General features: G+C 42.3%; 1 protein-coding gene across 1 annotated transcript; it reads left to right on the top strand.

Annotated features, from left to right (window-relative positions):
- The first annotated feature begins 30,989 nt into the window (after positions 1-30,989).
- Positions 30,990-32,367, top strand: LOC133909854 (transcription factor CSA-like). The gene is made up of 3 exons (XM_062352401.1): positions 30,990-31,265; positions 31,480-31,974; positions 32,069-32,367. Exons 1-3 carry the CDS (start codon positions 31,001-31,003, stop codon positions 32,224-32,226), a joined length of 918 nt encoding a protein of 305 aa, XP_062208385.1. The 5' UTR covers positions 30,990-31,000; the 3' UTR covers positions 32,227-32,367.
- Positions 32,368-72,089: the final 39,722 nt, after the last annotated feature.

Raw genomic sequence — 72,089 nt, 5'->3', positions numbered from 1 at the left:
GTCGTCATGAGCTTGATCTTGATTTTGATTTTGATCTTGCATTTGAGTTGATGTTGATGGCTCTACTTGAGTTGATGAAGACAGTTGACCTTGATCATTATTGGCCATATGTTGCTCTTAGGACTCTTGAGGCTTGATTTCACCAATTGCCATCTTCTTGATTGTTTCGCTTGGAATTTCTTCATCACCTAAAATATTAGGATCAACTTGCTCCACTTGGGAGCCATTATGTTCATCAAATGTCATGTCACGCGCGATTTCAACACAACCGGAGGTTTTGTTAAAAACACAGTAGACGTAGGCATTTGATCCATAACTAAGCATAAAGCATTCATCTACTTTATGAGTAAATTTAGAACGTTTTGCTTTCTTATTTAGAATAAAGCATTTGCTACCAAAAACTCTAAAGTACGATACATTTGGCTTGTTACCGATTAGAAGCTCGTAGACGGTCTTCTTCAAAATCTTTTGGAGTTCGGATGAATTAATTATGAATTTTACAAGCCTCAGCTCGTCTGATGAATAGTAACTACGGACCCTCCGCACTTTTATGCGGAACCTCCGCACTTTTCCGGACTATACTCACTTTTTTGCGGAGGTTCCAGACTGCGTAAACTCCAGACAATTTTTCGGAGATTCCGGACTTTCCAGAACTGCTCATATTTGAGGGGAAACTTTGCCAAATCAATTTACGATCTTTTCCACTCCAAAGGAGGATATGTTTGAGAGAGTTTAGAGAGTCTAGAACTTAACTAACCACCTAGCAACTCAATTCCTAAATCAAATCTCAACCAAATCCATAATTTTCTCCTAATGCTCAAGAACACATTGATTTCCCAAAAATCGATCCAAATCCAAAATCGATCATCCAAATGCAAGTTCATTCCATAGGAAGCCTAGGAGACTCACCAAGGATGCTTTTGCCCCGCTTTGTGACCTTCGGGAAGAAGTGAAATGCTCGGGACGAAGAAGAACTTCGGTGCTCCAAGTATTTCAACCTAGAACACCTAAAACGATCAAAACCAGCTCGAATCCTTTGGGAAAACAAAAATGAATTGGACGGATGAGTAGCTCTTGAGCGTGTGGTTGCATGGGTACCACATACGCACCTCGGATTCGCTTGTAGTGGCAGGAACCAAGGGGAAAAAGGGAGAGCTTGAGAGAGAGAGGGGAGAGGGAGAGAGAGAGGAGCACGTGAGGAGTGAGGGAGTAGAGAGAGAGAGAGAGAGGGTGGGCTGCTCCCTTTTGAGTGAGAGAGAGAGAGAGAGATATTTCCCTTATGTGGGCCCCACAAGTTAGAGAAAAAGTCCGATTTTGCTACTAATTCAATTCTCTCTTCAATTTTCTTTTCTCTCACTTCATTAATCCAAATTGAGGTGCAATTGAGCTGCAAAATCCGGGAAATTTTTATGTCGTGATTAAAATCCTTGGGAGTATTTGATCACAGAATCGCAGCTGAATTTTCAATATGGCGATCGGAAGTGATCCAAATTCAAATATGAAGCTATTGATTCATGTTTAATATTAAACACGTAATTACAGATTTCGGGACGTGACAAACCTCCCCCCCCCCCTTAAAAAGAATCTCGCCCCGAGATTCGGTACGAGTCGGGGAAGAGCTCGATGAGTCTAGGAACCACGCTGTGAGAGATAGAATCCAATGCACATTTTCATTCACATGGCGATAACTTAGACATGTGAGAGATTCCAAATTTGCTATATTACATTAACATTTACATGTTCTCAAAGAACTCTGGATACTCGGAGCAAAGCTTATCCTCTCGCTCCCATGTAGCTTCGGCTTCTGTATGGTTGCTCCATTGGACCTTAAGGAATTTGATGGAACTTCACCGTGTCTGCGCTCGGCTTCATCCAAGATTCGGAGTGGCCGCTCACAATATTTCAAGCCCGGTTGCAACTCTTGGGGTGCAACATCAATGACTTCCGTCGGGACTTGGAGACATTTCTTGAGTTGTGAGACGTGAAAGACGTTATGTACCGCGGAGAGGGACGGCGGCAACTCCAACTGATAGGTCACCTCTCCACGCTGAGCAAGAATCTGGAATGGCCCTACATATCGAGGTGCTAGCTTGCCTCAGACTTGGAATCGTCGAACACCTTTGAGAGGAGAAACCTTGAGATACACAAGATCTCCAACAGCAAACTCAAGGTCTTGACGATGGTGATCTGCATAGCTTTTCTGCCGCGACTGAGCGATGAGAAGACTCTTGCGGATATTCAGAACATGGTCCTCCGCCTCATTGACCAAATCCGGACCTAGGAAAGCTCGTTCGCGGGATTCGGACCAAGTTAGTGGTGTTCGACATCTTCGGCCATAAAGAGCTTCAAACGGCGCCATCTTAATACTAGCCTGGAAGCTATTGTTGTAAGAGAATTCCGTGAATGGCAGGCATATGTCTCACTTCTTCCCATAAGTGAGAACACAAGCTCGGAGCATATCTTCTAGAATCTGGTTCACTCTCTCGATCTGACCATCAGTCTGAGGGTCATAAGCCGTACTATGGAAGATCTCGATCTCCATAGCTTCTTGGAAGCTCCTCCAGAAATGAGAGGTGAACTGCGTGCCTTGATCAGAAATGATCTTCTTTGGAACTCCGTAAAGGCACAGAATTCGGGTGAGATACAACTCTGCATATTGCTTCGCATTGTACTGTGTCTTGACGGGCAAGAAATGGGCGGAGTTAGTGAGCCGGTCCACAATCACCCATAAGGAGTCATAACCATTCGAGATCTTCGGCAAGCCGGTAATAAAATCCATGCCGATCTCCTCCCACTTCCAAGAAGGAATGGGCAAAGGCAAGAGTGTACCAACGGGCCTGAGATGCTCGACCTTCACCCGCTGGCAAGCATCGCACTCAGACACATACCGAGCAATTTCTCGCTTCATGCGAGTCCACCAGAAGCGGGGCTTTAAGCCTTGATACATCTTCGTGCTGCCAGGATGAATAGACAGCAACGAGTCATGAGCCTCATCAAGAATCTTCTTCCTCAAAGCCTCAATCTTCGGAACCACGGGACGGTTCGCAAACCACAGAATGCCCTGCTCATCTTCAGAAAAGCATAAGGCCTGACTGATCTTCATCTTCTCTCGGATTCGGGCCATGCCTTTGTCATCCTTCTGAGCTGCCTTGATCTCATCCAGAAGAGTGGATTTGATCTCCAGGTTGGCAATGAATCCATCCGTGACCATCTTGAGCCCAAGCCGGCGGAACTCAACACACAGTGTGGAGTCCCCAAGCAAGACTGTAAGATAATGGCAATGAGCTCTCCGACTCAAAGCATTGACAACCACATTTGCCTTGCTGGGGTGGTAGTGCGCATCTAGCTCATAATCTTTGATCAGCTCGAGCCATCTTCGCTGCCTCATATTCAAGTCTGCCTGGTGAAGATGTACTTGAGGCATTTGTGATCCGTGTAAATCTGACACAAATTACCCATCAAGTAGTGGCGCCAGATCTTCAGAGTGTGCATGACAGCGGCAAGCTCTAGATCATGAGTTGGATAATTCTCCTCGTGGCGCTTCAACTGACGAGATGCATAGGCAACGACCTGGCCCTCTTGCATCAAAACACAGCTGAGACCTATGCTAGATGCATCGCAATACACATCAAAACCCCTGCTCACATCTGGTTGGGCGAGCACTGGAGCGGTCGTGAGCAACCTCTTCAAAGTCTGGAAAGTGGACTCACATGCTCCTGACCACTTGAATACGCTGCCTTGCTTCAACAACTCGGTCCTTAGCTTGGCAACCTTGGAGAAGTTCTCGATGAACCGACGGTAATAACCCGCGAGTCCGAGAAAACTCTGTATATTAGTGACACTCTGGGGCTGAACCCAATCGAGCACATCCTGCACCTTGCTCGGGTCAATTGCAACCCCGTGCTCTGACAGAACATGACCCAGAAAAGCCACCTCCCTGAGCCAAAACTCACACTTGCTGAACTTGGCGTATAGCTGATGATCTCTGAGTCTGCCAAGAACAACACAGAGGTGCTCCACATGCTCTTCATCTATCTTATAGTATATAAGAATGTCGTCAATGAAAACCACGATAAACTTATCCAATTCCTCCAAAAACACCTTGTTCATCAAATACATGAAGAATGCTGGCGCATTTGTCAATCCGAAGGACATGATAGTGAATTCATACAACCCGTAGCGAGTCGATAAAGCTGTCTTTGGAATATCCTCCGACCGGACTTTGATCTGATGATAGCCCAGTCTCAAATCAATCTTCGAGAAGACTTGGGCTCCGGTCAGCTGATCAAACAAATTATCAATCCTAGGGAGCGGATACCTGTTCTGAACAGTGACCTCATTCAACGGACGATAGTCCACACACATTTGGAGAGTGTCATCCTTCTTCTTCACAAATAGAGCCGAGCATCCCCAGGGTGAGGAGCTCGGATGAATGAACCCCTTTGATAGCAATTCCTGAATCTGCTTCTTCAGTTCAATTAGCTCAACTGGCGACATCTTATACGTCTTCTTCGAAATTGGGACCGCACCGGGCATGAGATCAATGGAGAACTCCACTGCTCTGTCAGGCGGCATTCTGGGCAACTCATCCGGAAAGACATCCGGGAATTCCCACACCACAGGAATACTCATCATGTCTATGGTGGGGACAACCTTCAAGGCGAAGAGACAAGATTTTACACCCTCTAGCTTCAATAGAATCCGGGTGCTGGATGGACCATTTAGAGTAACTGTCCGCTGGGCACAATCTGACACGGCCTTGTTCTTGGAGAGCCAATTCATCCCCAATATGATATCAATTCCCTTCGAGTTCATCACTAGCAGATTTGCCCCGAAAGACATCTCGTTGATGATTACTGAGGCGTTGGACGCGCATTGCTTATCAAGGACCCTGTCTCCTGGTGCATCTATGAGGTAAGGCATGGGGGTGGTGCTAACTGTCAACCCATGATGCCAAACATAACTTGCCGCTATGAAGCAATGAGAAGCTCCAGAATCGAAAAGGACAACTGCAAGTGCAACGACAGAGTTAGAACGCATATGCAACATACCCATCAAGACGGTGTCACCCTCCTGAACATCCTTGGTGGTGATGTGGCGTGCTCGACCACGCTTGGGGACAAGGGTCACTTGAGAAGACTGAGGCACCAACTGAGCTAGTGGTGGCTGTGGAGCAGTCACCACGGCTCCCGGCCTCGGATACGGGCAATCCCGCACGTAGTGGCCAACACGACCGCAATTGTAACAAGGGCCGCCAGGGCCACCTATCACGCCACTCTGTGAACCGACCGGTCGTGGAGGCTGTCCCTGTGGAGCGGAGAAAGCCGACCGCTGCACGAGCCACATCAGACGCGAAGCACCCGATGCCGGCACGCGAGATGGTGGAGGTAGACTCTCCGTGCAGGCGCCCTGTGAGCTCCCGCCCACAGAAGGCGAGGAACCCCTCTTGCGCTTCTTCTTCTCCTAGTGGTTCTTAAGCTTGAACTCCACCGTGAGGGATGTGCTCACCAACTTGTTGAAGTCGGTGAACTCATGTGCGGACAACCGGTCCTGCATATTCAAGTTGAGGCCATTGACGAAGCGGTGTTGCTTCCTCTCATCAGTACTGACCTCCTCGGGAGCGTACTACACAAGGTGATTGAACACCTGTACGTACTCCATCACAGTTCGGCCTCCTTGCTTGAGGTCCTCGAACTCCCGCCTCTTGATCTCCATGAGGCCGCTCGGGATGTGGAAAGAGCGGAAGGCCTCACGGAACTCCGCTCAAGACACTCGGTGGTTGGCGGGGTGCATGGCCAAGAAGTTGGACCAACACATGCCCGCCAGGCCCTGAAGCTGATGGGCAGCAAAGAGCGCCTTTTTGTGATCCTCGCATCTGAGGAGAGCAAGCTTCTGCTCGATCGTCCGGAGCCAGTGATCGGCATCCAAAGGATCCTCATCCCACGAGAAAACCGGCGGCTAAGTCCGTAGAAAATCTGAGAAGTCATCTCGGCGCCCGGCTCCACCTCCTCCATGAGGAGCCGTGTTGCGCACAAGAGCCTCAAGAAGCCCCTGATTCGTTTGGCAGTTCTGCTCAATCATCATGACCACTTCCGCCATAGTCGACGGTGGAGGAGGGTTGTTCTCATTCGACCCCTACAGATCATTCACATCACGACGAGTCCTAACCATTCTATAATGACAAAACAAAGGGGAAACGTCAAATTCCGACTTAGCACAACGCGTTCGCCGGATATATTGTTAGAATCCCGTAATACATGTATATAAATCATGCATGCATGAATGCAATATGAGAATGACGGTATGCTCGATCCTAGCTACCATTTCTTTCTTGTGCACTTCTCTCCGCAACAAACATTGAAACTCAAAAGCAGTTATACTTAGGGGCATAATATTGCATTTGCATACATATTAATCATGAAGAGGCATAAACAAATCTTGGTGAGTTGTTTAGGTGAAGTTGACCTTTTACTAAACAACACACTAATTATGTTTAGACTACTTAATTAAACCGAGCTCTGATGCCACGCTATGAGAAACCGTCCAAACGGTATACAAATTAATCATTAGGCGGATCATTTTTCATAATCACAACCTCGACGATTAATCAAAATACCGTCCCGATAGTCCCGGCACGTGTTTTGTACCCAAGATCGGAACACATGCCTTTCCAACATATACATCACAATAAAGCTTAAGAAAGAGCGAGTAATTAATATTATATTATAAGTCTTTAAATATGTAGCTATTTCCATAATTTACAACAAAAAGAAAACAACAACTACGCAGCGGAAGAAAACTATACAACGAAAGGATATGGAGCCACATGCCCTTAAGCTCCATACGAAAACACTGAGTTCGGAGTAGAGTGTGCTACTCTTGCCCGCCACCCTGATCGGCAGGCACAAAGAAGCCGAACACCGCTTCTTCCTCGCCGACCTGCGAACTTGCATCAACTTAAGGGCATCACCCTGAGTATGAAGGTACTTGCAAGTCTTACACAATATGGGTATACATATTCCCGACTCTAAGGATCATGCATTCAAGCTGGTAACAATACTTAAACATGGTTAAATTAATTAAGCGGTAAGCATCCTAGACATAGGTGTGAGCAACTAACTTAACCAACTTATATGAAACTACACTGCCATAACCAACAACTGAGCATATGTAAATGTAACAACAAGTATACCAATGTGAACAAGTGCTAACTCGAACCACCAACCACCATACCCAGACCATAATCACATGCCCAACCATCAACCTCATGCCATCATCCACAAACCACAACGAGAACTCTACGACCGGGTGCAGATGAGACAATAGCATGCTCATGACCGAGAGCGCGGCAGTTCAAACTGTTTATACACCCTGCAGGGGATACTCCTGGACCCACACGATACGAGGACCATTCGGCTTGTGCCACCGGCCAAAGTGCGCACAAGGGGGTACTCATGACAACCTTTCCTAACCAGCCCCAACCGTGTGGGGCATGCATCGCTCGGCGTGACGATACTAGAACTACTCCCGGAGCAAACTAGTACCACTTACAAGCCCGCCCGCTCACATCATCGATGTTCACGCCCACAAAGCCACATCTGCGAAGGTATTCGACTCGTCTTACCATTAGATCGGCATGTGGTGAGTAAGGTAAGTGCTAAAGCTAACAACCCCGATGATCGGCCTTAAACGATGCAAGCAGTCTATGGTGCTCGGGTTTCCTCAACCGACTTGCCCCTTGGACTTTCCACCGAGGCAGACGACACCAGTAACATCGCCCACATCTCGTCTCATACTCACCACTCACCAACCATACCATCACCAACAACATGTAATTGTAAACAGTAGTAGATCCTATTCTCATGAACAACAGAGAACGCCATCGTTCGACTTCTACCAAAATACCTAAGCATTGCTAAGCATGTATATCATACTCGTACCTAGACATAACACCATCTCTAGGCTACAAGGAAATTACTTAAACAATTGACCAAGGTAGAAAGATGCAATCGGCATAGGTTCTACCCAAGGGTACTCGGCACATGCATATATACATAAGCATATTCATCAATTGAGACTTCCAAATTTGACATGAGTGAATTATGTTAGTTGCTTGCCTTGCTGCCCTGGATCAGAAAGGTGGGGCGCGTCGGAATCGAACTCAGCTTTCGGGATCGGCGGATCGACGTTCTCTAAAAAGAATAACGTGTGCAATTCCATGAGTATGGATGAAATGCAATAATGCACGCCATAAGATGCGCAAAACATGAATTGTCCAAGTGGCTTCACAATTTTCGGAGATGGTATTGATTATCGGTGATTTAAACAAGCGGAAACACATTTAATTAACTCATCAATTATCAAAAGTACTTTATGGAGTTCCAACACTTTAACACGTAGTTCATACTCATATGAAGCTAACGCAACTGGTCTCACATCGTTTGGAGTTCGGATGAATTAATTATGAATTTTACAAGCCTCAGCTCACCTGATAAATAGTAACTACGGACCCTCCGCACTTTTATGCGGAACCTCTGCACTTTTTTGGACTATCCACACGTTTTCGCAGAGGTTCCGTACAAATTTTCAGAGGTTTTGGACTTTCCAGAACTGCTCCTATTTGAGGGAAAACTTTACCAAATCGATTTGCGATCTTTCCACTCCAAAGGGGGATATGTTTGAGAGAGTTTAGAGAGTCTAGAACTTAACTAACCACCTAGCAACTCAATTTCTAAATCAAATCTCAACCAAATCCATAATTCGCTCCTAATGCTCAAGAACGCATTGATTTCACAAAAATCGATCCAAATCCAAAATCGATCATCCAAATGCAAGTTCATGCCATGGGAAGCCTAGGAAACTCACCAAGGATGCTTTTGCCCCGCTTTGCGACCTTCGAGAAGAAGTGAAACGCTCGGGACGAAGAAGAACTCTGGTGCTCCAAGTGTTTCAACCTAGAACACCTAAAATGACCAAACTGGCTCGAATCCTTCGGGAAAACAAAAACGAATTGGATGGATGAGTAGCTCTCGAGCATGTGGTCGCGTGGGTACCACATACGCACCTCGGTTTCGCTTGTAGTGGAGGGAACCAAGGGGAACAGGGGAGAGCTTGAGAGAGAGAGGGGAGAGGGAGAAAGAGAGGAGCACATGGGGAGTGAGGGAGGAGAGAGAGAGAGAGAGAGAGAGAGAGGGTGGGCTGCCCCTTTTGAGTGAGAGAGAGATATTTCCCTCATGTCGGCCCCACAAGTTAGAGAAAAAGTCTGATTTTGCTTCTAATTCAATTCTCTCTCCAATTTTCTTTTCTCTCACTTCATTAATCCAAATTGAGGTACAGTTGAACTGCAAAATCCGAGAAATTTTTATGTCATGATTAGAATCCTTAGGAGCATCTGATCACAGAATCGCAGCTCAAATTTCAATCTGGCGATCGGATTTTGCACCTTCGACAGACAGAGACTCTTTCTGCGAGTCTCACTTAGAGACTCTGGGATACTAACAGCATCCGGAGTATCCGGGCTAACCCGGAGACTCTGGGCTCAGACTTTTAAGCCAGATAAAGACCTTCTCTCGGAGTCTCACTCAGAGACTCCAGGACACCAACAGAATCCAGAGTATCCGGGCTAACACGGAGACTCCAGGCTCAGACAACTATACCCTTTTCTCGGTGTCTATGAGTGATTGTGCCTCTCAATTTTTTGTTCTAAAAAGATACTTTGAGAACTGAGACACCAGCAAGACTATCAAAATACACCCCTCTTGATAGTACGATATTCCTAAACTCAAGTTCAAAAGTAAAATTAATTAAACCTTATTGAGTGCTTCATGCCACTTCTCTTTTCTTTTTGAGGGACGCCAACTTCTTTTAATCTTTTCAATAGGACTAAAACATGTTCATAATCTCGATAAACTCATTAGTCCCTTAATCATTTGTCATTAATTAGCTAAAACCCACAAAGGGGCCTAGATGCACTTTCAAAGGGCTACGAAGTGCCCTGGACAATGGCTTGCCAAACAACAGCATATAGGCATCCTGAGACTTTTGGTCAATCGGTCGGCCTTCTTCAAGAACGCCCAGTTTCTTCATGAGCACGACTTGCGCCCTGCGGACATCATTTGACTGGGAAGCCCGCGCCGACTCGGCTATCCTCCTACTCCTCCGACAAGGGGTAGTCGCAGGCGACAACGTCTTTTGCCGACACCTGGTGGTAGGAGGTTCGATCAGCACCGAGGAGATGCATGCAGACACACGAGCCATGAAGGAAGCGACCACGCCCCCGGATGGGGAGGACAGTAGAGGCTCGAGCATCTCACGTGGGCAACGTCTCTGTTAGACAATCGTACATATCTTGGGGGTATACACACGCGGGGGGCGAGACGACCCCAGAGCGATGCAAAGGTCATGTTCAGCAGGTAAGGCTGGGCAGGCCTCAACCCGTGACACCTGGCAACTTAGCAGGCATGATAGGTCAGTCCTAGAATCCACCCTAACCAGCCCAGCGAGCTCCACCCAGTAGCGATGGGGAACCCATGAAGTTGGCCCGCATTCAAGCAAGATCCAGGAGGCTCAGCATCGGAGCCCAGGAAATATGAAAGGACCTCTGTAGCCTTCGCGCCCCTGGACGATTCCAACAACTCCTCTTTTTCATAGGTCACGAGACCGCCGAAAGACTAGCCCTCCAGGGACAGGCCCTCCCCCACACACAACGGCACAGAGGGATAACTTTCCGCCAGGAGTAGCATTTTTTGACTCATGCCACGGGGCTCGGGCACACGACCTCCAAGGACTAGGGGTCCCAGGTCCTCACCGGAGGAGCGTTTGCCATAACGAGCCAGGACATCCTCCTGCGAGAAGTCCCTACGCGCGGTGAAGCGGTTGGAAGATTCCACCTCCATGGGATCCCAAGAGGACAGATGCCGATCATGGTGCACAGCTAGGACCGGGCTCGGCAACGAAGAAGAAGGAAACGAGGCATCACACGACCAAACTAGGGAGGAAGATCTCGTGGCAATCACAGGCGACAGAAGATGGTTATGACGACAAACAGACTTGCCCCCATTGAAACGACCAAAACACAGAGGAGTTGGCTGTGACCAAGTAAGACCTTCGATCGATGGACCTCTCCGCCCATCTTCCAAAGACGACAGAACAGCTATCGGAAGAACATTGGCGAGGGCGGAATGGGTAGGACCGCCGGTGCCCCCTCCAAAATCAGCAGCCCCACCACCCGCGTCCCCCTCAGGCCGTGGCTGGAGCCTTGTGTGCTTCGGCCATGGTCTAGATCGGCAAGGCGGATCAAACCCAGGATAGTCATCACCATCCGAATCCTAAATATCCAGCACATGTCAAGAACGGAGGAGTCTGAGGGCACTCTCCAATCCTGGATCTTGACCACCTGGATGGTTACCTTGTAGCTAAGGATGGCCTTCCTTGAATGAATGATCTCATCAGGTCGTAGGAAGAGGCCTCTCTCCGCATACTGCTCGACAGGCTCCGGCACGACAAGGCACACCTTGATCGAGATAAGGGCAGGGTCAGCACACCACGCGACGACGCAAAACCAGCTCAGATCCTCCATAGCCACAGTGGCAGGCGTCGACTACAAATCGACTCAAGATGAACTCAGGAGGAATTTCACTGTGGAAATATGCCAAGCGTGTGTGGGGATCCCTCTGAGTTCAAGGAAACCCTGGAAAAGGAATGAACCCACGCTCGCCGATGCCTGGCGCTTCCATAGCCTAAACGACAGAAGGAAGGGCGACCCGGCAGGCATCTCGGAATGAAGCAAGAGGTTGCGAGCCGAAGATCTCCTGAAAATTATCACGAAATCCTCCAAGCACCCATGGTGAACCGAAAAATCAGCAGGGTCGATCCCGAAGGAATCGACCAAAAGCGACCGCACTTGCTCTGAGGACACTGTGGGTCTGGTTCTGATGACCAACGCAACCAGTACTAGGGACAGATGGTCTTCCTCCTGGATCATCCTTGCTGGGCGGGGGATGACACAAGTTTGCAGGCCCTGATGGAGGTCAGAGGGCACAATGGCTGGCCCAGCCGGCGACTGCACGGTTCCAGTAAACGGCGAGGCCGCACAAATAGGTGGAGGCGAGAAAGAGCGGCCCATCGACTGCGAAGCTGCTGACGGCATGAGGGATGGTGACGACAGCAACTCCGGGGAGGCACTTGGGGACGGGGTCGATAGACGTGGAATGCGACGAGGTAGCCGGTTGAGCAACCCCGGCCGAGGGAGGCGAGAAGTATAGATGTTGTGCCTCCTTGGCGGAGCCCCAGGTGGAGATCGCAGCCGCCTACAGTGCCGAGCCTAATGGCCCTCCTCTCGGCATCGCAAGAAACATGAGGGGTTTCGGCACACCGCCGTAACATGATCTGTTGAGAGACAGTTGAAGCATCTTCCAACTAGGTCTGCCGGAACCGGCCTGGCCGGAGGGAGCTACTACCGCGGTGCGTGATTTCGACGCCGCCTCTTCCTGACGACCTGCTGCCACCCATCGACATCCCCAGCTGGCGGTAACTGGCGACGCGGAGTAGGGACCAGACGGGCCAGCGGACGCAGTTGCTCTGCCCGGTGAGCGGCCTGCAAGAGCGCCAATGAAGGGGACTAACGCCCATCCAGATCCGACGGTGATACACTGCCCTTGGCAACCTCGAGGAAGGATGACGGCCGTGAGGACGACGGCCTGCCAGAGTTACCAGTTGAGGCCGGCGAGGGGCTGTACCGCATCCAGTCTGGCAGATCGGGTATCACTATGACATCGAAATATCATTATGAGCGAAAAACCTTAGGTGAGTGGGCATTTTCTAGGTTATCCACTCTTTATAGTCCTGGTTCATGGCCATACCACAGTCGCGCAAACGAATTTAAGGGAAATTCTAGACTATATCTGTCGGAGGATTAACTCCTGTCGCAGGGATCCCGAGAGACCCCTTTTTAGAGATTCGGCCAGGGGGATGATCCTGAATAAGTTCGTCGGAGAAATAAATAGGAATAAATGCAACGGCCGGTGGTGGGGGTGTCGACCTAGTGCGAGAAGAAGTAAATGCACCGGAATTTAGACAGGTTCGGGCCGCACGGGGGGCGTAATACCCTACTCTTGTATGGATGCTATAACTGTCCTGAGGAAGTCCCTCAAGGATGTTGCTGGATACAAGAATATTGGCCTAACTAAGAGCTTGAGGCTCCTTGTTCTTCGGCTGGAACTGTGCTCAACCTTGCTCACAGTGTCTCTCTTGCGCTGTGTTCTTCGTGTCTACTCTCGGTCTCTCGTCGTTGGTCCGGTTCGTTGTGGGGTTGGGGTTCTTTCGCCGTTGTTGGTGTTGTCTGTCCCTTTTGCTTATGTGTTGCCGGTTATTTTAAGTACTCGCCGGCCACGACATGCCCCGAACGGAAAGGAGGGGGCTCGAGTTCCGAGACACCAAAAATAGAAAGGGCGTCATCATCATTTCTTCTGGGCGAAGTGACTGGGGGTGGAAAATACGTCGCCCGCCTGGTCGCCCGTCACCATAAATGCCATGGCAACAGGCGCCGTGGAGAGGGCCCACCGGGCAGCCGTAGAGCAACCCGGTGTGCTCGCCCTGTCTTGTTCCCCTGCCACAGCAGTGCGGCAGACGGAACGCCTTGATCCTCACGACGTTATCACGAGACAAGCCGGATGGCACGGGACGGGACCTATGCAATTAATGACCCCACGCCTCTCTGCCAGAACATGGCAGGGACTAACGCTGAGCGCGGCGGGAGCAGTTGGAGGTGTCAGGCCACGCACGCTCATTAAATGCGGCCTCGGATCTCTGGCTGGTTGACACCTCATCGGCAGGCCCCTCGGGGGTCTTTCTGGGTCGTCGGGGTACCGAGTGCTCAGGGGTACTGTTCACATCCCCGAGCACTCTCTTCCGAGAATGCCCATCCTTGTCCTCGGGGTGCCGGGTGCTCGGGGGTACTGTTCACCTCCCCGAGCACTTTCTCCCGAGCACTCTTTCACGAACCCTCGGGGACCCGAGTGCTCGGGGGCTGCCACGTGCAGCCCCGAGCACTCTCTCCCGAGCACTCTCGTACGGATCTTCGGGGAACCGAGCGCTCAGGAGCTGCCGCGCACAGCCCCGAGCACTCTCTCCCGGAACTTAGCTCTTCTGATCGTCGGGGGACTAGGGTGCTCGGGGGTGACTGGACATCTCCCCGAGCACTTTCTTCCCGGTGCTTGGATTCCTTGGATCATCGGGGTATTGGGGTACTCGGGGGCCACCGACCGTGGCTCCGAGCACCTTCTCCCGAGACTCGGCCTTTTCTCACCCCACAAGAGAGACCTCGCGGGATGGCGCCATATGGCGGATGGTTGGCTTGGCCTCGGGATTCGGGGACCCCCGGTTCCTGATACACCGATAATATCCTTAAGTTGTGGGTCTCTATTTATCCCCCGAATCAGTGACCAAGGAAGTCAAGGTTAGAGCTGTCACACATTCACCCATCATCCCAACACACCTATCGGTATTATCATTTGTATAGATGGCTCAAGTCTAGAGCCGTATTTACTGATGATTTGTATAAATAGTTAAAAAAACTGTATGTGAAAATATAATTTGTACAAATCTTTTAGTACAGATATTTCAAAAAATATCCTACACATGATTTTCAAACCATCTGTGTAAAAGTTTCTATAGCAGTGAGAATCAAAGACAAGTGACAATGGTTTTGCATCAGAAATTGTCGATTTCCTGTTTGAGCCCGATTTCAACAGTGAACCTGATTACCCGGGATAATGCAAGTTACCAATTTGAAGTGCAGTACAAAGGTAACTGTAGCCAATCTAGGCCCAATATTTTCAAAATGTCCATGCAAAACTAGCACAATACAATAATAAAAAGAAAGAAAGAAAACGACAGGTTCCAAAGCTCCATGCGAAAACATATACTATGTTCACTCTTTTGATGGCAGTACCATCTCTTCCACAATGTTCAGAGTGTTGGTTGTACTGCTTCCTCCATTGTTCAACTACTCGATGACCCCAGTCTGGCAGAGTATTGGTTGCACTGCATAGTGCATGCTGCCTACTTAAACAAAGTTAGGAGTAATTGTTAGTAATGGAAGTTTGGGAGTCATCGGAAATGCAATTATTGGTGTTTAGTGGGGGCAGGTATATAGAGACTAACCAAATGGTTCCGGTAGGGTTTTAGGCGCCAACTGTGCATGAGGCAAACCTTGGAGCTCATAAATTTATTGACTAAATAAATCAGCTGTCGGTAGGTTCCTGGAGGCAGCTCTCCGGGGAGTGACCCGGGTTCGAGGCAGCTGTGTGAGCATAGATCTTCTCTTTGAAAGAAAATCAGCTGTGAGGATTAGGGGATATATAAACTTAAAAACAAGTGCCTGTAAGACTAGGGAGGGCTCTAGTTTCAGTGTTCCTGGACCACATCGTGCGGAGATGCAGATAAGTTCTCTGTCTGTCTATGCAGCTAGTTTCAAATACTATGTGATGTGCACATTCTTCCGTCAGTTAGGCTCACTGTCCACTGTATGTTGCCTGTTCTGAGTTTTAGTTTTGTTTGCTTGCGTTATTTGGAAGTTGGCACTAGGAGAGGAGCGCATGGTCCACTGCCCACTGTATGTGTCTATTTCTCTGCATACACAGACACAGTTGCTAAAAAAATTCAGCTTGTATTATAAGTCAGCATATTGGTAACAACTAGTCACATGCATACCCTCAAATGTACCTCCAAAATCAGCAACGTTTGAGACTTTTCTTTTGAACCAGGTCATTAACAATCAGTGTAGTTGCTAAGTTCTTTTATTTTTCTGAAAGGACCGAACCAGCATTACTAATTTTATATTAGAACAAGAGAATTGATTCAGTTTATGAGAGAAATTAGATCAGAAAACTCGTACAACTGATCAACTATAGGATGACACCGGATCAACAACAACTGAACAAACACAAAACAGTTCACACACCACTTAGCATAGCTCTACAATGAAGGAGTTTGACGTCAGTCGTCGTTGCCAACCTTGTCACAAAGGACACAGCAGCTCCGACTTCCATAGCGGACCACGACCTCCAACCCATCATCATCACGCACGCATCAAAAGGCACCACTAGCATCTCGAGACAGACCTTGCTTCATGTCATCGTTGCCCAACTCTGTCACACCATCAACGCAACAGCTCCGACTCCACCTCCACAAGCTCCTCTCAAAGCAAGCCTATCGTCCCTCGTAACGTAAAACGCAACTCCTTCCGAGCCTCCAATGTGTGATCAAAGCCGTGGCCAGACTAACCAAAGCTGCACCAAGAGGCCAGCGACCACCAAAAAGTTGTGATGTGTGATGGATTTCCAATGCGACGCCCCGAGGAGGACACGACATTTTTGCACCATCATCGCATGTCCGGAAGCCCGGACAGGGCTTTCACCCGGATAATCCCTCATGGGTGGGACGAGGGAAAATGTCACGACAACACCTAAAGGAAAGAGAGCAGCACCCGAGGACGCCATCATCATCGGCACTGGTAAACTGCCGGGCAAGGCTTTTGCCTGTGTCTCCTCCATCCCACCATGCTTTTGGCAACAGCCACATTGTACATGCCCCGTCCCTGAGCCACCAGGCTCCCCACAGGACAGATCTGCGAGAGGAGAGAGATCAAGCTAGGGGGGACCCGGTAGCGACATGGGAGGGGACGGAGCACAAATGACAGCAAATGAGGCTCGGCTTCCACAAACTATATGCACAGTTCTAGGCGTCGTTCCTCCACCTACAAAAACGGGGGGCACTCAAATGTGTGCACAACATAGAAACACAAACAACGGCCAACACACTGTGAATAGACAGCCAACATACAGTGCCACGAGCCAACGGCCTCCGAGCAGGGCCATCGCCTGGGCTGCACCTCGGGAGGACCCCATGCTTGCCGGTGTCAGTAGTTGCCGCCTCCATAACCTAGCAAGCCATTCAAAGAGGGGTGGCCTGGCCAGGCACAGAAATGGCAATCACGCACAAACTGTCACGCCTGCGCCCACCACCAAAGCAATCACCACTATCGCAGCGGCCATAGTTGCTACCGCCACGACCACCGCGACACTGGTAGCCACCGCCACGCCCAACGAGGATCCGGCTGCTGCGCCACTGGCCCCTCGTCCAAAGGCCAGGGTAGGAAGAGACCTGGTAGACCACAGAGTCGCTGCAGCCCAACGACGAACGTGAGGCAGTACACCTGCGGGCACCGAGCCTCAAACAGCCTCGAGCACCCACAAGGATTGCAGTCTCCAAGGCCGCACACATGCACCCAACTGTCTTGAGCGCCAAGGCCTCAAGCGCATGCACACATCCAAGGCCTCGAATAGCCCATCTCGAGCACCCAACCGTCTCGAGCGCCAAGCAAGCACACATGCACCTCACCAAGGTCGCGTCGCCATCGCAGCCCCCAACGAACCACGACTCGCACCACCAAACCGTACAACCTACTAGGCAAGTGCCCTCCGACGGAGGGCATGTGGATCCAACAGCTGGGGCATGGATCTGGCTGTCGCGTCACTAACAGGCCGCGCCTCGCTGCCGGACGCATGGATCCGGTCGCCGATGGGGCTAAAAGGATGAAATGGCCCAAGAGAGGGGTGAATTAGGCTATTAAAAATTTAATCCTACCAAAATCTAGAGCAAGTAGCAACTTTATCCTAGATGAACTGAAATACGACTACACGATCAAACTAGACAGAAGCAAAAAAAAAATAAGCAAGTTAGAACACAAAGTAAATACAGAACGTAAAGCTTGTAAGAAGTAAATACACAAATGTAAATGCGGGAAAGTAGGAGATGAACAAGAGAACGCCAATTGTCTCCGATGTATCGAGGAGTTGGCACTCCCTCTAGTCCTCGTTGGAGCATCCACAAAGGATATTGTTCCTCCTTGAATCACAAAATCTCAAGTGCTCACTTATGATTGTCACTTCTCCATCTTCGGATTGAAGAATGAGACACCTCCAATCTCCAAAGACCGGCTAGATGTTGCCAACCACCAAGAGTAACAAACCAATACCTTCACTTACCAAGATCAAGCCTAGACTACAGTTAGATGTACACTCTCTACTCTCCAAGTACTAAAGATGTCCTTAATCTTCAATTAAGAACTTTTGAATTCACTCAAGTGTACCCTCTTGCTTCTTGATGACACATATAGTGTATGAACTCTTCTGGTGTCGCAAGAGATACATATGAGACCAAGTGAGGGGTATTTATAGGCCAGAGATCCAAAATAAGCCGTTACCTAACAACCACTTTTTCTGTTAACACCGGATGATCCGGTGAGCATCTTCTTACTCACACTGGATAATCCGGTGAGTAGAAATTTCAAAACCACACTGTGCCAGCTGTCATTAGCTGTTACTGCTGAGAATAGTCTGGTGTATGTATCCTATGAGTATACCTTTAGCACCAGACCATTCAGACAGTTGACCTTCAATTTTCAAACAGCTATAACATTCTCTGCAAGAATTGCTCTATTTGTCCATCACCGGACCATTCGGTGAACTGAGCAACTTTAAACTGTCTGAAGCAACCTCTCTGCAAAAATTAGTCCGGCGACCTCACCATTCGATCACCAGATAATCTGGTGAGTTCAACTTCATTTTACCTGGAAAATATTGCTTCTGCTGAAAAAGATCTGATGCTCTCACCGAGGTAACACCGGACCATTCGGTGATACTGCATGTTAACTATCAGACTATCTGATGCAACACTTTAAAAATGTCAGGATAGGTGTTAACAAGAAAAGGTTCCGGTGATACTGCATGTTAACCACCGGACCATCCGATCAGCACGTATGATTTCTGTCTAAACCAAGAAAAATACTCGGTGAGAACAAGAGTCACATCATCGGACTATCCGGTGAGGCTAACTTCACTGAGCTCGTCCAATTCAATATTTTCTTAAGCTCTAACTTCACGGTATCTCAACCATAGGCTTCTTTGAGCTACCTAGTGCTAAAATTTCACATGTGTGTATCAAATCAAGTCTAGATTTAACTAACTCAAGCTACTACTCTTAACCTCTCTTTATAGAACGGTCAAAAGACTAAAAAAGAATATCTATACTACTCTAAGTGTCCTTCATATTTCTTGTAAAACTTATAACTAAAAGATCCTTACTTTTAATACATATCTCCTTTGATCGTTCATATAATCAACTTAGGAACAAAGAGTATCTAATCATCATTGTAAATTAAAATTTTGATATCCTTCTGAATAAATTTATTAGTCACAATAATACAGTTATTATTAACCACCGAAATACTTATCACTTATCTAAAATTATAAATGCTACAGATGCAGAATCTGCCACCGTGCTGTGGAACAGACCGCCGGCATGCCATAGAACAGACCGCCACACGCGAAAGCGAAGACGAGAGGGAGAGAGAGGAGACGCGCAACTTCAGTTCATCAGAGGGCAAACAAGTCTGAGCTAGATCACACATTCAACAAAACTATATAATAAATTTGAGCTAGATCACACGTTCACCATAATATACAGAAGTCTGGGTATCACTGATTTATACTCTCCTAAAGGTCCGTACTTAACTAACTGATAGTTGGTGCGACAGATGTAGGGCTTGATCAGCAGAGGTCCAACTCCAATAATTGAGCTAAGAGTATACTGGAATGTTTAGATGACGGATGATCTTATTTTTATTTTAAATTCAAAATAAATAGTTAAATCATTTTATATTAGCTTATAAATTTTAAATTAAATTATAGTTAGAAACTAAAATCCTACCAAACATACCTGTTTATATAAACCTTAGATCTTGGAAGTTGGAACTTAGTGCCACAGCTCCTCCGAAAGAAGCAAAGGCGTTACACTGTCCATGGCAACGCATTTTAATTGCTAACTAGAGCACAACAACTCTCCCTGCCGGAGATACGTGCTAATATAGTATTAGCCTTTAACTAACTCTTATGCACCGACTACTACTTTTTGACTGGATCTGACTTGACACGTCAAGGAAGACGCTAATTAGTAAAGGTGCTGCATTATATTGCCCAACTCCTGTCTGTGATCAAGGACAGCCAACCATGCTGTAGTGCACCCGGCGCAAACTTCCAAAACACCGAGTTTTCTAACGCGGCGACAAAATGAACAGGTGGTGCAGTCTTCGGACAAATGATAGAAATTTTGGTGCTTCCCAGGCAGCATTTTCCCCTCCATAGAATATAATGAAGGTACAGACTTTGTGAATACTCACAAGTAGTATCGTTTTCATTGTAGACTATGGAACGAGTATGGTTTTCGTATCACATAAAAATGATTCGATAAAGGAACCTAACGATAAACCCAAAGATATATATGGGTAGTTGTTGCAACCAAGTGCGGTCTTAGGTCTGTTTGACAAAGTTTCTGAGTAGTTTTCTGACTGGAATTAGGGGATTTTTATTAAACAGCAGCTTTTAATTTTTAGCTCTCTAAGTGAAATCTGTTGAAGTGATTCTCTGAAATAAACTAAAGCTAGCGAGCTGAAAAAACAGCTTCTCGTGATTTATTTCTCACATAAAATTACTTATCCCATATAATTTATTCTATAAAATTACTTTCAGCCACAGATTAACTTCTCAAAAAATCACTCTCCGCAAAAGATTTTAATCAGTAAGAGTTCAACTAAATAAATCTTTAGTTATATGGTTGGCAACAGTAAGAATTGAGGCCTTGCGAAAAGTAAGGAGGCCAAATGTGTTGAGAGAAAAGCAGGGATGCCATGGAAATACTAGATATGGTTGAATCGCTTTGCTCTAACGTCGTGCAAATAAAGTGGGTGGATTTTTGCGACAATCTGCAACCCAACGTGACGTTCACGGACCAGCTTGCATTGGGTGGTAGGAAACCACCGCCTAGAATTCGTTCCCTCTACATTTTTCGAGCCATCTATGTGACTAGTGAGATTTGTGGAGTTACTTGTAGTAGCATTTTTTATTGTGGTACGTACTATATATGATTTTGGGAAGGATTTGCTTCAGCACTGGAATTCGGCAATCTACTGTGCAGTCATAGGGGTGGTCGGTAAAAAAAATAAACAGGGCATTACTGTAATAGGATATTTACAACTTTATAAAAAATAGTTATATCTATTAAAATTTATTAAAAACAAGAATTTGAATGGAGACACGTGCCGTCACACGCTTTACGCTGAGTCCACACTCCACACCTGTACCAGAGAGCTTTGCTCGGTCATTCACGAGAGAGAGAGAGAGCTCCAAGGCGAAGAGGACATGGAGGTGGTCCCCGGTGCTCAGCGGACTGGACCTGTCGCGGCATATGGGCGCAGGGCGCGCGAAGTCGTCGGAGGCAGCAGGCCGTTGGGTTGAGCCACGTGGCGGGCGAAGCGGCCGCGGGACGTCGCGCGACTCCAATCCCACGTGCGCGCAAAAGCTAGCCGCGGTCGACATGGCTCCCCATCCCCGGCCCGCCCTGTCAGACACAGTGGGTTTCTTGTAAGAGCAACTCTTAGAGATCAGACAAATTTAATTGAATATATTTTTATTTAACTATTCACTCTAAAAGATTTCCCATCCATATTTTTACACGCTTTAACCGATTAGTCAAATCTCACTCTTGCAACGGCTATTTTTTGCAACGGCTTTATTCCCATGGCTATTTTGTTGAATAGTTATATTCCAACGACTATTTTGTTCAACATTTATATTCCAACAGCTAGCTTTTTTAAACAGTTTTCCAACAGCTATATCTCCACTTTACATATGGGCGGTCATCCGGTTGCTTCTCCTTCACATCATTCTTCATCTTTATCTCTGCTACTCCTCCTATATCAGTTCAGAAATGAGTCGTCGCAGATTAGCCATGTAATATATGTTGGATTCATCATTGTTAGATGATGACAATGAAGTGCTTCTTGTTTTAAGGCAACTAACCCACCGACGACACTAGCTCTGTAACGCTCAACGCCATAGAGGTTCCATATATGGATGGCAGGAACTTCAACATGATAGAGTTGGAGGGCGTGCAAGACTATATCAAGATTGTTTTTCAGATAATCCAATCTACGGCCTAATGTTCTTCCGACGCAGGTTTACAATCTGCCCATAGTTTTGTTCACCATGTTTTTTGAACCTCATGTGCTCATTTTTCTTTTTACCACAAGTTTAGAATTTCACGACATCTATTTTTTAGATTGCACAAGCCGCAGAAGCATATGACCCCTATTTTGTGTAGAGAAGAAATGCAGCTAAATAACTTGGGTTATCTACTTTGCAAAAGATTATTGCAACTTTACTTCAACTAGCTTATGGAGTACCAGTGGATGCTACGGATAATTATATTCATATTGGACAAATACCTCTATAGAAAGACTTAAAAGATTTATCAAAACTATTGCTGAAGTCTTCGAAGGTGAGTATTTGGTATCTCCAAATAAGAATGATACATCTAGATTACTAACCATTGAAGAGCAAATAGGTTTCCCTATAATACTAGATAGCATTGATTGCATGTATTAGAAGTGGAAAAGTTGTCCTTCAACATAACAATGTATATATACCGGCTATGTGCACCAGCTCATAATTATTCCACTACCATAGAATGGGAGAACAAGTGATATCTTCTCACGAGCCTACGTCTGAACTAAAACAATTCATTCAAAATCTTAAATCCATTAAATCCTAAGATGTTCACTCTTAGCTTCAAAATGGTCTAGTTGAGCATATGTGGCTATATTATGGAACGGAGTAATATGTTGCAGATGTAATAATGTATTTGGTTCATGTATCTTATGTTTTCACGATATATACAACATTTCAATGGGTCATCTATGATTCATAACACATATGATCCCTACTTAGGTTGTCAATAATTTTAGAAATTAAGTACATTAGCTTAGATGAATACTTATGATTTTTCCTAGTTTTTTAAATTAAATTTATACCTAAAAATTCAAGAGAAGTACAAAAATAGTCAATTTTGAAAAAAAAAATTTAAAATTTGTAAGAGATTTTTAGTTGGAACCAATTAAAATGGGTTCTCTGTTATTTATTCTATGAACATAAAAATCAGTGCGGTTTTAGATGTTCTAGAAGTTCATCTTTTGAATTTATAAAACAGGGAAGAAGGAGTGAGTTTTGAAACAATTTGGCCAACTTGCTTTCTACGGAAGGGAAACGGTGACCGGAACAAAGTGGGCATGGATGGTGAGCCGCACGGGCCACGTAAATTTGACGATGACGTCGAGCTCGATAGCGATGCTATAGTGATGGCTAGGCTGATGCCGAGTCTATTACACCAGCATTTTTATAGGCGATGGCGAATCATGTGGCGAGGCCGCTGGAGCTGCTCTAAAGAGAAGGGATTTGGTACCTTTTCTTTTTTTCAAAATTAAGTAATTTGTATGCTTTTTTTTCAAAATCGAAGGATTTGGATGTTGGAGTTCACTTGAAGAATCAAACATAATTCTAGCAAGAAAAAAAAAGGCATTGTGTGAAGATAGACGATGAAATTGCTTGCAACCCAAAAGTTTGGGATTATTAGTCGGCGCGTACGTGACACGAAAATGCATGTTTTCCACTGACAATAGTAATTAACCCACCCACGCACGATCGGTCGATCGAGTGGTAAATTTTAGATTTTGTTTGGCAAAATTTCAGTTTCAAGATTTATATAGAATTTAAAATTTATAAGATAAAATAAAATAATTTAAATATTTATTTTTAGTTTAAAATGAAAATAAGATATCTCAGTAAATACCCTTATCTATCTCCGGCTCCAGCTATAAAAATATCTAAAGCTAAAAAGGACTGGCTCTAAAAAAATACAAACTGAGCTCTGTCAGACAACCTTGGAATCCCTCTGCGCACAGGGGCTCCCCTAACGTGAAATACCAGCAGTGGTACTGCACGCAGAGCTGATTATTATACTAACAGTAAACGAACAGGCCGGGAGATTTGATTAGGCTAATTGACCCAGTGGAGCCTGCCTAATAAGCCAAGAATCAGGTTTCACATCCTGCTCCTTGCTAACAGAACATGCTGTGCATGCTCGATCACTGCCGATGGTAGCTTTCGGCGTTGCCCAACATTGATTATTAGTAGCAGAGCGACCTTACTTGATGTATCACTGTCTGCGAGGAGGACGTTGAAATCAAACAATACTTCCTCGTTTTAAAATATAGGAAGTATTAGAATTTGAAATATAGGACGCTGAAATCAAACAATACTTGCCATTGAAGAGTAAATAGGTTTCCCTAGAATGGTAGGTAATATTGATTGCATGTATTAGAAGTGGAAAAATTATCCTTTAACACAACAATGTATATATACCGGCCATGTGCACCAGCCCATAATTATTTCACTATCATAGAATGGGAGAAGAAGTGATACCTTCGTATCAGCCTACGTCTAAACTGGAACAATTCGTTCAAACTATTAGATCCATTTTATTCTAAGATGTTCACTCTCAGCTTTAAGATAATCTAGTTGAGTGCCTCTGGCTATATTATGAAAAGGAGTAATATGTTACAGTTGTAATAATATTTCCAGTTCATATATCTTAGGTTTTCACAGTATATACAACATTTCAACGGTTCATCTATGATCCATAACACATATGATCTCTATGTAACTTAGGGTTGTCGATAATTTTAGAAATTAAGTACATTAGCTTAGATGAATATTTATGATTTTTATGATTTCTGAGAATTAAATTTATACCTTAAAAATTCAAGCGAAGTACAAAATAATTAAATTTGAAAAAAAAATTCATTTAATTGTAAGAGATTTTTAGTTAGAATCAGTTAAAATGAGTTCTCTATTATTTATTCTATGAGCATAAAAATTAGTGCGATTTTAGAAGCTCTAAAAGTTTACCTTTTGAATTCATAAAAGAGGGAAGAAAGAGTGGAATTTTGAAACAATTTGGCCAACTTGCTTTCTACGGCAGGGAACGGTGACTGAAACAAAGTGGGCATGGATGGTGAGCCGCATGGGCTAGGTCATAGTGATGGCTAGGTCGATACCGAGTTTGTTACACCAGCGTTTTCATAGACGAGCCGCTGGAGCTGTTCTAAGGAGAAGGGATTTGGATGCTTTTTTTTTTTCAAAATTAAGGAATTTGGATGTTCTTTTCAAAATCGAGGGATTTGGATGTTGGAGTTCACGTGAAGAATCAAACATAATTCTAGCAGGGAAAAAAGGCATTGTGTGAAGACAGACGATGAAATTGCTTGCAACCCAAAAGTTTGGGATTATTAGTCGTCGCGTACGTGACACGAAGATGCATGTTTTCCACTGACAATAGTAATTAACCCACCCACGTGGGGTCGGTCGGTCAAGTGGTAAATTTTAGATTTTTTTGACAAAACTTCAGATTCGAGATTCATATAAAATTTAAAGTTTATAGAATAAAATAAATAATTTAAATATTTATTTTTAGTCTAAAATAAAAACAAGATATCTCAATAAATACCCTTATCTGTCTACATCTCCTGCTATAAAAATTTCTAAAGCTATAAAATTAGCTCTAAAAAATACCAACCGGAGCTCGGTCAAACAACCTTGGAATCCCGCTGCGCGCAGGGGCTCCCCTAACGTCAAATACCAGCAGTGGTACTGCACGCAGAGCTGATTATTACTAACAGTAAACGAACAGGCCGGGAGATTTGATTAGGCTAATCGACCCAGTGGAGCCTGCCTAATAAGCCAAGAATCAGGTTTCACACCCTGCTCCTTGCTAAGAGAAGATGCCATGCATGCTCGATCACTGCCAATGGTAGCTTTCGGCGTTGCCCAACACTGATTATTACTACTAGCAAAGCGACCTTACTTGATGTATCACTGTCTGCGAGGAGGACGCTGAAATCAAACAATACTTCCTTGTTTTAAAATATAGGAAGTATTAGAATTTGAAAAAAATCGAACTTTATAGTTTTTTTATCAACACTTAGTTAAATAATACATATATTTAGTATATAAATGATACATTAATAAATCCGTGCTCACATATCTTTTAATAAGACATGGGTCTTGTAGCAATTAATAATATATTATTAAAAAAATAATTATCAAACTATATACTTTAAAAGATTTTCTCAGATTAGGAAGTGTACCATCTGAACTTTGACAGCACCGGCAGGTATTCAGCACCCAAGAACCAAAGCTAAGGCCTTTTTGTTTTAACTTGAAACAAATAGATTAGAGTGTAAAAGTTAGATGGTACGATTTAATTTAATTTGTCTTTCACTGATTTCTATAAATTGTACAATTCATCTTTTATAATTTAATTTTTTATAATTTATAATTTACAAACTGTTTTTCATAATAAACAGCCAAAACAAATATACTAAAACGATATGAGACGAACCGGAAAAGCAAGCAGCGGCGGGCTCCACCCCATCCACGGTGAGGACCAACCGAATCCCTTAACATCGATATTATTCCTGCGTCTCACAACGCGAGACGAGATGCCCCATTGTCACCGTCCGGACCCAAATAGACGTCTCATCGAGCCGTCCACGCGTCCCTGCCCGCACGAGTGGCCTCGGCCAACGGGCCCTGTCCGTCTGATGAATGGTGACCTCAAAGTTAATGCCTCTGTTTTCATTTACCCGTGACCAGTATTTTACGATAGCAATTTTTAATTTTATGATTTTTTATGAAATATTTATAAATACTTAAAAATATATAATATTAATGAAGTATATTTCACAACGAATCTAGTGATACGAAAGTTTTAGTTTTATAGGAAAAAATCTAGATTAAAATTGCTACAGTAAAAACTATTGATAATTAAATGAAAACAAAGGCAAGTTAAGAAAATTTTAGATGTCTAAATTTTTTTGAAAAAACACAAGATTAAAATTACTATGGTAAAAAATTGATGAAAAATAAACGAAAATTGAGGTAGTACTATACTAGATTAAAATAAAATGACAGGAGGAAATTAATTTACTGCATGCAGTACTACCGTAGTAGTTTGACAAAAGAGGAGGCCGCCCTACCCTATGCCCTAGCTAGCTGCACTCCCATCATTGCCCCTACAATATTCAAAAAGAAAGAATAAAGTAAGGAAATAATCTGCAGCCAAACTGATGGATAGACAAGGATGAGGATTCCTGACTTAGGCCAACTACAGTGTTTTGCAGTAGTTGTTGGAGATGAAAAAATAGGGAATGCTATAATAGCATTTTTTAGGATGAAAATTTAAAGTAACTGCTAGAGATGATCTTATAATTTATCACTGATATGTGAAATTAGGTTTATAAATAGTAAGGAAGTCATGATGATATTGAAATCAGGGAATTTCGATCCGATTCACAAAGGCACGCAACTATATTACCGTTAACACGTGCTACACGACCTAAAAAAGAAACAAAGATCATCAGACATCTCTAAACAGGGAGTATTAACTATAAACCTACAAGCAATTTTTAAGGAGCATTTGTATTTTTGTCACTGGTTAGTTTGAATCGTTATCATAGATTTTCCATTAGAAAAAGCATAATTGTGTATTTGCCACTAGAACAACATTTGACTCATCAATCTTACTGCAACCATCCATCTTCCACAAATGCCCCTCTTTCCCCGTTGTCCTTCCCGATCGCCCATCCGGCGCCGCCACATACGCCGCCTCGCCTTATAGCTTGCCCTCGCTATAGCTCCTCCTGCAGGTGTAGCCCCTCCACGGATCTCATCAGCATCAAGTAGGCCGCCTTGGACCCTGTTACCCAGAAAAAAGAAGGTTCGTCATGTTCCCCATTATCACCCCCATCCTCCTTGTCGTTGCCCACCCTGCCATCGTAGCTTCTCCTACCGTCAGCTGGACCGTCACAGATCGAGGGATGCTGAATTTGAGCTACCACCACTCCTTTCAGCAGCAATCCGACACTGCATACCCTATCTCCTACTCCGTAGCGACCTGTTTAAGATTATTTGCACAAGATTAGGGAGGGGACAGGGCAAGATTTTTGGGGATCTACAATCGCGCCTGAGAAAAGTTGCATGCTATATGATTTCCCTTTTTAATTTAGCAAACTGCTTTTGTGCCCCCAATGTAACGATTCTACACGGAAGTACAAAGTAGTGGCAAAAGGAAGGGATAAAGCACGGTGTTAATGGCAAATTTGTATTCTAGGTTTTTGTAAAGGCAAATATGCAGTTGGGGACTGAGTAGGCTCGGAAACGGTTCGAATATTTTCCGTTTTGGATCTATAAAAATGGAAACGGATGATCTTATTCGGATATAAATATGAATATTTTTGGATCGAATAAAAAATAAATATTTCTTATCTGAATAAGAATACGAAAACGAAAGCACTTTTTGAACCGAATACGGATATAAAAACGGATAATATCCGGATAAGGATACAGATAATATTAGATTCACCTGGCCCATTAAAGAACAAACATATCACCATCGTCAACAGGGTAACAGCCTATCACGGTCCCAACTACTTAGACTATATTATTATTATTTTGTTTTTATACGTATAATTTATTTTTCTTATATATGATGTTATACTACATTGTTATTTTATTATTTTTATATATACAATTTAATGAGTTTTTATAATTTGATAGATATCTTGATCCGTATTTGTATTCAATTTATATTTGCACCGTATTTGTTTCTGATTCTATCAGTATCTAGGATTTCATATTTGTTTTTGTTTCTAATTAAAAATAAAGATAAATATAGAATAACCATTATCCATTGGTATACAATCTGCTTTCATCCTAGCTAACAGGGACAGATATGCAGCTTGCCCAATTTTTCATGGATCGATGGTGAAGGAGCAGAAGTTTACGGGGGCACGGTTTGAGCAGACAATTTTGACCCGAAAAGGCTGAGATGTCATCGAGAAGGACACTGAGGTTTTCAATAGAGGGGCTTTGCAGTGCGGAGTGTAGTACACTGTGCGTGACAAACAAAAGCAAAAGTTATGGCAGGAGCAATGCAGCATCATTAACATCGCGAAGATCATGCATGGAGAGTGCATCTGTTTAAATCGATCGCACATGTCCAAATCCCCAACTTTGAATAGTACTAGAAAAAAGTGCGAACTTTTCATTTGGTACTGCTGCTCAAAGGACGATGTACTGATGCAGTTATATATATTTGAGTTTAAACACTCATTTCGAATGGTTTGATAGTGTTTGGTTAGTTAAATGCAGTTAAATAGGATAAAGTAGCCTGTTTGATTAGATGTATGAGGTAATAAAAAATATGTTTGTTTAATTGTATGAAATAAGATAACTTTGATATAATATTCTGTTTTGTTGGCTGAGTGAGTTGATTTTGAATAAGCTGTATAGGATGATAAAAATATATATAATAGAGTATTATAAAAGAACTCACTTTTTCACCGTATAATATATTAATGTAAATAGTTTTAGAAATTAGTCCATCATATAAGAAGAATATTAGTAAATTTTTTCACATTTTTAGAATTTATTTGAGAGCCTAATAATTATTAGAAATTATAAAAGTAAAAATAAATAAATTAAATTCTACACAGTCTTTCTAGCTAAATCTAATTAAAATGAATTACATATAGATTATAAAATACGTAAAAAAAATTCTAGAATTTTTAAACAACAGAAGACTACGTATGATATTATCGATTTTGGTCAGTGCTGTTCACACACGAGTACTGTTCTGTTCATACGGGACTAGTCCGTCTTGGACAAGCCGTTGTGTGACAGATTTTGGAGTATCAGTTGGTTTATCATCTAGGAAGAATATATACTAAGAACTTGTATCAAGTCTCATCTTAGAGAGATATCTTATTCAAACAACCAAACATATATATACTAGGCCTCCTCCTTATACCATACTATCTAGGCTTAGCCTAGTATAGATAACCAAGCACATCCTAAGTTTTATTTTCTGCAGAAAAAAAAAAAGAGAAACTCGTTTCCAATGTTCTCAAGTTACTATTATTCATCATGAACAAAATGCTTTCCGTAGCAACATGGACCGGATCAAGCCTTTTGCTGGATCCGGTTAGCTAACAGTCTCGAGGTTTTGGCAGATGGCAGGAGGACTTGATGTCATTAGTTGACTGTCGTTATCAGTAAAAACAAAACAAAGAGCCCAAAGCAGGACGGCTTGACTTCCCTTTGCATCTGCAAGGGAGAAAAGGATCAAACAAGCGAATCCAACGGAGAGACAACCTCATCATCCACTCTGCCATGGGAGACTAAAAGGTTAGGAGGATTGAAGATTTCTGCGGTAGAGATCAAAAGAAAAGGTTGGCCGGCCGGTGTGAAACTGAAGTACCGAACAGGCGTGATGACTTGGAGCACTAGTACTTCCTCCTTACAATACCTGTCATTTTAGTTATACATATGATTTCCCAAATATATTTATATCCATGTCTTTAAAATACTTTCATAATACTATACCTTCTTTAACCATCTCCAACCATATTTCCTTCATTTCGTTCCTTTTCTGATTCCCCTCCTCGTTCTCATTCTCTTTATTTTCTCTCATCTCTAACAGTTTCCTTTCGAAGAGATTTGTGAAGGGAAATGAGAGATAATCCCGTCATAAATATATTTTGATTTTAAGAATCACTTCGTAACAGGAACCGTAAAGAGAAACCGTTAGAGCGTTGAAGGGAAAAAATTCCCTTCGTAAAAAGATTCTGGATTCAAACAGAAATCTATTAGAGATGGTCTTATGTCAATACAAAGTTACGTTATAGAGACTATGCCATTATCAAAAATGATTTTTTTTTTGTCTAGAAGGAGGATTATGTATTACATTACTACATATGAGCACTAGCTAAGTTGCTAGCAGTGAATTGTTTGTGATCAAAATTGTTCCCTAACTATTCTATACCTAGAATAGCATGTTTTGACTAATGTTACTAAATTACCGAGAGCTCGAGTAATTTGCATGACCTAGCTTGGCTGTTTAGTGTAACCCTCTTAACGTGACCTTTCCCTCCTCCCCTGTCTTCTTCCATTGCTACTGCCTAGTGATTTGGACCCAAATGGCTCATGAGATGGTTTGTTTCTTCAGCCCTGCTCCGCAGCCGGCGGTTTTCGCTCCGTTCGAGGAGCAGCAGCAGGTTGTTCCGGAGGAGGGGTACCACGGCCATGTCGAGGAGGTGGAGGAGGGCAGCGGCCATGGCCACGGCAGCGGGCAGGGGAAGCTGTACGCGAGGGGCCACTGGCGGCTTGCGGAGGACGCCAAGCTTAAGGAGCTCGTCGCGCAGTACGGCCCCCAGAATTGGAACCTCATCGCGGAGAAGATCGACGGCAGATCAGGTAAGGCAATGCAGTGCGGTGGGTTATTGAAACATACATTTTCGATGCGAGAAACCAAAAAAACTTTAATCTTTGTGCGTTTTTCGCTCGCGTTCTGTGCTTTTTTTTCTTGACTTTTTTTTTTCTGTGTCGTGGTTGAGGTGATGCAATGGCGGCCGCGGCGATCACCGCGTCTCGGCTGTTTGGCGTTCCTGATGTGTTTGTTTCTTAGCAGGGAAGAGCTGCCGTCTGCGGTGGTTCAACCAGCTTGATCCGCGGATCGAGCGGCGCGCGTTTTCGGAAGAGGAGGAGGAGCGGCTGCTGGCGGCGCAACGCGCCTACGGGAACAAGTGGGCGCTCATCGCCCGGCTCTTCCCCGGCCGCACGGACAACGCCGTCAAGAACCACTGGCACGTCCTGACGGCGCGAAAGCAACGCGAGCAGTCCGGCGCACTCCGCCGCCGGAAGCCGTCCACTTCGTCCTCGTCGTCGACCCCCGCGCCGTCGAACTTCGTGCCAGCCGTCGCCGTCCATCACCACCACCACTACGGCTCCCCTCCCGTGCCGTTCCACGCCGGCGGCGCGCTCGCGCAGCAGCACGGCGTCGCCGCGGCGCCGGCGGCGGCCACCCGCGCGTACAACGGCAGCGAGTCCGAGGGGTCCGCGTCCACCTGCACCACCGACCTCTCCCTCGGCTCCACCGGCGCCGCCGTCCCCTGCTCGTACCAGAGTACGTGTCGTCGCTGCATGCTTCCTCTCGTGGTGTCACATGGTGTATCTGTCAACTGACTGACATGGTCTCTGTTCGTTTGTACGCGCCGCAGGCTACGACGTGGTTCCGCACGCCGCAGCGCCCGCGCCGGCCGCGTTCGCGCCGAGCGCCCGCTCCGCCCCTTCGCTGGCGCGCCACCAGGCGGCGGCCTCCGACGACGACAAGCTCCCCTTGCCCTTCTTCGACTTCCTCGGCGTCGGCTCGACATGATCAGAGTCCTGGCGGGGGTAGCGGGAGTGTACAGGAGTAGGGTGAAAGATCAAATCCCCAGTGATCAAGATGAACCAACTAAGATTAGAGTTAATGAACTGCAAGTTCTTTCCTGCCCAAAGGCCCAAGAGATGACAATGACGTAACTTTCATCCTTCATTTAAATTTTGTCTTAGCATCCTCTAAGCATAGTTTTGAAATCCGTGCTCCTGTGTAGGTACTGTGGTGGACATTGAAGTCTTTCATCCCACTGACATGACTTAGTAGCGTAGGCAGCGGTGCATTCAAAATAAAAATGATCAGATGTCTCATTTAAATTAAAAGTTTGGATGTCCTATTTATTAAGCTAAAAATGTTCTATAGGATTTATAGACATGATGTATTACTGAAAAACAAAAAGTTATTTCGTGTCCTATGCACCACCTATCTTGAGTATGGGTTTGCTCCTGACAATGCTTGTGAAAATCATGAATTTCACTGAATTTTTTTAAGAAATAGTTCATTTTTTATGTAAAAAGTAGCATATTCCTACGTTCTAAATAAGGCTTTATCACTCGGGTACACCGTACCTTATATTTCACTTCTATTTTTTAACGAAGCAGATAGAAGGGCTACCTATTTATATTAAAAAGCAGGAGAAAAGAGTCCGAGACGAGCGAAATACAGATGGCAACGAGGCTATAAAAATATAAAACACTAAACACTCTTAGATGAAATACAAATATACATATCCTAAGTTGATTCCACACACGTGCCATCTATATTTGTTCTCGTGCCCCTCCTCCCCTGCCAATGCAAGCCCGGGACTTCTCAACTGAAAGACCGTGCCGGCAGTACTCTAGGTGCATACAAAAATGTCACTCTAGTGCTCCTTCCGTGGTTCGTTTCCAGGGTCACACGAGCAGCCTCGTCATCTGTGCTGTTCTGTCGAAGGCAAATTATGTGAAATCGAGTCTCATAAATAGGTTCTGTCTGTGTGATACGTATTTTTTTATTATATTTGTATGTACATATGCGAATCGTTAAATCTAAAATATATGATACAGAGGAAAGTTTTATAGAGATCTTTTATATAGAGCTCTTACAAAATATGTTTCCCGCAAGCTGCATCTGCAGCAATGATGAATGGTGCAGAAATGGGGGCGCTTGTTGAGATTTTGAACCAGGAACAGCTAGCTGCCGCCCGATTGACCAGCTGGTACAGCACCAGTACTCCTCGCCATTAACCGCCGCATTGAGATTTGGAACAGGAACCAGTATTGGAGCAGAACCAACCCAACTTTAACGGATGTTTTTTTTTTCTTTTTTTCGATCAAGGCCACAGGTCAGTATGTGGAATCAAGGGCAGCCCATGTTCCAGAAAACTCAAAAAAAAAAAATCCACAATAAGGCTGCAAAATTCATTCTGGCAAGAAAAAAGTTACAGTTAGTATAAATGGTTCTTACGTGAAAATTACCCGATTTCCTTTTTTGAGCCTGTCTTCGACGGTAAACCCGACTCGATAACTAAACTGGGATAGTCCAACTTACCAATTTCAAGTGCAGTGCAAGGGTGACTGCAGCCAATCCGGAGCCCAATATTTGAAAATGTCCTAGCGAAATTAACAAAGGGAGGAAAAAACAGAATACGTTGGAAAGTTTTTAAAAGACAAGCTCGACCAGTATTGAATAGTGACAGATGCTCGTGAAGAAGGGAGTATAAAGAATCAAAGTCAGGCAATACTCTATAGTCCATTAAAAAAACTTGACCTGTTCCACAACACGGGTGCATAGTAGATCCATCTAGGATGAAAATTACAATACTGACGGTTCTTACATGAGAAATTGCCAATTTCCCATTTGTGCCCGATTTCGACAGTGAACCCGATGACTTGGGGTAATGCGGTTCACAACCAATTTGACAATTTGAAGTGCAGTTCATAGGTAGTTGTAGCCAATAATCTAGGGCCAAGATTTCAAAATGTCCTGGTTAAACTATCAGAACAGTTATAAAAAACAGAATCCAAAGCATCATGCCACACTTGTGTTATGTTCAGTAGTTTGGTGGTAGTACCATATATTCCACACTGTTATATTTTTTAAGAGTGTTCAAAGTTTTGGTTGTACTGCCTCCCCTACTATATATGCTCTCACAGTCATAGTATTGGTTGCACTGGATGCTCTTCCTATTTAAAGTTTTAAACTAATTGTTAGTTATGGAAGTTTGAGGGTCCTCGGAAATGCAATTATTGGAGTTTAGCGGGGCAGGTATTAGGCACTAATCAAGTGGTTCCAGCAGATGGAGATAGATTCTCTGTCAGTCTCTGCAGTTTGTTCTGGTTTCATGTACTATGTGGTGTGCACATTCCTCCGTTAGTTAGGCTAAATTGACTAGAGACCTGATCTCGTGTCTCTCTCTTGGACTATTCCTTTGACGCTTTTGCTTTGTCTGCTTGCGTTATTTGGCACCGGGAGCTAGCACTTTGGTCCACTTCTTAGAATGCACAGATACAGCTGCTAAAATAACATAGTTCCACTCCTCAGGTGACTTAAATTATGCTTATCTCTTTTAAATGGCTCATATCAATCTTCTCTTTTAAACCAACATATCCTTCTTGATCCCCTCTCTCTGTTCACAACCGCCACCACCCAACCGTCACTCCACTTCCAGCCGCTCCCATTGCCGAGGACCACAGGCTCACTTCCTCCCTCGCTTTTGACCTTGTTCGCCCACGCCTCCAACGCCACCCCGACCAGCTCTCTCGATGCCATCGCCATCGAAGCCACCACCACCGCTAACCACTGCGAGCATGTTGCCCCCGCCTACAACTATGCCCATCATAAATCCCTCGATCCTAACCCCAAATTGGTTTTGAAATCCTATTCAAATTTTGGTGACTTAGATGTTTGCAAGATTTCCAAGAATTACATGCGGGTGAATTGCCGTTGTTTAGCCTAAATTTTAGTGGTAACACTTCTGTCTAAGATAAAAGAGGCAAACCAAATCCAATAATACATACCTATTTGCTTGGTGAAAGTCAATTTCAAGATTTTCACTAAGATGGCCACCAATCAGACTAATTCCGTGGTGGATCAAGTGGTCAGTCCTACCCAAATTGCGTTCATGCGAGGATAAAATATCCTTGAGGGAGTCGTTATCTTAAATGAAATAATTCATGAACTACACAGAAATAAATTAAGTGGGGTAATTTTTAAGGTTGAATTTGAGAAGGCTTATGACAAAGTCAAATGACCTTTTCTATTACAGACTCTTCAGATGAAAGGCTTCTTGCCCAAGTGAATCTCTTGGATTGAGACTTTCATTTCAGGAGGAAGTGTAGCAATTAAGGTGAATGATGATGTTGGACCTTTTTTTTCAAACGAAAAAAGGTTTTCGACAAGGTGATCCTCTTTCCCCGATGTTGTTTAATATTGTTGTTGACATGCTAGCTCTTCTTATCAAAAGAGTCAAAGCGGATGGGCAAATATGTGGAGTGGTGTCTCATCTAATTGATGACGGTCTCTCTGTTCTATGATATGCTGATGAGATGATTCTCTTCATGGATCATGACCTGTAGAAAGCTCGCAATATGAAGCTATTGTTTTGTGCATTTGAGCAACTATTGGGATTTAAGATCAATTTTCAAAAGAGTGAATTGTTTTTCTTTGGCGACGCCGAAGCCATGAACGACCAATACACTGAATTTTTCGAATGCGGCACTGGCAACTTCCCCATGCAGTATCTAGGTGTTCCTATTCATTACAGGAAACTAAGAATGCGGATTGGAAAGGGGTTGAGGAACGGTTTGAGAAGTGACTCGGTAATTGAAAAGAAAAATACCTTTCAGCTGGTGGACGACTGACATTGATAAATTCAATACTTAGCAGTCTACCCATGTACATGATGTCATTTTTGCTATACCAAGGGTATACTTAAAAAACTTGATTATTTATGTTCAAGGTTCTATTGACAAATTGATGATCAAAAGAAAAAATATTGCCTTGCTAAATAGAACATATTGCGCCGCCCCCGAGACCAAGGGGGTATTGGGATCCATGATCTAAATATAAAGAATATCGCCTTACTCAGCAAATTGCTTTATAAGTTACTCACGTTTGATGGAATATGGCAACAACTAATACAAAAACAAGTATCTAGGTTCAAAGCCCCTATCGCAAGTCCAATAGAAAGCTGGGGACTCTCATTTTTGAGCTAGCCTTATGAAGGTGAAGCGAGATTTTCTCCGCTTCAGAACCTTCACAATCAAAGATAGCGCCCAAATCAGTTTTTGGGAGGACCAATGGTTGGAAAATTCAACTATGCGAGAACCGTATCCGTGCCTCCACAATATAGCCTGAAACAAACAAGATACTGTAGTGGAAGTCCTCCGAACCTTCCATCCGAATGTTTCTTTTTGAAGGGACCTTATAGGACCAAAATTAGTGGCGTGGAACGCATTACTTCCTTGAATCACTAATATTATGTTAACTCAGGAGCAACATGAATTCCCTTATGCTAGCAGGCAGATACCACTAGACGGTTCCCAAGGGGAGCCCATCCTGCGAAAGTGACCGCTGGAACTTAACCCAGAATGGACAGTTCTCGGTAAAATCTCACTATCTTGCCTTAGTATATTGTGATGTTTCCAATTGAAGGTGTCACTCAAAGTCAAGATCTTCCTGTGGTACTTACGCCAAGGTGTAGTGTTGACAAAAGATAATCCGGCTAAGCGCAATTGGCAAGGTAGTATGAAATGTTGCTTTTATCACAAAGAGAAGACAATTAAACATCTGTTTTTTGAATGCCATCTTACTAGTGTTGTGTGGTGTATCATACAAGTGGCTTCATGAATTTTTCCACTTTGTAGTGTATCTCATATGTTCGGTACTTAGCTATAGGGTATTAGGAAGGATTTGAAATCACAAGTCCTGCTAGGAGCGGCTGCTACTTGCTGGTCGCTATAGTTATACAGGAATAATATGGTGTTTGATAAGAGAAATATTTTTTCACCACTGCAGGTTTTCTATCAATGTACTCACTGGCTTCGTACCTGGGCCATCTTACATAGGCCAGCTTCTCGGGATATGGTTGCACAAATGTGTCAGTATTTGGAGTAGGTGGTCAAGGAGCTTTTTACCTAGAAGTATGGGTGGCGGTCTAGTAGGAGACTCAACGTGCTTTAGCAAGTCCTGTCTCCACTGATGATAAACCTTCGTGATGTTTTCTCTTTTCTTTGTTTTTAGCTTTGTGCATTTTAGTTATGTAGAGACTGAAAATGTTCTCAGCTCGATTATATCACTTGATATAATTATTTGAGTTCAATAAAAGCTTACTTTAGCGAAAAAAAGATGTTTGCAAGATCTCAGTCATCAGAGATCTGGTAAAGCTGAAATAATATGCACAGTTTACAATGTGCCAACATATTGCAAACAAATAGTCACTTAAATATAACTCCAAAATCAGCAACATTTGAACTTTTTTTTTAGCCAGGTCAGTAACAATCAGTGTAGTCGCTACAACAATATCAATCTGGCCTGCACACTGAAGCTGATATTCAACGAGGAAAACAAGAGCAACTTCGGCACAACAGAGGGCAAGCAAGTCTGAACCACATCACACATTCAGCATAACTAGATAAGTTTGGCAACGACTGGTCGAGCTAAGTATGATCGCTTCATGAGCCCAGAGATCCATACTTAATGTGTCACATTATCCCTGGAACCGGCACTGCCCGTGCCTGCATGCCAACTGAAGCAAAAAGGCGTGCTTGCGGCGGCCGTCCGGCCGGGCTGTGATCTTGTTTTCTTCAGTGCTCCCTGCCGGAGATGTGTACCACTGATAAACTACTAGTAGCCTTTAACTAACTCTTATGTGCCGACTACAACTCTTTTTGACTGGATCGCATCATGGAGCTACAACTACCGACTTCACAAACAAATCACACGAGCAGAAAGAGGTAACTAAAGATGCTGCAGAAATGAACAGACCAAAGTTTTTGTTTGCGCCTAACTCCTGTCTCTAATCTGTTGGGAAGTGTGAGAAAGAGAAGCTATAATTTGCTTCACTAACTCGTTTTGTTAATCTGTTGTGCCAGGTGGCCAGTGGTCCACGGTGCTCAGCGAGCCGGACCTATTGCGGTCGCGGCATGCTGCATGCACGAGGTCGGAGCCAGCCGGGCAGGCACTGGGTTTGGGCCACGTCGCCGGCGAAGCGGCCGCGGGACGTCGCACGAGTCCGATCCCACGTGCGGGCAAAAGCTGCTGTGGACATGGGCTCGCCGCTCCTGTCAGGGACGGGATAATTGCCCAGTGCTACTCTAAAATAGTGGCCAATTGTTGGTGAAGATGATATACGGATCACACTAAGTGTGTGTATATATATATAGGATATGTGTTAAATGAGTAATTGTCACTTTTTCAGAGTGGAAAAAATGAATGCTCCGTCAGAAACGTATCTCCAGGCGCCACGGCTAGCCGATAAAGAGTATTTCTAACTATATACTCAACTATTAGCTACAAAAATTATTCATTTCATTTATAGGTAACATAATATTTCACTCTTCTAATGAGCTAACTATATTGTTTCCTATTAATTTAGTAGCTAGTTTTTTTTTTCTCATCTCGTATTAACTCTCGTCACATAGACAAAAAATATAGTATGTATATTCTTATAGCTAGCTAACATATAGAGACGTCGATAGGATAGCTAACATATATTTATAGAGACGCCCTAAGGATAGCCCTAACTATTGCTAGCTATTATAATTTTCCATGTCATTGCCAACTCATTGGAAGATAGCAAAAAAACTACCCCAACAACAATCTAACTTTGGCCCAATACCCAAAATTACCATGGGTCCATATGTCAGCACTATTTTACTATTTTCCCTCCACCACTCCCATCAACATTGTCTGTGGTCGGATTCGGCGGGATAAGATCCACTAGCGCAGCTTCTCCCTCTCACATTAGCTGTCGCACTCTACTTAGGCCCAACCTTGAGCAAGGCAACAGGGGTGACCGCCCTGGCCCCGAAAGATAGGCCCTCAGCCCATGTAAGCATACCACAATTTATGTATATAGATAGCTTGTATACAAGTTCTGTACATAAATAGATTGTATTTGGATCATTAGTAAGCCTAACTCCGTAATTTTGGAACCTTGGACCCTTAGTTCACATTATTAACTTGGATTATAGGGGCTTATGCCACATTAACTCGTGTTGCTTCCTCTTATTCCACCGGCGATTAAGGCATCGTATCGGAGCCTAGCTCTTCTTCTAACAGAACAATGAGCCTATCATTCCTTTGGTTTCTCATGGTCTCCCAAAGTAGCTCTTTGCCCACCTAAAAAAAGGGTCGCTCTTCGCCGCTATGACGAAGGACCAACTGACTCTAATTCCACCAATTTGCAAACAAATTTGCTCGAAACTCCGCATATAAGCATTTTGTGCATGGTATGATTTTCTTGATTTTTCCTTTGCTTCACTGTTAAATACCATTGCAAAGTAACATCTCAACACCTATATTGTAACTTTAAATTTGATTCCTTTTAGCCAAAGAGATCAACTAGTTGACAAAGGGTCCATGGAAGGCGATTACAGTATTTTACGTGGTCACGATGATTTGTAAGATTTTCTTTTAGTGATTCGACTCTACAATATTTTTTTATTTTCTAAAGGTGATATGTTTAAAGAGTTACATGTAGCTTTTGTGTGCTCATGATGCACAGAATGTTAACTTTGCAGTAAAACAAGTGTTATGGAATATAGGGCCCCAAGGCTTACGAAAGGTCAAGACTAGCCCTACCTCTACTCCACCGCGTCATTCGTTGTAATGCCTCTGCTTCTTCTTCTCCAACTTGGCTCACCTACGCCAACTCAATGACTACCTAGTCGATTGGTGGGTCCACCTGCACCAAGTGTTCACTGCAACCGATGGTGGCAACGAGGAAGAAGGGGGAGAAGGTAATGGTGTACACCTACCTTGTCTTAGGTGCACTCCCGACCACCCCTTCCATTTGCGGGGGTCGGTGGCTCTCCTAGGTTGGACATCAGCGCATGGGTCAAGGTCTCCAAGTTCGTGGGGCCTAGGGTCTTAATATTGTCATCCACTGTATATTGTCATCCAATTCAATAAAAAGGAGAGAGTTTGTGGGTTGTGGTCTTTGATACCACTTGTGCAGCCGTGGAAAGAGTCGTACACAACCTGAACTCCGACCTGACACGATTACAAGAGCCAACTAGGTCTAAAATGGTGGCCTAGCACCTTATTTATTTTACTCTGACTAAATTATAAGGAATATTTGATCGAACTCATATCCGTTGGAAAGAGTTCATCGTAAGCTTTCCAGAATGTCTAAGATCGCCTAAAATGGACTTCGTTTGAGAGAGATATGCCCATTTTACTGATGTGTTGTCCTGAGACTCGACCACGACCACGGCCACGACTTCGACCATGACTAGAGCTGAGCCTCAAGTCCGAGTAGACTTGACCTTCGAGGGGTGACGTCTGAGCAAGGTTGTGATACTTCTCCTACGTTCTTAAGCAATAAAATATCACAAGAATGTAGTAGTAATCCATCCAAGAAAGTATAAACAGCGAGAAATGAGTTCACCTGGTAGTCTAATTGTCGTGCATGTGCTCTTATAATTGGATCTTGTATGATTTGAGGATAATTGGTGGTATTGATCATATCCGAAGGAGCCATGGGCTCATCATCCTCCCTCTCTTGAATTGGAGTCGTCCTCGACTAAAGCTCTTCTCCTTCTCCTAAGTAGGGCTTCAAATCTTGGTGGTGTAGTATACCGACCTCTATTTTACCGTCGGTCTGGGGATGACACGTAGTAGAAAATAATAGCTTTCTTCCCAATTTATTTCAAAAATGATCTCCAAAAGTGACTCAAAAACTTTATGTCATGATCCAAGACGATAGTATTAGGCACTCCATGTAGTCGAACGATTTCCCTGAAAAATAAATCAGCTATGTTTATAGCATCATCGCTCTTATGACAAGGTATAAAATATGTCATTTTAGAAAATCTATCCACAACTACAAATATGCTATCCCTCCCTCTCATTGTTCTAGGCAGTCTAAAAAAATCCATAGAAATATACTTTCATAGTGCACTAGGAACAAGAAGAGTCATATAAAGATCATATGGATTTAAGCGAGAATTAGCTTTGTTGCAAGTGGTACAACGTAAAACGTAGCGCTCGGCATCATGTCTCATCTTTGATCAAAAGAAATGGGTGACCAGCACATCTTCAATTTTCTTTGCTTCAAAATATGTTATCAATCCTCCTCTATATGCCTACTGTAACAACAAAAGACAAACGGAGCTAGCTGTAATGCATAGCTTATTAGCACGATAGAGCAATCCTTCATTCAACACATATTTATTCTATGTTTTCCCTTCTTTACAATATTTAAGCATTTTTTTAAAGTCTAAATCAACAACATATAAGTCCTTAATAGTGTCTAAACCAAAAATCTTATGATCAAGTTGAGATAACATGGTATAACGTTTAGAAAGCACATCAGCAATCACATTATTCTTTCATTTCTTATAATTTATGACATATGAAAAAGACTCAATAAATTCGACCTATTTAGCATGTCGTTTATTCAATTTAGCTTAACTCCTAATATGTTTCAGCGATTCATGATCAACAACATATAAATTCGACCTATTTAGCAATGCAGTATGCTAATTTATAGCTCTTGATAATACTTTTCTACAGAACTATCATCTTGGTTTAAGCGTGACAATTTTTTATGCAAATCACGTTTAAAAGAAGGTGGAACAAATCTGTTACGTGTAGCAACCTTTAAAGCATTCCATATAGTATGTGTTAATCTGTCAACGCATACCATATTCCACCAAATTATTGCAAAAAATTTAAATTCACTAGTAGATTGCCTAACTCTATGCACTTCAGGAACTAAATGAGCATTAAACTTCTATTCTACCGTTATCTCCCAATCTAAATACATTTAAGCGTCATAAGTACCCTCAAAAGATGGTATAGTAAACTTAACCTTAGCAAATGGATCATCATTAATATGTGGGTTATTTTGCTAAAAATTATTACCTCTTATACCTTGACGGTTGAAGTTCAATTGGTTCCTTTGTCGTTCATCAAAGGCGTCACATTCTCGCTTCAAAATTTCATCATTCGCGATAAACTCCTCTTGTTCATGAGCTGCACCATGAGGATCCACTCGACCATTATTCGGTGGTGGATTAACCAATCGATCAAAGCGTGTATTGAGCATTGCAATGCTTTCATTGAGTCGTTGCAATGCGGTATTGGTTCCCGCAAGCTTCTTGTCAATGTCATCATTAGTAGTTTGTCAATGATCATCCAACAATATTATGAGTTCTTCTCTTAAAACACACTCTTTCGTATCCGATATTTCACCTGCCATGTCTAGTAGCAGACAGAAGATAACAAAAGATATTATCTCTATTGACTACTAGGTGGTGCAAAGTGAAGTGGATTCACACGCTGTCAAGCATCTTACCACGCCTTTGCAAGTGTTTTTACCAATCACAATAGTTGGCACAACTGGTGACTGGTTCGTGATACCTTATCGGGTGCGAGTGAGGTAGTTGTAAGGGAAGAAATCGTTCTGATCGAGAGAAGATGTAGCTTGGACATGCAGTATTTAGTAGCAAGGAATAACAATAATTGAAATCAGATTAGCAAAGCTGAATAAGAGTCCACATTACTTGTCACAGTTGCTGGCTCGAACATGTTCCTAGAACTAGGTTAAGTAAGCCGGAAACTATAACAGGCACAAACACAATGGAACAAAATTCGCAATGCAGACTGATTTTTTTATCTCTTTGCTTCTTGCTTTTTTTTTGCGAATGTGACACAAACGTAAAACTCTTCTACTGCATTTTTTAAGACCAGTGAGGTACTTTGGTCACAAACTTTTTCAAAAAATAGGGATATAAAGGTAATAAAAAGATTCTCTCTCTCTCTAAATTTTGGCTACCTTTGTTTCGGTTATGGTGGTCGGATCCGAGAAGGTGGGCGACTCCGACTAAGTGGTCACGATGACTAGAAGATCAGACCCCGAGTGGGTGGTCGGAGTGACTAGTCGAAACCCGAGTGGGTGGTTAGAGTGACTACTCGGCTATAACAGATATGGACTCAATGCTAGAAAAAATAGGACATGATGACTTCACCAACAACAAAGACACCGACGATGGACTCGAACTCTATAACGTGAAAACTGAAAACAAAATTGCGAATGGCATAAAGTGGTTTGTACAACAGAATAACTATGATTTAAATCTTTTTGTGGGGCCTTTTCTAGACTCTAGGTAATGGAACAAAATTAAACAAAGGGGATAACTGAGATTACCTAACGGGCAACCGAAGCTTTGATACTACTTGATGCGGGGATGTCCGATCTTCCATAGGTAATATAATAAGTCGATTTGGTGGAGCTTCGACGTTGATGATCCAAAGGCTCCGATCAAAACAAATAAAGAACCCTCGCAACCACTACTCCGTGGTTATCAACTGTGCCAAGACACTGTTGACCTCGTCAAGAAGGTTTTTCCTGTCGACGAATCGAGAACATAAGCAAGAACAAGTAGATGCAATCTGAATATTACTAATTACCAATGAAGTACTTGAGTTGGGGTTCAACAAATCGATAAACAACAAAATTGTCTAAAACAAAATAATCTAAGCTAAACCCGAGCCTAAACTATGATGGCTACTATATATTTATAGGGGGGTGTGAGGAGGTCAACCTAGGGTTGTGCAGCCGTGGAAAGAGACGTACACAATTTGGACTCCGACCCCGACACGATTACAAGACCTAACTAGGTCCAAAACAGTAGTGCAACACCATATTTCTTTGACTTTGACTAAACTATAAGGAATGTTTGGTCGAGCTCATATCCATTGGGAAGAGCTCATCATAAGCTTTCCAGAATGTCTAAGATCGCCTAAAACGGAGTTCGTATGAGAGGGTTATGCACATTTTACTAACATATTATCCTGAGACTCGACCACGACCACGACCACAACTAGAGCTCAGCCTTGAGTCTAAGTAGACTTGCCCTTCGAGGGGTGACGTTTGGTAAGATTGTGGTGTTTCTTCTATGTTCCTAAGCAATAAAATATCACAAAAATTTAGTAATAATCCATCCATAGAAGTATGAACAGTAAGAAACGAGTTCACCTGTTGATCTAATTGTCGTGCACGTGCTCTTGTAATTGGACCTTATATGATTTGAGGATTATTGACGGTATTGATCGTCTCCGAAGGAGCCATGGGCTCATCAGTGGTGCTCACCCTTTAGTACGTGGATGTTCATCTTGATCGACGATGGTCGCCGCTTGTCTTTCTCCGAGCCGATCGCCGTTTTCTACTTCCCATCATCAGTAGCCGCTAGTTACTCCCTCTCTTGCCAGCCACCGGCCTCTCCCTCGCGACAACTCAACTGGACCAAGGGGGATCTGAGCCCTCCCCTTTGCCGTTGTCCAATCCCCTCCCGCATTGGTCGTCATCCTTAGCATCTCCCCTCTGCTCTTGCCTCTCACTACTACAAAAAGTGTCATTGTTGTCGGTTCAAAAACTGCATTACTGCTGGTTGGATCCACGAACTGGCAGTATAGTTTGTATCACTGCTAGTTCTTGGCTCCAATTTGCTGATTGATATACTTATAACTGTCGATTTGAGCTATGAACCATCAGTAATACTCAATCTTGGGGAAAAAATCAAAATTTAAACAGACATGTAATAATTTATTCGAGTTTTATATTACTAATCTCCAGAATCACTGGTTTAAATCACACTAATAATTAATTAAGTCATTAATAATTATTCGTCTCCAAAATCACTGTACATAAAAACAAAAAACATGGTCGCACATGTACAAAAGAACCTAAAACTGTTGGTTCACCATCGTCACAAAAGGCCACTAGCTGCACCCGTCGTGTGCGTCTACCATGGTTAGTTGAGGTCGGCCACAACAACGAAGTAATCGTAGTCGTCGTCGTCATCCTCCTCCTCCTCGTTGTTGGACAAAGGCATGGTGTGGGTGGTGTGGTCGGAGATGGTGGTGGCGGAGGGAGCGGTGAAGTGGCTGTAGTGGGAGATAGTGGTGGAGTTTCCATTATGCAGCGACGATGGCGATGGAGGGGAGAGGGCGGAAGAGAGATAGACAGACAGAGATAAAGAGAGTGCACATATGTGAGAGCGAAAATAAGCTCAGCGATCGGCGTCGGAGAGTTAAATTTAAAGGCGTTTGAGAGAAGCCAAACATGTGGGAGCCGGAAGCCATACGGTTTTGGACTATCACTGCCGGTTTGTAATTACAATGACAATGATAGTTATTATCATTATTAGTAATTAATAATATATCTTTTATGAGCTGGTATCACTGCTGGTTCTTATTACGCCGGTTCTGTCTACACATCAGCAATGATAAATTGAGCTTATGAGCTGATAATAATAAATTATTATTACTGATTATAATAATATTAATAGTGATAATACGACACACGTAACCTTTTGTATAGTAATATCTATCTCATACTTGCCAACGGCTCTCTCTCCATCGCTCTCTCTTCCAATGGGATTCGACTGGCCGCCGCCTGCCTTTCCCTCGCCGACCACTGCTGGCTGCCGTCCTCTCCTCCTCTGTCCTCTCCCTTCAATGCTACCCGGCCTCGCGAGCTGAAGGTTGATTCACCAAAGATAGCTGATGTGTAACTGTTAGAGCTGTCCTAATACTGCTATGATACCAAAATGTTACGGCTAGTTATCGCAAATGACAAGTGCCAAAATCAGACGACGGGATGATTCGGAGTTCACGTGAACCATCAAATCCTAGCCACGACAGGGACTGTCAAGACGATGGAATTTCTAGGCTCAAAAGTTTGGGATCATTAGGCGGCACACACGCGACACAAAAATGCATGTTCTCCGCTGCCAACGGGGTAATAGTAATTAGGTGCTGATTCGATTAGACTGATGAACTAATGGAGCCTAATATGCCAAGAGCCAGGTTCACACCCTGCTCCTAGATGGAGAAACAGAACATGCCATGAATGCATGCATGCTTGATCGTCGTTAGCTTTCGGCGTTGCCCAGCACTTTTATACTGACTGAGAATAACTAGCAAAGCCATCGTACGTGATCCCTGTCGTGAGGTGGGCATGCATGTGTAGATTAGTTATTTAGTCATAAATTCATATAAACTTTTAAATTTTTGACTGACAGTAGTTTTCAGAATATTTAATTTAAAAATCTTAAAATCATATATATAGATTTGTTTTGAAAAATACTATCAAAATATTATAAATTCAATATATTTTATAAATATAGTTTAATAAAAATAATTATTAAAATTATGTACTAGAGACGATATGTTTTCTAAATAGATATAATTATATTTATGATAGGATGGAGTAACCATTTATATCATGTGCATATTCATACACGCGCAAACTCAGAGGCAGGGTAATCTGAGGTTGATGCTGAGTAGTGGTTGGTGGGGACGTACTGTAAGTAGTAAGACGTGCTTTTATTAGCTTGACAGATCATGCGCTAACTGCGGCTATGCTAGAACATTGCTATGGAGACTTTCGATTTGTGACTAAAATCTATAGCTAAAATATCTGGCCATTCCCTAGCGGTCGTTTCAATATATGACTCAATTGGCTGGTTTCCCTCAGCTCAGAGTCGCACCATTTTTTAGCTGTACCTTCGTTTGGAAAGTAATATTGAATGAAATAGATCATTCCTGTTCTTTAAAATAGGATGATTTTATCAAGAGTTAGGTTATAATAATGATTCTGAGTGTATCGGTTGATAGCCACGTGAACAATGTTTACGATGTGCATATATTTGTGATAAACTTAAGAAAGCAGGGATTATGCAGGTTCATGTCTCACTCTGGATAACAGTCATATGTCATGTGTATTTTGTTATTAGAGTTTGTGAACTGATTATAGATGATTTTTCTCAACTCCTCATTCTCAACAAATCAGGTCATCCTCTCTTTATATACTAGAGAGAAAAAACTTACAAGTGACATTTTTCTACTGATTAATACCTTAGCTAAATCTCCCACCCTTAAGCTATTTAAAATGGACAGTGCACATGCCCCTTTTGTTCTGATGAAGCAGTCGCGCCAATCTCATCCACTGGACACCTCCACGCCTACGCCACCCTGGTCAGCTGGTACGTTCTGTCCCATCACCAGTCTCGCACGCGCGTTTGTGAAGTAGTCTGACATGCTTGCGAACTCGTCTCGTAACGTTTAATGCTACGAGACAGGGCATGACACCACTGCACCAGCCATGATCTGTCCGTTAGGGAGAAGTGTCTAGGGAAGAAAAACACTTGAGTGGAATGTATTTAATGAGATAGACTAGTTTGATGAGTATCTGTCTTGCAACCAGCGAAGGCTGGACGCGAAAATCCCTTATGTGTTAAGGATCTTGGCCGCGAAGATACAGTCTGGTCACGCGGTGGGACCCTAGTCTGGGAAAGAATCTTCTACCAACTAGATATTGGCTGGTGTGGGCATTGAGAATAGTGGACTCACTATTATATACATCGATAGATCTAATTTTTTGTTTGGTTGGATGGATGCGATGAAATAATTTTCTGTTTAGTTGGTGGGATTAAAGTGGATAGATGAGCTAGTTTTTAATTTGGTTGGTAGGATTAGAGTAGACAGGATGATTCCTATCATATTAATATGCATTTTATAAGTTTTTGGATGAATTTGTGCATGTTTGAATTTGTTTAATTCAAATTGAAATGATATTCATGCATATAAATAGAGTATTACATAGGAACTCACTTTTCACCAAATAATCTAGAGTTAGAACTATTTTTATAAATTAGTACATTGCATGAGAAGAATATTAGTGAATTTTTCTAGATTTTTGAGAATTTATCTAAGATATTAAAAATTGCTAGAAGTTATAAAAGTGGATTTCTTAGGGAATTTTAATTAAATATTGGCTCATGCTTTTTAGATCAAACTAATTAAAATAGGTAGCTAGTGAGCTCCAGTTTGCTAGTGAAAATATTTAGAATTTTTGAACTACTCTTGTGGTCTCTGATAAAATCAAAAGTTAAATAAAAAATTTAAATGCACATGTGCACACAATGACCTTCTTGCTAGCGAGCAGAGGAAACGGATGGACTCATCCGGGTTTTTTTTCCAGATCGGCTCGTTCAAGATCTGAAAGGAATATTTGGATGATCCTGTCCGCTTGATCCCCTAACCAAACACCTGACAGGGCAAAAAAACATGGACGGAGTGATCCCATCCATCCTTCGTACTGTGAACCAAACACACGGTTAATTACTAGGCTGCACACATGTTTGGGAAGTCTAGTAATTTTCATTCATCATGAGAATCATGTGCCTTGCAGCCAATAACGGAGCTTGGACAAGAATCAGAACGGGCAAAGCTGGAAATTAGACAATCCAGAGGTAGTCAATTTAAAACCTAACTAGTGAATTAGCCTGTAAATACTAGTACTTTACTAGGTAATTGCACAAATATTGGTTGGGTTAGGAGTGAGGATAAAGAGAAGCAAATTTTATAGATCCTGTTCGGAAAGATCCTCATAAGATTTTATTCATATTATCCATTCCGTGATCTAATATCTAAGCTAAAGAGTAGAGATAATAAGTAGACACATATCATCATAAAAGAGAAATTTTTTTTATAGAACAGAGTACTATAGAATTTGCTTACCAGGCAAGCCCCTCAGCCCCAATGAAGCTTCATCCTTGCTTGCAGCTACGGTTGCGAAAATACTGTTGAAATGGTACTGTAGCAATGCTGTAGCACTAAACCATGACTGTTCACTCACGATCTGACGGACAAAAATACCAACTGCACTTTACTGTCGTTGGGTAGTCACCTTGCCATTTGTTGTTTAGCTGCTGAAAAACAATGGACATGTTCATTCACTGTCGTTTTTAGTAGTTTTTTTTGGTAGAGATGGTCAAGGTTAGTCATGGACCCAACCCTACCTATGATGTAGGTGGGACTAGAAATTTGGACATACAAGCGAAGCCTTGTTGTTCCATATGCAAAAAAAAAAAAAAGTTAGAGGAAAAGGGTAATAAGTTTGAGATGTATGCAGCCAAACTTTTCAATCTTTAGCTATTGATATGGCTTTATAAAATAAATATTTACATTGGATTTGCAAAAATGTATGCGTGTTGCAGATTGGTCTCAAAAATGTGTTTTTGTTTTTACAAATATATAATTGTAGATAGTCTGTGTTGTGTTTTGGGAACCACGTCAATATCCAAACTGAAACTATTGTCGCAACCGCAGAAGTGCATAAGGATGTGAGGATAAAAAGAAACTTAAAAAAAAAAAGTTGAAATGCGAGGTCTAAATGATAGACTCCACTGTTTCATAATGTTTGCCATATCATTGCACACTGTCGTTACACGGCATTTGACAATCAAGAAAGGTGTTGCAATTGCAATAGTTCCATTGTGTAGTTGTAACGTGACATGTTGTAATTTAGTGGCCGTATCGAATTAATTTGTCATCTAACGATTCAGTTCTGTTTGTTGTCCTTGTTTGGCGGGCCTAGAGACGGATATTGTAAAATGGAGAAATTATCTTAAATGACGTTGAAGTACGCAAGTGTGTGTTTTGACCCAAGATATGCATGGCTCGAACAAGTGGTATATATTGCTGGGGCTCGGGAATTTCATGGCAAATATCAATGCGGGGTTTTCCACCGGCCTAACCCCGTCAAAACCATAGTTCAAAAACCGGCATGGACCAAGGTTAAAAAAAGAGAATCAAGCAGTCAGTGCATTGGTCCGGTTTTCTAGAAAAGCCGTTCAAGCACTTGGAACTTGTTGAACCTTCTAGTTTTGCACGAAACCACCTAAAAACCGATGAATTGGACCACCCGTCAACCCGTATGTTAGCCACATGGGTTGGGCCAGGACTGGGGAAGAATGTGGCCTCGTGTAGAGTTTAATGCACAAAATAAGGGAGAATGGGTTCTAAGAATACTAAAACTACGCCAATTTGGTTGTTGTTTTTACTATGAAACTCAACACCTTTTAGACTTTGTGAACCGGCGGTTTTGGTCAAAACTCGACCAAAGAACCGAGAACCGAGGTCTGATCGGGTCAATTACTGGTTCAAAATTTAAAACTATTGTAAAAACTCCAAACAAACCAGTTTTACCATGTAGGTACCACAGCGAAGCTTGAACCGCCGTGGGTCACCAACAGTAGTGGACCCACGGTGAGGCAGTGCCAAATGGGCCTCACCTCACACCACGTCAAGGACCGACCGTATCCCTGAACACCGATATTTTTCCCACGTCCCACACCGCGAGACGAGACGGCCCATTACCACCATCCATACCCAAACAGACGTCTCATCTAGCCGTCCATGTGGCCCCACCCACACGTGCGGCCTCGACCAGCGGGCCTGATCCGCCCGATGAGTGGTGGTCGGTCGCCGCCAAGCTACACGATAAATAAGATCGCTCACGGCCGTTAAGTCTGACGGCGGTCCGAGGAGGCCCCACCACCAGCTACAAAGAGAGACTCAGGCTTGCTAGGGGTCTAGCCTGGCCTTGACGTGGGTCACGCCGTTTGGTTTGGGGTGGTCCTCTCCACTGGGTTGGTCTGTCGGGAAGCGTGCTAGTGGTGGTCGCACGTGCCGACGCGTCGAAAGCTGGGGACGGCGAGCGTGTGCGTCTGCGGAGGTGTCAGAGAGTGGCCCTGTACATAAATGTTTATTTTAAAATTTAATTTAATTTGCACTTTAGGTTTTATTTAAGCCCTAAATAAATCATGAACAGAAAACGGTAGACCACGGCTACGGCTAGACAAGCGAGCCTTCTGGTAGTCTCATCCACACGTGCTGGGCCATACATCTCAATAGGCTTTGCCTTGTCGCCTTGCGTCGGGCCGTTACAGTGACAGGTGGAGCGGTCGTGCTGCTACTAATGAGTGAGTGGTATGCATGGCGAGATGGGTTCACGCAGGCTGCCTTGACAAAGCTTGGCTGTAACTCACATGAATGAATAAATACGTACTTCATGAAGAAAAGGGAAGAGGCACGAACACTTCCAATTATTAAGGGGTTGTTTGGTTTGGTTGAGATTTTTTTTTAAAAAATTATTATTGAAAAGCTATTTTTGAATTAGCTTTGAATATAGATAGAATGTATAATATATGTAACATTTTCTAGAACTTCATTTCTCAAAAATTAAAAAACTTATCTAAATCAGTTTATACCTTTTAGTAGTCACGATAACTTTTATCAACTTTTACTTTAAAAACTATTTTTTTTAAAAAATAAACTGTTTCATTTAGCTTTATTATGCTTATAAATAACTAAAGCTACCGGAAACTGAGCCAAACACGCCGAGAAGCAAACGGACGGGCGAAAACATAGCAGAGACGGAAAGGCAAACAGAAACAGTTGAGGGGAAAGGAGGGAACAACTTGCATTGCTGTCTCCCTGGCACCTGCACTGCCCTGCAATTATAGAGAGAGAACAGGACGAGAGAGAGAGAGTGTGAATAGTGCACTGGCAGGACTAGTGACCAGTCCTAGCCTAGCTAGCCCTACGCATCGTAGGCCTGTCAAAGTCTTTAACCCACACTCCTACCTACGATAACCACCAAATCTCTCTCTTCCTCTCTACATGCTACTCTAAATTGTTCTCTGTGATGCCTTTTGCCAATGCTGCTAGCCATGGCTACCCTCTCTTTCCTTTCTTCTTGGCACTTGTGAATGGCAGAGTTGGCTTGCTGCTGCTACCTGGTGGACATGATCCGATCCTCATTCCCTGAGGCGAGGCTGGGATAGGCCACATGGAAACGCTGTATCATTTGTATCTTGGTTGTTTTTGAGCGATCCTGCATGCATACGCCTTGTTGTCAGTGCAACCGTGCCGCAGGTACTAGTAGCTCTTGGTGTCTTTTTGTTGCCGACCATGATTTAGGTCCGGTTTGTTTGCATTTCGGGCTGTGGATTTCAATTTTTATAATCTTAAACTAAAATAAATGAACCATTTATAATCTTAGATTTTAACAATCTGATTATTGAATTGTTACTATCCAATAATTCAGACTCCTCCCACTTCTTCACAGATTGTGACTCGAATTTACCCACCAATCACTATCCATCGAGCCGCGCCACCTCCATATCGCATCTCTTTCGACACCACCGTCTCCCTATCGGCCAACCGTCGCCCACGCCACCACGCCACGCCTCCCCATCGCTCCACGCCTGTGCAGCCTCCACATCACCATCGCTCCTATGCAGCCTTGTCGTTGCCGCCCCTGTGCGGGCCGCCACCGATCGGAGTTGCCTGGAGCACCACCCTCCCCCCTTCACACTCTTGCTGTGCCACTCTGCCCTCCCACCTCCTGCTGCGCCACTCTGGCCTCCCCCGCCGTCGTCTCCCTCACTCAGCTTCGCCCCGTGCTACCAACCCACCATCGACAAGTTCCACGGGCCTCCTCTCTCCCTCCAGCCTCTCTTCCTCCCCTTCGACCTCCTCTCTCCCTCCAGCCTATCTTCCTCCCCTCCACCCTCCTCTCTCCCTCTGGCCTCTCTTCCAATCTATGAGCCACCTGCCGACCTTATCCACACTCACCCCCTTCCTCTCTCACACTACCGAGTGGGCCCCACCTCCTCTGTAACCGGTAATCCAACCCTTATAATTTAGGTAGCCAAACAGTCCTCAGCTTTTACACATTTAACTTTTCACAATTCAACTTTTTACCTTCTACAATTCAAAAACTGTTTTTCATTATTCAAAACTGAAACAAATAGACCCTTACTACCGGTGTTATCTACTACTCTACACTACCGAGTGTTGTTTGCCACAGGTAGTGAAGCTTTTCCCACGTCAAATTTAATTCACCAGTAGTCCAAGAACTTCTAGTTTCATCTTCAACAATGCCGTTACGAGTTCTTTTCTAGGGCGAAAATACATAACCTTTCAAAAAAAAAAGGTGTCGTTCACTTTGCCTTTGCCACTTCACAAGTCATGAGTACGTATTTGAAATGAAAATGTTTTCAAACGTTCCCCCCTGGTAGCTAGCGCGCGTCATGAGCCTACCTTCAAATAAGATTCCCTTCATGAAATAATCTGCAGAAATGAATACTCGCACAGGATCTTTTTTTCGGTTTGGATCACTAGTTCAGTACTACCAATAATCAATAATATGAAGGCTTCTACAGTTTGCACAGCGAGCGAGAGGGGTGTTTCTGACATTCGAGATGACAAGAAATGACAGGAGGAAATTATCAACTGTTTTACTGCAGCAGTACTTAGTAGTTTGACAAAAGAGAAGGCCGCCCTGTCTACGCTAGCTACCTTCACTTCTTTGCCCCTACGCTGCAGCCTGCAGTGTACTGTGACTCTTTTTATACAGCTTCAGCTTAAAGATCTTTGAAGGATTTAAGTTTTGTGAGAGAAAATAAAATAATTTAAATATTATTTTCAGTTTAAAATAAAAATAGGATGCATTAGTTAAAGATCATCAATCTGTTCACAGCTCTAACTTCAAAATTTTCTGAAGCTAAAAATAGTCAACTCTAATAATGTTTGAAGTTAAGGATAACCAGCTCTAAAAATTCTTACAACCGAGAGCTCTACCAATTATATCCTATATAGGAGTATTCCCTCTAGAAAAAATCTGCAGCAGGTATTAGAGGCTGTTTGGTTGCTGGCCATCATTTGCAATAACTAAAGTTAGGCTTGCCACAAATGTTTAGGTAAATATTTGGTTTTCTACTAAAGTTAAGTTTTCTATAATTTTTTAGGTGCCTAGAAGCACTCTTGCCACACTTTTTTTCACCAAAATGTGGCACTTCTCACCTGTCTTGAGGAAGAGTCATCGCTGCAGGCATCCCTTGCAAGGTAATGAACCATCTCCACCGAAGCAGTTTCTAGCATCTCCTCCCTCTTCTCACCCCACTTCATCTCATATATGTGCAGATCTGGACTTTCCCTAATCTACAAAAGAAACAACCTTCTCTTGACATACTGTGAATCTTGACTTAATTTCACAGCTAGTCAGCTATGAATTGGTGATGAAGGGTTAATTCGTGGTACACAGAAAAGGTAAAAAAAAATTCCCTTCTAAAATTTCTGCATGTGATTAATTTTTTGGCTTTTACTTTTGATTGATTGTGTAGTGTGAACTCATGTGTTCTTTTCTCAGAGATCATGTGTTCGTCTATTTCACACTACTGGAACAAGGCACAATAAACGGTTTCAGTGCTAGATTTTTAACCAGCACTTATTCAGCACTAATAGTCACTGACTATTAATGTCGGGTTTAGAACCGGCACTGAAAGTTTTTTAGTGCCGGTTTATTCCTCTAACTATGTCACATTCCAAATTCGTAAGCATATCATTAAGCATAATCATACATTATAAGCATCATATTTAATTATTAAGTATTGATGAGTGTTTGTTAATCTTAATGGTGGTTTATTATTTTGTTAAGTATTTTGAAAATACCTGATGTTAGAGCTTTTGTTTAGGTTAAGTTTCGCTTAGGCATTACGGGTGAATTCATTTAAAATGGATCCATCTCGTTTTATAATCATGGCACAAAAATTCCTAGAAATTTTTTAGCACTAGAGCACCTCCTTTGGGTTAATAAAATTCGGGAGAAAAAGAATAGATTGATGCAGCTGAAATTCTTGTTTCTTTTACATGTGGGACCCACCGGGCCAGCCCACACATCTTATCTCTTTGGGCTGCAGCAGCCCCACCCTTCCCTCTCTCCCACGGCTTCTCATTCTCACTCTCTCTTGCTCTCTCAACCGGCTAAAGAGCAAGCAAGCCAGTAGCTCTCTCCCTCTCTCTCTCAAGCTCACCACATTTCTCTCCAAAATCCCGCCTCAGGAACAAGAAGCAGGTATGCATATCACAACATGGTGTTCCTCACCTCTCTAGCTTCTCATCCATCCAATTCATTCTCATATGCATGAAGATTTGAAGAATTGCAAATCATTTTCATTACACCTCGTTTTTTTGCAATTTCAGCAGGCCTTCTTCATCTTCTCCAAGTTTTTCCCTTCAATTCTTCTCCAACCGACGTTTCCCAACCTCCAACAAGACTTTGGGTGAATCTCATAGGTTCTCTTGCTGTGAATGCGCATTGGGTTTGGTTGGATTTCGAGTTTTGGAGCTACAATCGAAGAATGGTGAAGCACCGGTGTTCTTAAGGCAAAAGAGCTAGAAGGGATGTTTAGATGAGGTAGGGCTAGTGAATCAAGTTTGTGGAGTGAACAAGATAGATTTAGAATCCATGCTCTAGTGTCTATACATGAGTATATAGGTTGGATTGGGACATGCAAGTTGAATCAACCAACGAATCATCAAAAAATTGTGTTCTGCTATAACCCAGAGGTTCTGGGTTATAACCTGGAGAGTTCAGGTTAATCTAAGCAATTTTTAACAAAGAACCCTCACCCAGAATCTCACCTGAATATTCTAATACCCGAAGGTTCCAGGTTCAACCCGTACCTTCCGGATTTACTGTTCATCAGATACCTTTGCTGATAGCTTGTATATTTTATAGTTAATTCATACAAACTTTGAAACTCATAAAACTAGTTGTGTTAGCTTTATATGAGTATGAGCTACATGTAAAAAATGTTGGAACTCAATAAAATACTTTTTAACAATTAATTAATTATTTTTTTTAGCTTAACTAAATCACAATTAATTAATACCATGTCCTAAAATTATGAAACCACTTGGAAAATTTATGTTATGATCAGTGATACCTAGGAAAAATATACTTTGGTATGAAAGTATTGTTTAAATTGTGAAGCTCATTTAATCTTGATAGCTAGCTTAATTATAATCCTTTTTTAATAGACCTTAAATAAATCTTTTATACCATAAGCTTTCACACTTCAATTCATATGATTCTTGTTACCTCATATTCTTTACTCAGTACCTCATATCCCATTCAATTTTCATAGCATTTGGTGCATGTATCATAGTATTTCGTCACGTTAATTGTGATGCACAGTTATTTTTTTTTAGCGATTGACGAACCGAACAGCGATGGGGGTATTCTTGATGTGAAACCTGATTGTGATATTATATGTGAAGCACTTGAGAAAGGCAAGCATCTAAAAATATTGCACTCATTACTTTGTGTCACGCCTCGAAGCCGTAATTAAGTCTAATCATGCTTTTATAAGCATTATGTTTAATTTTGAGTAATTTTATTTCGGAACATTAGAGCACTTGGTTTTAAGTCAATTGGATGAGAGAAATAAATGAATCCGCGGTTGAAACGAGCTTCTTTCTCTAGAATGTGGGGCCCACATGGGTGGCCAACCACCCCATCTCCTCTTGGGGTAGCAGCCCCCACCAACTCCCTCTCTCCCCCTCACTCTCTCAGCTCTCTCTCTCCCTCCCACCAAACAGTATGAGCCCCCCCCCTCTCTCAAGCTCTCTCTCTTTCTCCCTCGATTCCTCCCTCTAGAAGCTGAATCGAGGTACGCATGTGGTATTCACGCGATCACCAGCTCATAAGCTTCTCATCCATCCAATTCATTTGTGTTTTCCCAAAATATTCGAGCCGTTCTTGACATTCTTGGTATTTTTTCTTGAAGCACGAGGAACCGCAGTTGGACTCCTCTTCCTAGGCGATTTCTTCGTTTCCTTCGATACCCGTTGGTCACCAACCTCCATAAGCACCGTGTAAGTCCTTTAGGTTTCCCTCGGCAAGAATACATGAATTGATGGGGGCGATTCAGAAGAGATTTGTGCTAGGAATCATGTTGCTAGGTTGGTGAGTGAGTTCTAGACTCTATGAACTATCTCAAACATGTTTCCTTTTGGTTTGGAGAGGCTCACAAATCAAATCGGCCAGGTTTCCCCCCTCGAAGCAACCTCTCTGGACAACCCGAATAGTCTAGGTAGAACCCAAATAGTCTAGGTAGCCCAGTGAAAACTCCGATGATTTTTGCTAAAAAATCGTTAGGGTTTAGGGTGCAAGTTGAGTCTAGAACCCTTTGTATAGTGTATATTTATGTTTGTGTATGATAGATTTAACATGCGAGTCAAATCAATTGAGCAAGATCATCGAGAAGTGCAATTTTGCCCAGCCCGGATAGTTCGGATTAATTCGATTTATATTTAGCAGAGAACCCTCGCTAGGAGCCTCATCTCGACATTCCGGCCTAATCCGGAGGTTCCAGACTCTGCCCGAACCTTCCAAGTTAATTCAAAAATGGCTAACCGAGAACCCCCGTCCAAAGTACGACCTGGAGGTATGGAGATTCCGAGTTCGACCTAGAGTCTTCAGCCTCATGTTAGCTTTCCGAAGTCGTTTAGATCGCAAAGTTTGATATTATTTTGCATGTCTTGCACTTTTAGCTTGTTGTTATGTATATTGTAGCATACATTGTTGCACCTCATTTATGCTCATTATTGCATGCATTCTTCTTTAGTAAACGAGGATCCGGAGCATGACACGAGTGTGGTTGAAGGTGACATCGAGTCACGTGGGTTCTATGAATTCTGTGTGGGTAGCATCAGGCAGCTGCTTGAGCAGTGAAGCAACCATTTAAGCATGTTTCTCCAATTAATTTGGATAATATGTATTTAATGTGATAAAATAGCTTTATGTATGTTGTGCATGTTGTTGAGTCGACATCGGGTCTTATATGGGTAGAACCTATGTTGATGCATTACACACTGTATTGAGTTATTGGTGATCAATCTCCTTGTAACTGGGGTTTAACTTGATGACGGTCTAGTTTAAAAGTTAACCGAAATACTTAACCATGCATAGATTCTTCGGTAGAAGTTGAGCGGTGGTTCAACCCTGTTCGCGAGCTATAGGCTTTAATTACTGTCACTTTGATAACAATGTTGGGTTGATGGTGTTGGTAGGTTGAGTAGTGAGGATGAGGCGAGATTTTGGTGGTGTTAGGGATGTTTCTTTTGCCCTAATGTGGAGTTCCCCAGGGTAGGTTGGGAGAGGAACCCGGACACAGTAGTCCGCTTGCGTCGCTTAAGCACCGATCATTGTTGCAATTGGCTCTAGCATTTACCGTATTTACCACATGTTGATCTAATGATAAGATAAACCGAATACCTCTGTAGCTGTGATCATTTGAGCTTGCACATTAATGGTGTGAGTGGACAGGCTTGTAAGAGACACTTGAGGTTGCTCCGGAAGTTAACCTAAGTAGGCTCCATATCGAGCGATATCTAATTCAAATTGTTGGGGCTTATTGGCAAAGGTTGATACGAGTACCTTCTTAGGTGGACTTGTGTGGTCACTCAAGCTGTATGGTCATCGAGTCTTGTAGGTAAAGTTGTACCCCCTGCAGGGTGTAAAAACATTTTGATATTCTACGCTATCGGTCATGAGCATGATTTTTTCCATTTGCAGCAGTCATAGAGTTACGAATGTTGATTGAGATGGTTATTTATAGATGTTATTATTATGGTTCCTTTTACATATATGTTCAGTTAATGGTTATGAGTTAGATAGTTGTGTTGGTTAAGTCTAGATGCTCACATGTGTTTTTGTCAAATTTTACTTTCGTATATAAATTTACTTAACCATGTGGCCGTATTCTTGCTAACATATCAATTCATAATCCTTAGAGTCGAATTATCTATAAGTACTCAATATGGATTAAATCTTGTAAATATCTTTGTACTCACGTTTCTCTTTTAGGTGCTACCGGCCAGAAGGAGTTGATCTTTGATTACTTCATGCCCGCCAAGGATGGTGGCAGGCATGAGTAGGCAACTATTTAGAGATCCTGCTTTTGTGATGGAGCATAAGGGCATATGACTCCATCCTCTTTTTGTTGTTTATAGTTTTAGCTTTCTTTGCATTGTTCTCTTTTGTCTAGTAGTTGATTAGTTTCAGTCTTTTCCTAGCTCTCTTTTGCTGTAAATTGTAAGAAATTATGGATGCTTAAGAACTTGTAATATAATTAAATTACCCGCTCTTTGTTAAGCTTTGTTGTGATGTGATATGTTGTAAAGGCATGTATTCTGATCTTGGCACAAAACACGTGCCGGGACTAACATAGCGGTATTCTGATTAATCATTGAAGTCATGATTAAATAAATGATTGACTTAATGATTAATTAGAGTAATATTTGGACGTTTCTTTACACTTTGGATCATATGTTATCTTTAATTTGATAAAATATGTTATATATATGTCACGCATGATAGTTAGTCAAAGTTGGGTTTTTGTGAGTAGATCCTAATTGTTGCATTACCTTTTCTTGGTATTATTATCCTTTGATCCATTGCAACCCTGGGGAATAGCACTTAATGGTCTAATTTAAAATAAATATGTTATGCTTAGCAAGACTTAGGTCATTGGTAGAAGTCGAGTGATAGTTCGACCATCATTTGCGAGCTTAGGGCTTATTTTTATTCACAAATATAATGATGATGGAGGGATGTGTAAGTTATTAAGGAGGAGGCGAGGTTCAAGCGGCCAAGGGATGGCTCGAGAAAGGAGTCTCGGATACTATAGGCCCGCTTAAATTGTTTAAGGATCGACCGTTGTTATAGTTGGCTTTGGCACTTTTCGTACTTATCACATATCGATATAATTGTAAGATAAGTCGAATAACTTTTGTAGCTATGACCTTTTGGCTTGTTGGGCTATGGTGTCGTGGGCATAATAGGATTATAGAGGTAACATCGTAAAGGTATTGTAGGCATAATAGGCTTGTAAAGGTATCTAGTTTGCTCGGAGAGTAGTTATAGCTACCTCCACATCTTTAGGCATAACTAAGGTGCTCCGAGAATAGCCCTAGTAGATCTCCGCACCTATATGTGCATGTTCAAATGGTCGGGACTCAATTGGAAAATATTGTCATGAGTACCCCTTGTACATACTTTAGCGGGTAGCAAAAGTCGAATGGTTTTCATATCGTGTGGGCAAAGGAGTACCCCTGCAGGGTGTAAGATCAATTCAAATTGCCGCACTCTCAGTTATGAACATATTTCTGCCCTTTTACATCAATCGTAGAGTTTTATTATTGGGATGTTATGATGGAATGTTGGGACATAGATGGTGATGTTGATGAAAAGTTGATATGGAACAAGTTGCAGTTAAGATGTGTTGATGATATCTGGATACCAGGGTATTTTGGTTAGGTGTAGATGCTTACACTTGAGTCCAAATCGTATTTGCATTATAAATTCATTTAACCCCTTTTGGCTGAGTCCATGATAATTTATCCAATTGTATTCTTCTTGAGTCTTGTGAGTACTTTCATACTCATATACTTTGTTTGCTTTTCAGGTGAGGAAGATTTAGTTTTTGGCTACTTTACGCTCGCTGATGTTGACGATGGGCAGGAGTAGTGCTAACTACACGTATGTGGATATTTTGGGGTGTTGCCTTAGGGCAATGACGCTACCAATCTTTTGTCATTATGTGACTTATTCCACTGCGTAACTACTCTAACAAATGTTCGGGATATGTATTTTGTTGTAAAGTTTAATCTACTTAAAGATTTGTAATTTAATTTAATTATTCGCTCTTTATTATGTCTTGTGATGATGTGCTTGTTGTAAAGACGTGTGTTCCGATTCTAGAAGTAAACACATGCCGAGACTACCGGAATGGTATTTCGGTTAATCATTGTAGGCGTGATTATGGAAAATGATCATCCTAATGATTAGCTCGAATACTATTTGGACGGTTCCTCACAAACCGGCACTAAAAAAGGTTCTCAAGCCAAAAAAATAAACGAGCTGGCTCGGTTGCCTCTCCTACCGCCGCGGTGCTCCCGTCACCGCCGGCACATGCTCAAATCGAACACATCTCATCCATACAACATATATCACAATCAAATTCAATACAACAAAGCAAGAATCGATTTATCTCGTCCATACAACACATCTCACAATCAAATTCAATACAACAATAGGTATTAATAACTTGCTCTACCGGCGACCCTGAAAACAACTAGCAATAGTACACACGCGAGCTCACCTGGGAGATGATGAACAAGATACACCTGAAACAACTGGTACTTGTACACATGCGAGCTCACCTAGGAGACGATGAACAAGATGCACATAGAGAACATGTAGAAACTTGGTGGAACGCAACAACTACTTCGCGCTGGTATCGAGCCACCACATCGAGACCCTCGAGCGCTGGTATCTAGCCACACTGGCCTTTGCACCCACTTGCATTGCTCTGAGCAGCAGCAACAAGCCGAAGCTTCAAGTCACGGCTAGTGGACGGGTTCAAGAACTTGTGTGGCTGGAGGCCAGGGACTCGGAGTGGACGATGATGACGCAGTGAAGAGGAGGAGCAGCAGCGGAGAGGCAGGAGTGAGGGGAGGGAGAGAGATGAAGAGTTAGGGAGGAGAGAGATAAGGACTGAGGAAACAGACGTGTGAGGACCGATGAAGAGATAAGGTGAAGTTGTTAGCAAACGGACGCAAGACAAGCCAAAACACGATTCAAGGAAATTTCGGATCCAACTTGTTTTCAGTGGCTGTTGTCATTGGAACCAACACTAATTTGTCAGCCAAACTGACGCGTGGACGAGCCGAAATGCGATTCAAGGAAATTTTAGGTCTTGCTTATTTTTAGTGGCAGTTGTCACTGGAATCGGTACTGATAGTCGACTATCAGTGCCGGTTCTTGTTACCAATTGACACTGATATATAAGTGCCAATTGATAACACGAACCAACACTGATAGTTACTTTTAGTGCCGGTTCTTAACACATCTATCACTGTTCACACGTGGAAGCTTAAGAACCAGCATTGATACATCTTCAATTCTGGTTTCTGTACAACCGACACTGATGTGCCGCTACTTTTGACCAGTTCTATAGTAGTGTCAGCAATCATCCCATCCTTGTCCTCACCTCTTTCCATCTCGTGTACGTGCATATCAGAACTTTGCTCAATCTACAAAAGAAACATTCTTTTCCTGATGTAATCTGGACATTGTCGACCAAAGGATTTCTGCTATTCAGTGGCAAGGTTCCTTTTGTGGCTAGAGCAAAGGTAAAAACATTTTTCCCTTCAAAAATTGATACATGCATGTGTGATTGAGAAGATGGCTTATCAGTTATTTCTTGCCTTTTAATTTTGATCAGATGTCCCCTGTGAAATCTCGTTATTATATTCTGTTCTCAAAAATACATGTGGAAGGTTGTAGCTTTTTGGTTAGTCATGCAAGTGTTGACAACCACTCTTCTAGCACTAGTCGAGTTAGTAAGAAGCGTCCAAGGGACGACAAGTCACTTGCTAAGAAGCCACCAAAGGCCAATAGTCATTTTGTAGAGTCCACTAAAGAAATTAATGCTACAATGAGATCACTACATGAAACACTTATTGCCACTGCTTCTCCCTAAATGCCACAGCATGATGACCCTCATGCTACTTTGTGCCATCGGTTAGAGACAATTCCAATGACCCCTTGCCAAAGGGTGATTGTTGGCGAGAACCTATCTTCCAAGGAGAAGAAAGGCATACGTGGTTGGCTATGCAATGCAAGTGATGATACTCTGAATGCCTAGGTATTTAAGTTCTTATGCAGCAACGATAATATCAACATATGCATTTCTATGGCTGTTGGGTTATTATTTTGGGTGTGTAGAAACTAATAATCCTGAACTTATGCAACAATGCTAGTAATATCTAAAGTCTAGTAGTTGTGGAGTCATCATTTTATGTAATTAGAATTTGATGGCCTGTGAACGTAGCTAGCTAGTGCCTTTTGGCTGATGAACTTGCAATCATCTGTCTGCAGGATGTAATTTGTGAACAAATAGAACTCGTTGTTTAGTTTGTTCGAGTGTTGAGGCTTGAAACCATATGGATGAACGTTTAGAAGATCCAATGTCTGATTCTTCTGAACTTCCCCTATCAATAGAAGTATGAATCATGATAAATTTCGTTAGAAGAACAACATTGGATGAATTATGTATTTCTTTATAGTATCACAAGACCTCAAGAAAGGAGGCATGATGTCCAACATATTACGAAATTATAAGAGTAGTTACCACATAAGCACACACATTATAAGAGCGGTTATAATATAAGCACACATGTTGTAAGAATTTGTAACCACACAAGCACACATATTGTAAGAGCAATTACCACACAAACACACACATTATAAAAATTTGTAAGAGCAGATACCACACAAGCACTTGTAAGAGCAGTTACCACAAAACACACGTACTATAAGAATTTATAAGAGCAGTTATCACGTAAGCACACACGTTATACGAGTAGGTACCACATAAGCACACATGTTGTAAGAGCAGCTACCACACATATACACACGTTGTAAAAATTTGTAAAAACAGTTATTACACAAACACACATATTGTAAGAATTTGTAAGAGCAATTATTATACAAGCACAAATATTGTAAGAGCAGTTACCACATAATCAATGACAAGAGAATGTATCTTCACCACTCTAATTTGTTTGAGTGACTATACCCACTATTAGCTGCGAACCAAATACTGTCATAAACTTTTACCCAAACATTTATGGTAGTAATTCAAATAGGTGCCACGTAATATTTGTCACGACTAACCTATGTCATAGCTACAAACTAAACACTCATATTTTACTATAAAATTAGTCAAGCCACGAGTATAGCTAACATCTAATGTTAGACATATCAAATTTAGTGGTCAACTAAACAGACCTTTACTCTAACTGATGGGTCAATATGCATGGAGATTCGTGCAATAGGTTTGGAAGCGCACTGGGCGTTCTTGCGCTGGTAATTTCTTCTCAAACCGGGAGATGCTTATTCTTAGTCATCCCAGTGGTGTAATAAACAACAAATAACGAGTAGTAACTTTATTTTATCTTTTTGAATTGAGCAGTAGTAATTTTTATTGGTTTGGGGATGAAAAGGCAGAAGCTGTTTACAGCGGCTCCGCCGGGGGAGCACTAACAATGGGGGGGCCGATTTGGGCAGACTTTTTTGACCAAAAAAGGTCGAGAGATGCGGATTGGAAAGGACACCTAGGTTTTTAATAGGCTTTGCAGAGGCTTCGAAAAATGTTTCTATATAAATACTCTTTGACATAATTACTTACTCGTAAATTTAGATATAGAGATTCACATGTCAATAATCATATCAAATAATATTACGTCACACGAGTCAGAGCCCATGGCATGCCTAGAGCTCTTCAAACCCGCCTTCAATTTTTTTTCATGAGATAAGAAAAAATAGAAAAAAAAGATAAATAAGACAAAGAGGAGAAAAAGAAAGCAGCTCCTTGCTTGCTTCCTCTACCTTCGCCACTTCATATATGCAACAAAATCATAAACAGCGCCAAGATCACACCATGTGCTCCGGCTAGCTAATGGATTTTTTTTTAACGATAATTAGCTAATGGAATTAAGCGCGGACGTTGGTCGATGTCACGAGTTGACTGTCGTTATCAGTAAAAACAAATCGAAGAGCCCGGCCCTGAGATCGCAAGAGCGGGACGGCTTCGCCTTCGCTTTTGCCACCACAAAAGAAGCCACTTCACCTAGGGGCCGTTTGGTAGAGCTTCCAGAGCTGATTCTCGGCTGGAATCAGGGGAGCTCTGCCAAACAGCAGAATCAGGCTTTAGCTCCCCGGCTGGAATCTATGGGAGTGATTCTCTGATTCTGTTGATTCTGGGGAGCTGAAAAAAGTAGCTTCTCCTGATTCTGATTCTGTTGAGAATCATTTTCTCTGGCAAATTTTTTTTAGAGAATCACTAAAGAATCACTTTCAGCCACAGAATCACTCTCACCACAGAATCACTCCCACCACAGAATCAAGACTTTGAAAAGCTCTACCAAACAGGCCCCTACTCTACCATGTACTGCTACTAAAAGTGGAGGAGAATTGATGAATCTCTGCGGCGGACTTGAGATCGTACAAATTCGCAGTAAAAAGTAGAGTGGCATAAAGGTGTCCGGTGAGGATGGAACTGACCATTCCTTTTCAAAAATGAAAATGAATTTGAGCAGGCAGGGTGCAGGGAGGTTTGATTTTGCTTTGCTTGACTCTCGACTGCGATGAAGATTGAAATCATGATCTCCTTTTTATTTCTCTGTCTTTGCATGCTGCTGCTGTACTGCATATGTAGTCAAATAAGGTAGCTGCTGTTGCCTTTTTAAACCTTCTTTCATGGATCAGTTGATGCATTCATGTGCCACGACGACTAGTACTACGTACGTACTCGTAGCATTTGCTGAAAATTTTGGTGTAAGCTAAGTATCTCTCCTCCTAATCCGGTTAATCTGTCTGTGCAATCTTTACCAAGCTGATTGTGCTACCTAGGCAATGCGCCATATAGAGCAAGCAGTCTATACCTGATGAGCACTGTCCAGTGGTGCAAAAATGGGCAAAAACGATGAGAGGGCGGGAGCAGGCGAGATGGCATAGCGAGCGAGCGAGCAGCAGGGAGATCAGATAGCCTGTTAGCCTAGCAGGCAGGCAGATAACCCCAAGAACTAGACCAAACTTAAGTGATCGATCGATGCTCATCCAGCAGCTGCCAATTCAATCCAGCCGTTTGTTTCTCAACTCTGGATGCGTCGTGTGCATTGATTCATGGAGTCCTAAGGTCTCGTTTGGTAGCGCTCCGTGGAGTGATTTCGTGCGGAAATCAGCTACCGCACTGCCAAACGCTCTGCCTGAGAGCGGATTCCGCGTGAAAATCACTCCACGATTTGTATTGCAAGGTGAGAGCTGAAAAATCTAGCTTCTACCTAATTCCTGGCTGATTCTCCTTGATTTCAATATAATATTCTCTCAGGAATCACTTTCACCACTAACATACCAAACGATTTTATAAATAGAATCACTTCCACCACAAAATCACTTCCACCTACTTCTATCATAAAATCACTCTTACCACAGAATCAAAACTCTACCAAACAGACCTAAAATTCTATCCTAATTCTGATTGTGGTTCAAGGTGAGACTTTGATTAGCATGCACCGGTGGACTCATGGAGTCAACGGCGAAGCTAAGGTTTTAAACATCTCAATGTATATTTTAACATATCTAAACTAGATGGTGCACCTGTTTGAGACTAGTTGTGTGTCGGAGGTGAAATTAAATTACTAATAGTTTAGATTTTATTTTTTTCTCATAGCACTCAGGTTTGATTCAAGACCGATTACCGAGCCCTGACTATTTCTTCGATATTCGTGATTTTTAATAGTAATTTGGTGGAATTCGGTATAAATCATCAAATTTTGTTAATTTTTTAATTTTTTTAAATTTGAATTTAATTAAAAACCGATCGATTTATGAATGCGAACTGCAATGAATTGGTCGGTAACCGTAAATATTAAGTGGTTACCGATGTATTTTAAAACCCTGCTCAGGTCGACCTGTCGAGTCCTAAAATTCTAGGATTTGAATCCGGATTTCAACAACCTCATGCAAAGAATCAAACAAAAGCAAAAAAATCATGTACAGTCAGTCACAGGGGGAGCAAAGGGCTGCTACAGCTACCTGATAAGACAAAGTTATCGGGATAAAGATGCCGAGTCACTCTGCTATGAGTAAAAAGCAGCTGTAATTTTGAGTGGAGGAAAAGGTAATGAAGCCCTTACACAAACAGTTCCTGCTCTTTCTTTCCTTTTGGCTGTATCATCCCTTTGATTATTTTTCTTCACATCGCAACACTAACAGCGACCATCCAGTGGCCATGTTGTTCGTCCTTCTACACTTACTATTTTCCATTCTAACCGGAAATACTATTTCTCGATTTTACCCTCTGGTCCCTCTCGCTTTCCCAGATTCTAAGACCATCTCTAACCATATTCTCTTCATTTCGTTCCCTTTCCGATTCTCTTCTCCGTTTCCATTCCCTTTATTTTCTCTCATCTTGAACAGCTTTCTTTCGAGAGGAATCGCGAAGAGAAAGAAGAGAGAATCTCATTCTGAATGGAATGACCTGAAAATCCCGTCTGATAGGAACCGTGAAGGGAAACTATTAGAACGCTGAAGGGAACGAAAATCCCTTCACGACAAAAATCTCGTCCGTCAAGAAAATCCTTTGGGTGTGGCCTAACGCCGTGAAAATTGTTCTACCACATGTAACATTTTTTTTTTACCACTAACCACTACCCTGTGCATTTCTCACTCGTTGGGCGTCACCGGTGTGTTCTGCTGTGCTGCAATGAGACGTACCAGGCATGGTTATATGGTGGTTCACAAATTGTGTACATCTCAAATAGCTAGTCTTACCTACATATGTGGGTACTATAAAACCTAGTGTTAAAACTTAATAAAAGAATATTTTGATGGAAAGGTAGTAGAATCTAGTGTTACAATTCAATAAAAGAATTTTTGTTGGGAAGCCAGGCGGTGCTATACTTTTTACTCTAGAATAAAAGAATAACACCTACAAGGTCCTGCCAAATAACCTTTGGACCTTTTTTTTTGTCAGAGCATTGCTGCGCATGGTATTTGCATTGTGAAGTACTAAATTGTTCGAATACAATTGCAGTAGTACTCCCTCCTGTTACAAAACTTTTCATTACATGTCGTTTTGCATATGTATATATTTGTCTATTTTTTCATTAACATTAATGTAATGTGTTTTACAAATATATCGCAATACGATATTTCCATTATGGAGATTTGATTAGCAGATTTCCACAACATGTTTTTCTTGACAAGAGGGAATATTATGTATTCTCTTGTACTTTTTGTTTATTATGGCGCACTTGCTAAATTGTTAATAATAAATTGCCTATGAACAAAATCGTTATTCCCTTGTTATTCTATACCTAGGGTAGCGCATTTTGGTTACTATTACTGAATTCTGTCGGACCTCGGGTAATTTCTGGACCCGGCTTGGCTGTTGTAGCGATACTATTTTTACGAGGCACTGCTCCATGACATTCACGAGCGGCTAGCTTAGTCTAAAAATTTCTCTACATTGACGGCTTCACCTAGTATAAAGATAGTATTTAACGACTTCACTGCAGAAAAAGAATCAATATTCGACTTGTACTGCATTATTTATACGTCATCTCAATTCTTAGGAATAAATTTATTATTCTGTGCCTAGCGCCGTGTGTTATACCACCGTTACTATAATCTACCACACCCCGTGTAATCTGGGTTCAGCCGTTCTTACGTTACTATTTAAATTAGAAAGCAGTGCTTTATCACCATTCACATGCAGCCTCGCTTAACCGGGATGAACTCAACCTGCATTGACTGGCTAGTACTCCCTCCAATTATAAATGTAGGTCGTTTTAGATTTGTGCATAAAGATTAAGAAAGTAGATCCAATAATCTTGTTGTCCTTCATTTATTCTGCATTAAAAAAAATAACTCATTCATTTGTGAGAGTGGTAGCATTTATTAAATAAGAGCAAGATGGAAACAAAAGAGAAAACAATACATAGAAGTTCGAGAATGACTTATATTTAGAGAATAGTTAAAAAAGCTAAAACGACCTACATTTGCAACCAGAGAGAGTATAAAATATGATATTTGCCATGCCAATGCCAATTTGCAAAAAAAAAAAGTATATGTGCCATACCATAATGCTGGCCAAATCAGCCTGTCGGGCCGATCCGATACGAACCCGTCTAGGCACGGCCCGATTATAGCCCAACCCAATAGGCCCGGTCAGTGTGACAGGATGTGCCGTGTCGGCCCACGTGTTGTGCTCTCAGCCCACGGTATGGCCCGTTAGCCATCGTGTCGGATCGGGTCCGCTTGGGCACGATTGTGGCTCGGAGGCACGGCAAGGCCCGCTGGCACGGTGCGGCCTGGCATGGCATAGCTGGCCCGGGTATGATGGAGGGATCACGGGTGGAGGTAGGAAGCTAGGCACGGGCACAATGGTGAGGTCACGGGTGGAGTGGAGCCAAGCCACAGGTATGGGGCAGTGACGCAGTGGGATACGGAGGAGATCCAAAAATAGAAAAATAATAGCTATAAAATTCTAAAAAATATATAAAAATGAGCTTTATTGATTCGTTGGTTCGTTAAAAGTCCTTCTATAAGAAAGACAAAAGTATGACCCATGCTCCGAAAATTACATAGTTTCATTAGAAATCTTGTAATTTTGCTTGTAATATTTAACATGCCTTCTCAAATGCCCTGTTTCATATGTAGATCTGACATCTATTTTATTACTGTATATATTACACTTAGCAAATCTTATTTGTTCCTTATTAATTTCTCTAAAGACCTTTTCAAAATATTATCACACAAATGACCATGCACGTGAGTTCTCGACATCTTGATCCATTAACAAAAATATAGAATTAATTTGTTGAAGTGGGCAAGTGGGTTTGGCTAAAAAGTTAAAAAAAAAAGAGATAGGTGGCCGATGTGATCACTGAAACTTTGGAAGTTTAGGAATTAGGATGGTGACTATTTATAGGCTAAGGCAAGAGGTGAGTGGTGATAGGTCGCTTTTGAAAAAAAGAAAGAAATTGGAAGTAATAGGGAGAGAGCCAGAGAGGTGAGTCCATGAGTGGTTGTGGGTCACTTTCGAAATAAATAAATAAATAAATAATAGGGACACATAATTAATTCGAAAAATAAGTTTTATTGATAGGGTGTCTCATTAAAAAGCTTTCTAGCAAAGAAAAAAAAAAGAGTATAACCTAGTTCAGAAAATAAAAAATTACACATTCTCAATAACATCTAGATACAAATTTTTGAATGAATCTTTAAGGTCAATGTTCTCTGCAATGTGTTGCATTCGTGCTTCAGCTTGTTCTCAGACTTTTACTATGGTGAGTATTTTCACCATCTCACTTGTAAGACTTGTTCTTCTCTCTTCGGTTATCCTTCTATTAAGACTGAAGGCAGCATCCGAAGAAACTATAGATACGGGGACCGTTAATAAATCTCGTGCTAACAGTGAAAACACTAGATAATTCGTCTTGTGCTTATGCTACTATTGCAGTATGTTAAAATTTTCTTGTTCATGGCTGATAACGTCGCTGCTGATGAAGGTTGTCAACTCTCCTCTAGATGCTGGAATTCTGACACTTGTAGACGATCGTGATGAAGAGTTTGAACTTCTTGATGAAGAACATCCTCCAAATATTTTGCCCACGTTGTCGTCTTCTTACTTATTATGGGTACCAGTGGAAGTCATTGCAGGCAACTCCGGTATACTTTGTTTCATATTTACTATAAACATCAAATAACTTAGAACGAACATTAGTATAATAAGTAGAATAATCATGACTAAGAGCATCACCTAGAATTATGAGAACTTTACATAAACCTACAATTTTTGCTCTAGGATCTAAAATAAAGGCAAATGCATACAATAAAGAATTTCTTTTTAGTATTTTAAAATTTTATATTTTATAAGAACTACACAATCTTTTAGAAGATTGTCATTTTCATAGCTATTTAAATGAGTAGCAATGTCAACAATATTATGTACTACTAAACAAGATGTTGGATAATAAACTCCTGATAAACTCACATTTGCATCATAAAAAAATTCAAGAAACTAAAGTATCCTTTCGGCAGCATACCAATATGTTTCTGTGAGTAAAATGTGATCCCCCATGCTGATGATAGTATGTATAAATAAACACACCAAATATGCTCTTATATGATAGAATATTTTTGAACATCAAGAAAATAGAGTTCCACCTTCCCGACATGTCCACAGCAAACTTATGTGGATACACACCCATTGCAACATAATGCTGCTTATATGCTGCAATTTGTTGGTTAGAGGAGTTCACAAAAGATATTGCAGTACATAAATTGTTTAGGTATTGCTCTAACCTTTTCAAACTAGATTTTACTATAAGATTGATAATATGATAAGTATAACGGTGATGTAATAAGAAAGATTCAGCATATGTACTATTTCACCGGTATGCGTATTATCAATCAACCGAAACCTATTATTTTAATTTCTAGTTCCCAATCATTATTAACAAAATGAGCAACCACACTAAAATAATCCTCTCTAGCCCTACCTGCCTATATGTCCGAGGTCAAAGCAACTAAAAATGTACATATTTACAATATTTCTTTAAGCTTGCTACGATACGTATTGTAGTATTTTACCATATCCCTAGTAGTTGTCTATCTAGAAATATACGTGAACATATGATTATGAGCTTGCTTATTGTAATCTTCAAATGCAGCAGACCGATGTTGAGTGGTAGATCGGCTCTTGCAATGAAACAGTATAGATCTTTTCGAGCATTGGCAGAGTCATACTCCTAATGATGAACAGAGCCATCGGGGTTATACTATAGCATCGTCTGTTTCATGGCTGCTCCACTCTTTCACTTGCAAGTTGCAGCGTGCCTCTTCAAGTGTCCTGTTCCACTTGAGAACTTTGTTGATAATTCATGTTTACAAATATAACACTTAGCATACCTGATACTTACTCCGTTTTCCTCTCTGTAGATCTTTTTGAAGTCTTACCAAACTTCGGAAGTAGTAACTCTTGATCTTTTGGAACCAGTGCATGCTGACGTGTGTGCACTTGTAGAGCCTAACAATATAAGTGTTGCTGCATGTGAACCAGTTGGAAGTTCACCATCAGGTCCTTCTTCATCTGCGACGCTGGTATCAAAGTTGCCATAGTCCTCTGAGAGTCCTTGAAGAAAAAAAATCATGATCGATGGATGTATCATCATGATCACCAGCGTCTATAATCAATATCTAATAGCACTACAAATAATTCAAATATTCGGAGTTAGAAATAATTAAATAATAAAATAAAGATTGAAATTTGGAAGAAACAACAAAGAACAACGATACAAAAAAATCACCAAGGTTTCCACACTAGCAAGATGACAGTGTTGAAATTTCTCGGATTTTTGGCAACAATTCAACCTATGCC

This window comes from Phragmites australis, chromosome 2 (assembly GCF_958298935.1).
Source record: "Phragmites australis chromosome 2, lpPhrAust1.1, whole genome shotgun sequence".
NCBI lineage: Eukaryota > Viridiplantae > Streptophyta > Magnoliopsida > Poales > Poaceae > Phragmites > Phragmites australis.
Note: the sequence above shows the minus strand (reverse complement) of the source record. Positions and strands in the feature narration are given on the sequence as shown.

What these genes read in the sequence shown, in the direction of transcription:
- LOC133909854 (XM_062352401.1), top strand. Translation starts at nt 31,001, where the DNA reads ATGGTTTGTTTCTTCAGCCCTGCTCCGCAGCCGGCGGTTTTCGCTCCG. An exon ending in GAAGATCGACGGCAGATCAG is followed by an intron (nt 31,266 to 31,479) that starts GTAAGGCAATGC and finishes GTTTCTTAGCAG; the next exon opens with GGAAGAGCTGCCGTCTGCGG. An exon ending in CGTCCCCTGCTCGTACCAGA is followed by an intron (nt 31,975 to 32,068) that starts GTACGTGTCGTC and finishes TACGCGCCGCAG; the next exon opens with GCTACGACGTGGTTCCGCAC.